At 37.1% G+C, this 72,089-nt stretch overlaps 3 protein-coding genes across 10 annotated transcripts in view; 1 reads left to right on the top strand and 2 right to left on the bottom strand.

The window, feature by feature from the left end:
- The window catches only part of eps8l1b (eps8 like 1b), a 21,394-nt gene extending 7,096 nt beyond the window's left edge, over nt 1-14,298 (top strand). For 2 of the 4 annotated variants that reach the window (XM_058766179.1, XM_058766180.1), the window contains exons 3-19: nt 2,221-2,379; nt 3,584-3,763; nt 3,862-3,923; nt 4,936-5,042; nt 5,118-5,176; nt 6,525-6,654; nt 7,025-7,113; nt 8,128-8,202; nt 8,393-8,541; nt 8,615-8,753; nt 9,440-9,498; nt 9,882-9,978; nt 10,712-10,837; nt 10,917-11,037; nt 12,163-12,325; nt 12,607-12,739; nt 13,946-14,298. In XM_058766179.1, coding sequence (XP_058622162.1) covers nt 2,221-2,379; nt 3,584-3,763; nt 3,862-3,923; nt 4,936-5,042; nt 5,118-5,176; nt 6,525-6,654; nt 7,025-7,113; nt 8,128-8,202; nt 8,393-8,541; nt 8,615-8,753; nt 9,440-9,498; nt 9,882-9,978; nt 10,712-10,837; nt 10,917-11,037; nt 12,163-12,325; nt 12,607-12,739; nt 13,946-14,032 — 1,935 coding nt within the window. In that variant the 3' untranslated portion in view covers nt 14,033-14,298. Of the gene's footprint in view, nt 1-1,671; nt 1,748-2,220; nt 2,380-3,583; nt 3,764-3,861; nt 3,924-4,935; nt 5,043-5,117; nt 5,177-6,524; nt 6,655-7,024; nt 7,114-8,127; nt 8,203-8,392; nt 8,542-8,614; nt 8,754-9,439; nt 9,499-9,881; nt 9,979-10,711; nt 10,838-10,916; nt 11,038-12,162; nt 12,326-12,606; nt 12,740-13,945 lie in introns of those variants that run through there. The other 2 variants (XM_058766183.1, XM_058766181.1) reach the window with 2 other exon arrangements.
- Nucleotides 14,299-27,207: 12,909 nt separating this feature from the next.
- On the bottom strand, nt 27,208-61,143 carry ntn2 (netrin 2). 5 transcript variants are annotated; one of them, XR_009269201.1, is made up of 9 exons: nt 60,208-61,143; nt 53,143-53,312; nt 50,632-51,881; nt 41,008-41,196; nt 33,590-33,739; nt 32,418-32,471; nt 31,671-31,745; nt 29,317-31,536; nt 27,208-29,212 (listed from the first exon to the last, which is right to left on the bottom strand). XR_009269201.1 is itself a non-coding variant. In XM_058766188.1 (9 exons), the coding sequence occupies exons 4-9, from the start codon at nt 51,668-51,670 to the stop codon at nt 31,202-31,204; spliced, it is 1,842 nt and encodes a 613-aa protein (XP_058622171.1). In that variant the 5' UTR covers nt 51,671-51,881; nt 53,143-53,312; nt 59,439-59,512; nt 60,208-61,143; the 3' UTR covers nt 27,208-31,201. The 5 variants fall into 5 exon arrangements, 4 of the variants coding, with proteins under 4 accessions (XP_058622171.1, XP_058622170.1, XP_058622172.1 ...); XM_058766188.1 differs by adding an exon at nt 59,439-59,512 and having other exon boundaries at nt 27,208-31,536; XM_058766187.1 differs by having other exon boundaries at nt 27,208-31,536; nt 60,208-60,380; nt 60,556-61,143.
- An 8,559-nt stretch (nt 61,144-69,702) lies between these two features.
- Nucleotides 69,703-71,199, bottom strand: nog2 (noggin 2). Its single transcript, XM_058766254.1, has one exon. The coding sequence runs from the start codon at nt 71,197-71,199 to the stop codon at nt 70,564-70,566; it is 636 nt and encodes a 211-aa protein (XP_058622237.1). The 3' UTR covers nt 69,703-70,563.
- Between the last annotated feature and the right edge of the window lie 890 nt (nt 71,200-72,089).

Genomic DNA, 72,089 nt, shown 5'->3' with positions numbered 1-72,089 from the left:
GAGGACAACAGGAGATGGACTTTTTCACTGAAGGAAGCATTATTATGCATTATGGAATTCAGCCAAAAGCAACAGTTTTAAGTTAAAATCACCTTAACGATGGATTTGTTTCTTACAAACCTGCAGCTTTTGGCTTCACAAGATGTTAACGGATGGACTGGAGTGGTGTGGATTACGTGTGGATTATTGTGATGTTTTTATCAGCTGTTAGGACTCTCATTCTGACGGCACCCATTCACTGCAGAGGATCCAAAGGTGACCAAGTGATGGAATGCTAAATTTCTCCAAATCTGTTCTGATGAAGAAACAAACTTGTTTACATCTTGAATGGCCTGAGAATGAGTAAATTTTCAGCAAATATTAACTTTTGTGTGAACTATTTCTTTAAGGGTTTGTTCAAGTCACTAATTTAAAGTATGATCAACAGTAATAGTAATTTAGCAAAGAGAACTTAAACAGGCCCACTTACTACTACATCATTTAGCATTTGCCCTAATCCAGATTGAGGTAAAAATTTCAAACATGCTAAGGGCGTAGAAGTTAGTAAGGATGCTAGGGACATGTCCCTGACAATATATCCAGCTACTACTAAACTGTCCCTGTTTTGATCATACATTTAAATATATGTATATGTAACCACTGTTGTTGTAATTTTGGCTGCATCTGAAATATGTCATACCACTTATATTACCTGAGAAGTTAAAAGTAAGTACACTAGAAAAGTACGTCCTTGAAACAGAGCTTTTCGAAACTCTGAATCAGTTAAACCATTGTGTTGCAAAATGATTCACGGTTTCAAAACGCTCCAATTGGATCGCGAATCATTTGTTTCACACTGAGACATTCGTGCGTACCACGAATCATTATATTCAGATCGGGAATTTGGAGCAAGTTCGCAAATCTTTTTATTCAGATCTTGACTTTGGAGTGCGTATCACGAAATCTTTATATTTTACTACAAATACAATGGTTAAACTATTGTTAGTATAGCACATCTATGGTTAATTTGTGGTTACAATGGTAGTTTTTTAGTAAAACCATGGTTAATTTTCAGAGGAGATGTGTTGCCAGGTTAACAAACAAAAAAGTAATAAATTTACAACTTAAAATGACACATGGGATAAACACAGAAATACAGTTTTGATTGCTTTAGGATTAGCAGAGCTTTGGATGGTTTCCATGTACTTGTCTAGATCAACATGAAGAAAAGAGAGGTTTAGAGCCAGATTTTTGTTTAAGTATGTGAAACTTAGCTAGCAGGAAACACAAATTAATGAAGTTATATTTTGCTATATTCTCTTCTGAGTAGTCAAACAATCAAAACATCTTTAAAACTGCTGCTGTAAAGTTGGTTTTACATAATCAAAATTGTGTTATTATTGTCTGATTAATATGCTAACATAAAAAAGCTCTCTTTATGAATTATGAGTATGTTAGCCACCTATAAATAAAGACTTTATGATGACATGAAACTTTGGTCAAAAGTCTGTCATAAATGTGAATGTTGGGGTGTTGTCTGCTGTTATGTCTACACCAATGTCAAAATCAAACCTATATGCCCTAGAAACATGCACTTCAGAGAGTTGTTACGCTGGATAAAATGTAATATATAAGCCAATACAAATATGTGCTACCTAACAGGAATAACAAGCCAGTGCAAGAAGTGAGTTATCAATCTACACCTGTAATCTGGGAGATTGTTCTTACATGTACTGAAAGTGGAGTCTGTTATATGGGCGTAAGGACAGTAAGTATCTAATATTTCTGTCGGAGAAACAAGGTGTGATGAGGTGTGTATAGCTGGCATGTAGAGTCAACATGAAATCAGAATGAACTCTTTTTGTGCACAATTCACAAGCACTCAAATCCAGGACACATCTGTTCTTCATTAAATATCCAGTTTTGGTCAGAAATACGTTACATTACAGTAGTAAAATGAGTGTTGTTTCATTCTAACTTTAAAGCACTGGAGTTTCTTTTTTTTTAATTCAGGTAATTTCATGTAAATAAGTAAATTTGGGCAGTTCTGGGAAGGTTAATTATTAATCAGTTAATTATCTATATTAGATAACTAGGATAAATGTAGAAAAGGCAGCTGAAGAGGTAATTCATGCATGTTCCTGATAACTTTGTGTGCATTGCCATGTTTTATGTTTATCTTTTTTTTTACAGCCTGTTCTGTGATGCACATTTTTTGTTTTTTCTCTGTTTTTTATCCAGCGGCTGGTGAGTTTTTCTTTGGGAGATGAGGGAGTGGATACTGTTGAAGAGGCTCTTTTACGGATTCCGCTTCTCATTGATTCTTATCGGCTGTCCAGTGCCGAGGTGATTTTAGAGGTCCGGACAAACAAAATCAGCCTGAGAGACAGAAACAGCCAGGTAAGAATACAACGGAGAATAGAGCGACTACATGTACTACTATTAAAACAGATGGAAAAAAGACAGAATCTAGCATCATTCAAGAATCTTTACGGTTTTAGAAATGCATGCATTTATCATATGCATCAAATAATATGTATTAAAATGAATAATTCACCCAAAAATGTAATAGACTGAAAATGTACTTGCACTGAGGCCATCCAAGGTGTAAATGAGTTTGTTTCTACATCTGAACAGATTTGGAGAAAAGTAGCATTGCATCACTTGCTCACCAATGGATGCTCTGCAGTGAATGGGTGCCGTCAGAACGAGAGTCCAAACAGCTGATAAAAACATCACAATAATCCACACCACTCCAGTCCATCAGGTAATGTCTTGTGAAGCAAAAATCTGCAGGTTTGTAGGGGGGAAAATCATCATTAAGACGTTTTTAGCTTCATAGCTCTGCTTATTGGCTGAAATAGGATTACAAAATCCATAATAACGCTTCCGCCAGAGAAAAAGTCACCTCATCTGAATCAGGAGATAAATCTGTTCAGATCAAGCACTGTTTGCAAGCGAAATCATTCCAAAACAGTTCTAAACAAATATGTAGGTGGATTTTTTCACTGAACAAAACATTATTATGGTATATGGACTATTGTATTTTAACCAGAAGCAACGGTTCAAAGTTAACAACTTCTTAATGATGCATTTGTTTCTTACAAACACACAGCTTTTTTGCTTCACAAGACTTTGATGCACTGGAGTGGTGTGGATTACTTGTGGATTTTTGTATTGTTTTTATCAGCTGAATGGACTCTCATTCTGACGGCACCCATTCACTTTAGAGTGTTTTCAGCAAATTTTCATTTTTGGGTGAACTATCCCTTTAACTTGAATGCAATGCAATGCAATATGAGCCACTTTGGATAGAAGCATCTGCCAAGTGCATAAATGTAAAATGTTATGCACAAACCAAAACACTAGCTGATTTCAAAAGACTCCAAGAGAGAAAAGATCCTGCAGCATTTGAGACACACATGCTGACACTTGATCTAATGCAACAAAATTCACCCAATTTTCAAATGTCACTCAGATACATTTTGGATCACCATATGTTTGCAAAGCACTGTACACTGTACAGAATATTTATTTTATGAATCATATTAAATTGCAACTAATGATCGATGTGTTGACTGTTCCACAACTGACCATTAATGAGGAATTGGAGGAGTTTGCTGTGTCCTCTCTTCTCCGCTGCGACTGCATAAACTGCCCAACTCTCAGCGATCCAGCCCTTCTCCTGCTGGTTAGTCAGAGCTGCACCCAGAAGAGGCCAAGCGTGTGTTTCTTCAGCTGCGCATCTGTCAAAGTGAGACGAGTTTCATTGCAGCAATCACTGGTAATTCCTGATTCAGATTCAGGTGATGCTGTTGTGATTGTCCTAGCAGAGCTCCGCCTCTTTGATGACATCCCTCTCTACCTGTTTGCATACTTCAGGCAGAGCACATAAGAGATGACATCAAGCAAGTTGTGTCGCATTACACAATAAGAGCAAACAGGTACAGGTCTTAACAGTTGGGTAATGTTGTAATTTCCTGTGTGTGCCCGCAACCTAGAGAAATAGAACCTGTTAGTTAGAACACAAACCGGTTTAACCAGTTTCTCATAACTTACGAAGGCGTGACTGAGTACAGGGAGAGAGGGAGAGAGAGACAGATTTGCAGAGGGAAAGATTCATTCGACCTCGGACGTTCTTTAGGACTAAACACTTACAAGACAAGCAGGACACAAGTAAGGTACAGTGTGTTATCTTTATCTGCTGTATGTGCTTATCAGCTACATATGAAACTGTGTCTGTGTGTGTGTGTGTGTGTGCTTTTAGAGCAGGAGACACACTGAACTAACCTCAGGGCATCTCAATGTCAAACTGAATGCCAAACATGTTTTCTAGGATGGTTAGATTTTCTTATGAATGAGCATGTGTGGTTAACTAAGACTTTGTGGACGGAATTATTGCTAAAAATGAGCAAAATCTGACCAAAGTTTACTTTAGAGATGTCTTTAGAGATAAAAAATATTCATAAATGAATTCAGTAATGTTTTTTCATTCTAAAAATGCAGTTTTGTTTTAGGGTTACTGTGTAATTAATATAATTATTTTCGAATAAAAAAAAAAAATGGTGTGTCATTTAAAGGACAGCCCTTCGCTCGACTTTGTAGTTTTTAAATAAATTTGACTTTGACTCATTTTCATAGATAAGTAAATGAACTTGATTCAAAAAAGGTGTTTTATTCTTGTCCAAGTCTTTATTTGGAAGATAATATCTTGCTCTTGCTGTGTTCATATGGGCGTTTTTTTTTTTGTTTTTTTTTAGTTATGCAACTTAAAGTTGTTTGATGTGATTGTTAATGACTCATTAGCATTGTGTGCCGGCAATTAAATCACATTTTGTTTAAATCACCGTGACGCACATCAAAACCGATTGAAATACTGCAGATCTGCTCATTGTCCAGCAGAGCACTTTCATTCTGAATAAAGGGAGTGTTGTCATGTAATCGTGTGTGTTTCAGGTTCTCTGAGTCCAGTATGGATATTTTGGGAATCCCGAGTCCACCGTACACCCAAGCCCCAAATCCACCCTCACCCGTCCCTCCTCCACCCTATCCCGGCATCAGAGGTGTGTGTGTGAATCAATGCTTATCAATACTGATTATAAACAGACACAGATTAACACACTCTTCCTCAATTCTAGCTAACGAACTGGCAAACGGTCAACCTGATAAGTCATTTCTTAGGGCTCAGATGGACGTGGTGAGTACATATAAACAAATACAGAATTTAACTACAGAAAATAATTGCTGAATTTTGCACTGAATTCATTTTTACTGTAATTTTGATCAAATGCATATTGCCTATAATATATATACAGTATATAGGCAGCGTGTATTTGATCAAAAGTAAAAACTCTATCATGCTTAATTGGTACTCAATTATAGCATTTATCAGTGATGATCAATTATTAATAATGGTTCTTATTATTATCAAAGAGGAAAACAGCCTTTTCTGCTTAATATATAATCTTATCTTTTGAATGGTAGTATATCACGTTTTCCACAAAAATATGACACAGCACCACTGTTTTCAACGCTGATAATAATCGGAAATGTTTCTTGAGCATCAAATCAGCATATTAGAATGATTTCTGAAGGATCATGTGACACTGAAGATTGGAGTAATGATGCTGAAAATTCAGCTTTGATCACAGAAATAAATTACATTTTAAGATATATTCAAATATAAACTGGTTATTTTAAATTCTAATAATATTTTGCAATATTTTTATTGTATTTTTCATCAAATAAATGCAGCCTGGGTGAGCATAGGAGACTTAAAAAAAAACTTAAAAAAAAAACATTATGTTTATACATATGTGCCCCTGGAGCACAAAACTCTTAAGTCGCTGGGGTATATTTGTAGCAATAGCCAAAAATACATTGTATGGGTCAAAATTATCCATTTTTCTTTTATGCCAAAAATCATTAGGATATTAAGTAAAGATCATGTTCCATGAAGATATTTTGTAAATTTCTTACTGTAAATATATCAAAACTTCATTTTTGATTAGTAATATGCAATGCTAAGAACTTCATTTGGACAACTTTAAAGGAGATTTTCTCAGTATTTAGATTTTTTTGCACCCTCAGATTCCAGATTTTCAAATAATTGTATCTCAGCCAAATATTTTCCGATCCTAACAAACCATACATCAATGGAAAGCTTATTTATTCAGATTTCAAAAATTGATTTTGAAAAACTGACCCTTATGACTGATTTTGTGGTCCAGGGTCACATATTACGGACATATGTAATTCTAATTTTTATAATTAAAAAAAGCTTTATTTACTTCAGAAATCATGTTTAACTTTGCAAGGAGGTTTCGTTGTAATTGACTAACATCTGCATTTTTACCCATTTTGTCCCCAAGTACAGCTGAATTAGCTTGTTTTGTTCAGTCAGTGGATCTTTATGAGACTGTTGACTTCCAGCGCTCTAGTTGACCTTCAGTTTGACCATTAGCATGACCTATAACACCACATTGATATGCTTGTTTACATTAACAACAGAGTTAAAAAAAGACCTGGTTTCTCTCTATTTCTAGGACTTGCTTAATCATTGTTTTGATGATATCGAAGCATTCATCGGAAAGCTGCAGCAGTCAGCAGAGGCTCAGATTATCCTCGACCAAAGAAGCAAAAAGAAGAAGAAAAGCCAGAAGAAAAGTGCAGACGGTATTGAAGGAAAAATCAAACCTGAACGCTTAATAAAATATAAAGCAAAGCTCTGAAACACAACTGAATTGAACGCTCTGTGAAGAGCATATTGTAGTGAGCTCTTATCAGCAGATGTGGCCTGTTATCTGCAGTTCCTAGTACCATCAGGGCATCAGCTGATGGGAAGGTGTTGTGTTACGAGGCCGTCAGCAGTATCCACCCTGTGTGTACTGAATACTAACATACTCTAAATTAAAATAATATCACACCTGCATCATCTTAAACACACACTAAAACAAGCCGGCATTGCACCACAGGTTTCATTATATTTTGTTAACTGCACACATGATCAGTGTTTTAGAGTTTGTTGTGTGTTTGTGTTTTATAGAGGATCTTCTCACAGCTAAAGCCAAACCGCCTTCTGAGAAAGAGTTTCTCGACGCTTTTCAGAAATTCAAATACAGCTTCAGTCTGTTGGTGAGTCATGAATCTTAATGTCAATATGTAAATTTATAAAAAATATTTTAATGATGGGTAATGCTATACAATAAGCTTCCATTTGTTCAAATTAGTTAGCTATAGTTAACATGAACTAACTATGAAAAGCATTTATTAATCTCAATTTATAATGACTGCAACATTTACTAATACATTATTAAAATCCAAAGTTATTTCTGGACCTAACATGAACTAACAATGAACAGTTTTTTTTATTAATTAACGTTAACAAAGATTAATAAATACTTTAACAAATATATTGCTCATTGTTAGTTAATAGTAGTTCATGTATTAATTAATGTTATCTAATTATCCTTATTGTAAAGCATAACCTAATGATGTTTTAATGGATAATTTATTAATTTGATATTTAATAATTGTTTAATATTTTAATTAAGCACAGCAATTACACAAAAACAATTATTTATAGTTTAATTATATTTAAGAAGATTATATTTACTATTTAATTATTTGCCAGAAAATTCTACTTATCTGTAAACGTTTTTTTAATTTGATATATTATTTATTATAAATATTATTTATCTATTATTTATTTATTTTATATCAAGCATGCTTTATATAAAATTGTTTACATCACCAAAATATACAATAACATAAAAATGTATGTATGTATATAATTGTAAATACTATAATACTAATACTTCTAATTATATATAGTATTTAAAAATAAAAATAATTTATGCAAATTATATATATATATACAGTTTATAATTTCTTATATCTTATAAGTGACTTAAGAAGCTATGGTGCAATAAAACTCACAAATTATATTATTTTATCATATTGACTAATATCTTATTGTAATAACCTATATTATATTATATTGTTATTCATTGTTATTTAAATTGGTAATATTAATTATTGCTATTAATAATACTATAATACTATGAATTAACTATTAAGCAGTTATTATATATATATATTTTTTTTTTTTACTCTCAGGTTTCCATAAGTGTATTGTTTGTTTTCCAGGCGCGGTTAAAATTTGCCATCTCCAATCCGACCTCAGAGGAGCTCGTGCATCATATCTTCAAACCGCTCGAAATGGTAAATGCGTGTGCATTGTATGTCTGCTCATATTTCTCCTGTGCAAACAGCAGAGCTTTTAAGGCCTTTGTCGCACTGCATTGTTTCAAGTGTTTCATCAAATGTTTGCACACTATTGTGCGGAGAAAGGTCTCATACCTCTATTGAGCAGTAGAGCAAATAATTCACCTTTATCTGCGTATGTTTGTAGGTCGTGAAGGCTACAGGAGGTCCTGGTTTCGCTGCGTCCGTCTCCAGCCCGGCTATGACACAAGGAGCTGTGACTCTGCTTCAGAACAACCTGACGACACAGGAAAATGCATTGTGGATCTCTTTAGGGCCCAACTGGACACAACATAGGTACGAATTGTAATTTTTGGAGATGTGTTCCTTTCATATGTGCACATGCTGATGGCTTGTTACCTTCATGTAGATCCGCTCTGCGGAGCCCCGTGGCGCCGTACACACTCGTGTTTCAGGACGGCTGGAAGCCGCCGGGGTCCGATGCCGCTGGATGGGTCGATCCTGTGGAGTTAGAACACAGACAAGACGCCGAGCTCTCAAAAGTAGAGGTAAAATGATCTAATAATGTACACTAGTGTTCGAAAGTTTGGGTAAGAAGGAAACAAGTCTCTTATACTCACCAAAGCTCCATCTATTTCATCAAAAATACAGGAAAAATTGTGAAATATTATTACAATTTAAAATAACTGTTTTATATTGTAATATATTTTAAAACGGCATATATTTCTGTGATCAAAGCTGAATTTTCAGCATCATTGCTCCAGTCTTCAGTGTCACATGATCCTTCAGAAATCACTCTAATATGCTGATTTGCTGCTCAAGGAACATTTCTGATTATTATCAATGCTGAAAACAGTTCATATTTTTGTGAAAACAGTGATACATTATATTTTTCAGGATTTTTTGATGAATAGAAAACTCAAAAACAGCATTTATTTGAAATAGAAATCATTTGTAACATTGTAAATGTCTTTACTTTCACTTTTGATCAATTTAATGCATCCTTGCTGAATAAAAGTATTAATTTCTTTAAAAAAAAACAAACAAAAAAAACATATTCTTAGCTGTTTCTAAATTTCGGCTAACCGTATAGTTAGATGTAAAACATTGTTAAAACAGTATTAAACCCATCATGAAGACAAACACACCTTTTTTTGATTTCCCTGTTTGTCATTGTGTGTTTAGTGTTTGTGATGTTCTTGCTAACATGTTTTTTTGTCTCTGTCACACTCAGCTGACTCCGTCTCACGCGTCTGACCGTCACACTGCTCCCGTTCAGACTACAGACGAACCGTAAGTGTGATTCACATCTGAAAAATCAATCAAATCCTATCGGACGTGTCAGTTTCAGCCATAGTTCTTCAGTATTTATGACTATAGGGTTTGCTCACACAAATAACAAAAGACATTCATCGTGTCGACTCTCACTGACCACCAGCAGCAGTTCCTCTTCTCTTGTCTGTGTAAATGCTGTGATAACGGTGCTGTTAAAGGCTTCACTGTGAGACTTGTTTAGTGATTCTCTCGTTGTCTTTTCTTAAATGACCCAGAGTTTCTGTTCATTTTATCTCAGTAATCAAAGGTGGTTATTTTGTAACTGCATTTTAAAGAAGTATTTTGTAATAATGGTGTTCAAATGTACAATTTAAGAAAACATCTCTGTCTGTTGTCCTCAGTGATGGCGGAGTTAAAGAGCGCTTGTATCGCTGCAGTTATGATTTTGTTGCACGGAACAGCAGTGAGCTGTCTGTACTTCAAGGAGATTCACTAGAGGTAACACACACACACACGCACTCATCTACAGTAGACAAAGACATTTTTAGAATTAATATTACAATAAATTAATATTTTAGGATATTAATAAAATATATATTAATCATATCACTATATATATAATGTATTAATTTGTTTTGTAGTTATATTATATTATGTTATATGTTATTATATTTTGGGGAAACATTTATTTATTTTGGAGACAACATAGTTATTTTAATAAAATATATTACTACTACTACTACTACTAATAATAATAATAATAATAAATCTTCAAAAAAAAACCGCAATATATATTTATTGATATTCTAAAATATTAATTTATTTTAATATTAATTCTAAAATGTTTGGTTTCGTTGTAAAAATGTTTTTGAGGTAAATATATACACACACAAATTTATTTTATATTAATTATATATTTCTTATATTTATTTCTTGCATGCCATCCCCAGATATATATATATATATATATATATATATATATATATATATATATATATATATATTCATTTATTTATTTAATTTTAAATATATGGGTTTTGTTCTGGAGGCAAATCTGCCCCAAACTATAATAGTTATACATCTATATTTACGTATTTCCCTCCAAACTGAGCCAAAAGAAAATGATCTCTCATCTCAATAATTTTACAATGCAATATCATATTTAACACCTGTAAAAATATTATATTAATGCAAATAACCTTTCTTTTCCTGTTATGTGTCTGTGGTCCAGGTGATCGAGGCATCTAAGCGCTGGTGGAAGTGTCGTAATAAGTTTAATGAAGTGGGATTCGTGCCGTTTAACATCCTGGAGCCGGTGACACACATCGACAACCCTGCGCTTCATAAAACTCCAAAGGTACAAACTCACATCAGCAAACTGGCTTCAGAAGCCCTCTATTCTTCTGCTTCTTCTGACATTACGCTCTCTGTTTCAGCCTCCCTCTGCTCCACCGATGTTCAACAGCCTGCCCAGCCCGTTCGCCATGACCTCTGACCCCAGTGCCACTCGGCCTCGCAGCATGATCCTCGGATCTCTGTCTGACGACAACGAGAAAGGTACAAACACATCGGTGTCTGACAGATCAACCGCAGCATCTCTGATCAGATCTCATTTATAGACGGCAACGGAGCACAGAGTGTTGTTATTGTTAACTGTTAAAACTTAACTTAATTGTTAAAACTATTACAAATACATTTTAGTAATTGAAATAAAATAAAATTTAAATATTAAATGAAAAACTTAAAGCTAAATTGAAATTAAAATAAGCTAAATAGAAAAAAAAAAAGGCAAACAAAAACTAATAAAACTACAAAAGCACATAACAAAATTACTGAAACTTAAACTAAAATTAAAAATGAAGCAATTTTAGTACCAGTGATAAACTGTTATTGTTTTGTAGTTTTTTTGTTTGTAATTTTGTTGTGCCATTTTTTTTAAACATGTCTGTATTATCTTTCAGTTTTGGTTTATTTAGTTTTAGCTATTTTAGTACTTCCACTTCAATTAAATTAAAATGAAAAACGTTGCTGAAATAAAAAGTTCAATATATATTATTTCAGTTAATTTTTCATAATTTATATATTTTTATGGTTTTGAGTTTTAGTTTAGGTTAAAAAAAAAAATAATAATAATCCAGCTGAAAATATAGGATTATGGAATAATTCAAACTCTACCTTTAAAAGAAAAATAATTTAAAAAATAATTTTTAAATAGAAAAAGAAAAAGACATTTTAAAATTCCCAAATTTCTCAAATGTAAAAATCCCTGAAAATGTTTTTCAGAATTTAAAAGTTTCTGTTAATATTATTTTAGTATCTTTTTTTTTTTTCATTTTTGTTTCTTTTTTCATCTTTTTGTAATTTCATGTGCTTTGTCTTTTTTTTATTATTATTATAATGTCTGTATAGTATTTATTCATTTTTATTTACTAGTTTTAGGTTTTTTAGCTTAGATTGTTTTTTTTTTTTTTTTTTTTTATATTTCTGTAGTTCATAGTTTTTATATTTAATTTTATTTCAGGTAATTAATTTATGGGTTTGGTTTTAATTTTAGATAAAAATAATAACCCTTGCTGGAAATCTGCTGAAAGCTAAATCGAAATATTCCTAAAGACTATCATATGTTGCTCACGGGCAGGTTTTTGATCTTGTGCTGATATTGATGTGCTGGTTGTGTGTCAGTGATGCAGGTGAATGACGAGCTGCTGCACCGTTTGACCAGCGGGAAGAATCTGTCTCCTCGTCTGGTGATCCCTCGTTCAGCAGACACATCCGTCCCGCTGGACTACAACTCACCACCTGCAGAGGTGGAGAACTGGCTGCGCAAGAAATGCTTCAGTGAACCGTGAGTCTCACACAGGAAACACTTTACAGCTATTAATAATAATACTGCACCTGAAACACCTCACATCACTGACGACGGGAAAAGCACATCCCACGTTCATTTAACATCATTTCATATGAACTATTCTACCAGAAACCATGATTACTTTGGTGCATTTTTTCTCTTACTGCAATATATACTAGCTTCAGTCCACATTTATGTTTTCACTGTTTGAGGTGCATGTATTATATAATGACGCAATAGCTGTGGTCAGTGAACAGCTGTTGTTGATGTGTGTGCAGGACTATACAGTGTCTGCGGGTTCTGAACGGAGCTCAGCTGTTCTCTCTGAATAAAGAAGAGCTGCGCGCTGTTATTCCTGAAGAGGGCGCTAGAGTCTACAGTCAGCTGACCGTCCAGAGAGCCCAGATAGAGGTACATCACACACAGAAAATCATCTCCTAACATATCATACACTTCTCTGCTGCATACAATGATTATGGAATCATCCTAACTAAACATCTAAAAGAAAACATTTTAATTTATTTTTTAAAAATAAATAAATAATTTTTTTTTTAGTTAAAATAAATAAATAAAAATTTAGAATCAGTGAATCAGTTTTCCAGTATTTATTTATTTTTTCCAAATCTGCTCTTAACATTGTAAAATGTTACAACACAAAAGGTAAACATAAATCCCCAGCATAATTTTGGTTTATTAAAAAATAAAGAATATGCTTTATACAGGATTAGAAGCTAGAAACCTTTAATTAAAACATACTAATTAGTGATAATTCATATTTTAAAATCCATGCAGCCTAGTGTTATTTTAGTGTCAATGACACATTATAGTTTTTAAAAAATATTTTGAATTTGATTTGATTTTTTAATTTTCTGTTTTCATTTTAATTTTTGTAAACTTTTAGTAATTTTGTTGTGTTATCATTTTTATTAGTTATCAGTTGTTACTTTTATTAGTTATTTTGTCATTTTATTAGTTTATCAGTTATTTATATAGTAGATATTAATTTTAAATGATTAGTTGTAGTTTATTAGTTTTATTAGTTCAACTTTAAATAAATGAAAATGACAAAACTGTTGACCGCTAATAATTTTTTTATTTAAAATTGTATTGTATATTATATTTCTTTTCTTTTTTGAATGTTTTGTTTAAAGCCGTTTTGCTTTATTTTATTTTATTTCAGTTCATATTTATTTTAAGTATCACATTTTTATGGTTTGGTTTTTAGTTTTTGTTTAGTTTTTGTCATAATATTTGCAATTCTATTTGGTGACTAAGCTATCATATTTCATATTTTAAAACACTGAGAAATGATCAGAAAGTTCCCCATTTTAGTATTTAAAAATAGCTGCCATTTTACAGAATATACTGCAGAGTTTGAAACACTGGATCACTCTGCAAAGAAATGCATTAACGACCTGCTTTAAAATGTTTTAACACTGAAGCGTAAGATGTGTCAGTTTCAGGCAGCATGCATGGAAACCCAGATTAACATCCTGAGTTAATATGCATCAATCAACCTAATGAACCCTTTTTAAAAATTAAACCAAGCAATTTGATCTTGACAGCCATCAATCAGCATGCATTTAGCATCTAACCGCATGTCTGTCTGTCTCTCAGGACGCTCGCAGAGCCACAGAGCTGGAGACGGTGATGGAGAAGCAGAAGATGAAGGTGGATTTGAAAATGGAGAGTGGAACTTTATGAAGATCTTTTGAACATGCACACAGATACTCTTGTCTTAACACCCTCTGACTGTATCATACACATGCAGAAGATCATTTACGCTATTGTAACCTGCTTTAAGGACTGTTTTGTTTTCCTATTTAGTTTTACAGCATGAAATGAGAATGTAAATCTGCGCAACGTTGTACAAATGTCTAAATTCTCTATGTAATATGGGTTAATATATTCTCAATAAATACATTTATTGCACAAACCTGAAACTGGCAAATCGTCTTTCTCCTCAAGAGGGCGCCAGACACCAACTAACCACTCTAAAAACTCAGCAGATTAATAACTCTTCTAGGATTTGAACCTGCAACCTTAGGGTTACCAGCCAGGTCTTGAACTAGTGCTAAAATACACTCAAAGAAACATAAAACTTCAGGACTCAGGAATCTCAGCATGCACTTTGACAAGAAGAGCAATAGTAATAGTAATGATATTATTATAAATCACAAACCCAAGCCTAAATTTGTATGGGTCCAACTAAATAATAAAATGTTTTGATGTAAGTTTTGTTGTTTTGGGACTTCAATTCAAAATCTTAGCCAAAGCAAATGCTCTTGCTCCATTGCTTGGTCAGCTAAATTACAAATTCACAGTTCCAACAAAACCCAAAATCAAAGGACTTTAAGATAGAAAATACTGACTGGAAAAACTGTGACTCACTAATATAACAAAAGTCTTTGAATACATTCAGATAAACTAATATCTGCCGCTGTCTATGGCGGGTAAATAAAACTAAGACCATTAAAAACATTTTTGTCACATGATATAAAATAAACATTATCAGAGATCAAATATGAAAACTGCTCTTATTTCAGCTAGAACATTTCTCATTGTCATTTAGCTTAACTTGATGTACAGTACACAAAAAACACTGGTCTGTGGAGGGTAACTTACTCTTTTATAGAAGTATATGGTAAATATGCAGTCTTCCCGCACTGAACACACACATCAAGATTTTATATGCTGTGTGTGTGTGTGTGTGTGTGTGTGTGTGTGTGTTACTGCGAGCAGCAGCAGCTCAGGTGTCAGGTGTGAGGTGAGGAATGTGTGTTTATATGTTTGATTAAACCAGCTGCGTGTGTTTGTGTGCGAGATTCACCAGCTAATTAAAACCATTTTATGATTTCACACACACTGAACCTGAACAAACATGAGTCTGATGCTTTAGGCCCAAAAATCTCTACTGTATGTACCTGAAAGAGAGCGATATTCAGTCATCTCAATGGCAGTAGTGATGAAGCGCTTTTAACTCTGCTTCACCAAACTTCGAATCCTTTGTTTTGAATCAGTAGTATTGAACTTGCTGAGTCACGTGATTTCAGCAAACGAGGCTTCACTGTTGATTCACTTTTTCGAAGTGCTCAAATGATTCAAATTGCGATCATTGCATTGCATGCACGCGTTTTCTCCTGAATGTAAACAGCGCTGATTACGTTGACTACGTTCTGGGGAAAGAGCACAAATGTGTCCTGGTACTCGGGGTGAAGAATTGTTGAATAAATGATGTTATTTTTGTTTTTTTTGCTCACAAAAAGTATTCTCGTAGCTTGCAAAATTGAAGTTGAGCCACTGATGTCACATGGACTGTTTTACCGATGTTCTTGCTACGTTTCTGGACCTGGGAACATTGCAGTTGTGTTGGTGTCTATGCAGGGTCTGAGAGCTCTCAGATTTGATCAAAAATATCTTAATTTGTGTTCGGAAAATGAATGAAGGTCATGAGGATGAGTAATTAATGACAGAATTTTCATTTTGGGGTGAACCTTTAAATCAGAACTTTGGAGCGGGTTTGCAAATCTTTTGATTCATTTCAGAACTTTGTAGTTGGTTCGTGAATCATTTCGTGAATTGAAAGATTGGTGATAAGCCCTCCGAAGTACGTGAAAGATTTGTGATACGCCCTTGGAGTGCGGATCTCGATTTATTTGATTTAGATTGTAACTTCAGAGCGGGATCGTGAACCTTTTAATTCAAATCGGGACTTCGGATTGCGAATCGCAAATCTTTACAGTTCTACTAAAAATACCATGGTTAAACTAGCAAAACCATGGTTAATATGTGGTTACCATAGTATTTTTTTTTTTAGTAAAGCATGTTTAATTTTCGGAAGAGATGTGTTGCCAGGTTAACAAAAAAGTAATAAATTTACACCTTAAAAGGGCACATAGGATGAATATAGAAATACAGTATTGCTTTAGGATTAGCAGAGCTTTGAATAGTTTCCATATAGGTGTCTAGATCAACTCTAAATAAAGAAAAGAGAGGTTTAGAGACAGATTTTTTGTTTATGTATATGAAATTTAGCTAGAAGCTTGTTGAATAATCAAAATTGTGTTATTACTGTCTGATTAATATGCTAACATTAAAAAGCTCTCTTTATGACTTACGATTGTGTTAGCTACCTATAAATAAAGACTTTAGATGACATGAAACTGTGGTCAAAAGTCTGTCATAAATGTGAAAATGTTGGGGTAGAAGGTAAAATTTGCATTTAAAGTTAAAAATATTTTAAGTCCATTTTACACTTAAAGAGCCTCCAAAAACATCTACTGTAATACCATGAATCAGTTGTGATTTAAAAGTTGTGTGATAAACAATAAGGTCAAAACACATGGTACTTTTGAGTGACCATCAACTGAGAAATATGCTTATTGCAAGAATAGGCCTTATGATGTAGTTTTAGCATCCACCAGCAGGGGCAAAACCTAAGTCTAACCAGCCTAACTTTGACTTGGATTTTACATTGTTGCTTTCTGAAAATAATTTGTTCAATTATTTGATGCATGGAAATATGTATATGTGCATGTTACATTAATGTATGCATTTGAATCTAAACATTGAAAACTGTATATTTAGTTTGTTCCATCTTGTTTTGCTTCATTTGTTGTAATATTAATACATTTTGAGAATGATTGCATTGTTATGAATTGCATTCAGACACATTTCAGAACATGATGCATAAAATCAAGTTTGTGTAACTAGAAGTGTTTACTTCATGCTCTCGCATCAACGTTTGTTTATTTGTTTAATCTTTTAAAATGTATTTATTCTTTTTTATATTTATTTACATTTTTCAATTATTTGATGCATGGATATATTTAAATGTACATGAATGTATACATGTACAAGATTTTGTTAATCAGTCTTAACACTGAAAATTGTACATTTAGCTCGTAATGCAAGTTTCTATCTAGTTTCGCCTCATTTGTTGTATATTGACACATTTTGGAATTTTTTAAAAATGCAACTGCATTGTTATCATGATTTGCATTCAGATACATTTCAGAACACGATGCATGAAATCAAGTTTGAGTAGCTTCATGTTTTTGCGTAGAGCGGTGTCCAGGCCTTTGCATAAAGTTTCTCCTCATATCCTGACTGTGAGACGCTCGCTGCACCTGTTCAAGATTTGTACTGAAATGCTCTAGTATGTGTGTGTGTGTCTCAATATCCAGACTGGATATTTCACATGAGAGCAGGAAGATGACCTCTGACCTTTGATCTCTGTGGAGTTCGTGTTTCTGTTGAGTCCCTCAGGTTCTCACGGCCCCTGCAGGTGAACATCATTTCAAACACATTCCAGGATCCTGCACCTGCAGCGGCGCGGCGCGTGTGTGTGTGCGCACGTGTCACTCAGCAGGCCGTGATAACGACACAAAGCCTCTTTGGATCCGACTGCTCGCTCCGACACCAGTCACAGAGGAGATGATGAAAATTCCGTCACAACATCTTCTCTTTTCAGCCTCTCCTTCTGTTTTCCTCCGACACTGAGGAAAAATGAGGGCGGAATAATGAGAAAAATACAAGCGGGATAACGTACAGGATTTTGGACAGCCATCTGACACGCTCCAGAAATGTTAATTCTAGCAGAACATCACAAACATTCCACTGGAACATCAGAAACATTCCAATGGAATATCGAGAACATTTTACTGGAAATACACTGTCTTCACCTCAACATTTTCCACCAAAACATCAAACATCATTGGAAAACTGCTTGAATTCCATATGAGCACTATTACATTGAATGTAAAGCTAAACCTAGCGCTCTAAATGAGACATACTCTATGGTTTGTTTACTTTGTTAATGCTAATGTTTTAATGTAATGCAAATGATTATTCCTACAGACCAACTAAAACCTTTAAATAAAATGCTTTGCATTTTTGTATGCAAACAATGAATAAATAAATAAAAATTAAAATCATCATAATGATAAATAATAATAATAAAAAAAAACTATTTTACACACATTTATTCATCTATATAAATTAGGACATAACATAAAGTTATAATGTTTTATATAAAATAATTTTATATAAAATTAATTTATTCCAATAGGCTTAACCCAAACCTTAAAAGAAAAATCACTCTTAAATGAATAAATAAATAATAATAATAATAATAATAATAATAATAAATAAAAATGATAAATAATAATAATAAAAATGAATTTTTCCAACAGACTAACTCAATCTTTAAATGTGTAGAAACAATTTTTAATTGCTAGTAAATTACACCATTAGTTACATAGAAATTGCAAGTAACACATTGAAACATGACGTCTTGAAGAAGATTGAAATTACAAAAAAATAAATAAAAAAAATAAATAAAAAAAAAAAAACTACTTTATAATAATCTTTCAAATAAGAATGTCCATGGGTGTTCCCTAAAAGGCTTTAGTTAACTTTTGAAGGCATTTTGCTCCCCTAACTAACCCCTCACACACACACACACACACACACACACACACACACTGGGTGGTCTGGACAATGAAGACAGTGTGTGTGCGAGTGCATCTTTGATCACTGTGTGTGTGTGTGTTTGAAAAGTTTTAGGATCATCATCGCTGAACTAAAAGGCTGCTTATTTTAAATTAGGCAAGAATTAAACCCAGACTCCACCTAACAAGACCACTGGGAATACAGGAGGAATGTGTGTGTGTGTGTGTCTGGCAGACTTGCCTCTTTTCTTGGCAAAGGAAATGAGGAGCTAAAAATTGATTTCATGCTGCAGAAAGAGCGCTGTAGAGAATGCTGAGAGCGGGAGAGAGCCACCTGACCGCGTGATGGATGGTGTGTATAAAGACAATGCCTCGCACATACGCGCTCGGGGTTTGAACGAGCTGTCTGCCGCTCTTAAAGCCTTTTGTTGCGCTTCTTCTGTCTGTCCTTCAGATTGTCCAGATTGTTTTCCCATAGCACCGTGGAAGCTCCGCCTCCTGGGCGCCATGGAGACGCGGCTTTGCATCCTCAGAAGACTCTGAACGCGCGGATGGAGCTTTGTGAGCGCATGAGAACGCGACGATAAATAACGCGCACGGGTCAGGCGTGGCTGCACAGCAAAATAATCCCCCCCAAAATCATCAAACATACACGTTCTTGGCGTTATTGTAACTAATGAATCAGTGCGTGTTATTCTACAGAAAAAGACAAAGTTTGTCTTCACAAACATGCTAGAGGGTTGCTATATGGTTAGTAGGGTATTCTGTGTGGTTGCAAGGAAGTTGCTATGCAGTTGATTATGGTGTTTCTATGTGGTCTCTAGGGTGTTCTGGGTGGTTTAAAGGCAGTTGGTTTTGCTAAAGTGTTAATATGTGGTTGCTAAGGTATTCTGGGTGGTTGCTATGGGGTTCTGAGTTATTGCTAGGCAGTTGCTATAGAGCAGGTCCAGTTGCTATGCAGTTGCTAAGGTGCTCAGAGGTTGTCAGGGTGTTCTGGGTGGTTGCTAGAGCAGGTCCAGTTGTTAGGATGTTGCTATCCAGTTGCTAAGGTGCTCGGATCTTGTTCAGGTGTTCTGGGTGATTGCTAGGCAGGTCCAGTTGCTATGTGGTTGGTAGGATATTCAGGGTGGTTGCTATGGTGTTACTATGCAGCTGCTAAGGTGCTCAGAGGTTGTTCTGGGTGGTTGCTAGGCAGTTGCTAGAGCAGGTTTGCGTTGCTATGTGGTTGGTAGGATATTCAGGGTCGTTGCTAGGGTGTTGCTATGCTATGAGGTTTTCTGGGTCATTTTCAAAACAGCTGTGGTTACTACAGCTTTGCTATGCAGTTGTTAGTGTGTTCTGGTTTCTGAGACACTGCAGACAGATGGATGGAATACAACATGAAATACATAAAAACAGAGTAAAGTTGAACCATAATCAGAGTCTCTTCGGCTTTGTTTCATATCTTGGCTCTAGTGTGTTCATTCTTCTTGGCAGAATGAAAAACTCTCCATCAGGTTGGGAGGAAGCTTAAATTCTTCTGCAGATGCTCAGTTGGACTGAACCCTGCACTGGGACATTAATCTTTCGGTTTAGAGTCACTCTCGCGTCAGTTTTATGGCATGTTATGGGTCATTGTCAAGTTGAAAGATTGTCTCAGTCCCACGGACAGCACGTTACAGTGCCACTCATTTTTCCTTCTGTCCTTATGAGTTTTCCAGCACTCTCCACTGGGCCTGCGAACGCCAAACATTGTGCTAAACATTCACAATCAAATCTGGCCTTATCGCAGCGTAGAATCTTCCTCTGAACTGTCCAGAGAGTGTTTAGCGTGCATTTGGGCCGAATACCGGCTGAGATGTGATACGAGTCTGTTTGAACAAATTCCTTCAAACGTGCCGAGCAAATTGAAAAAAGAAGAAATGGAAGGTTCTGGAATTGCCAAGTAAAATCCCAGACGCTGTGGGGGAACTGAGGCAGGCAGAACACGTGAGGAAACCTCCAACAAAACACAGCACTTCAAAGTCGCACACAGCGCATCTCTGAGAAACACACACACACCGTTTAAAAAGACTTGCTTTAATTCGAAGCACCTGTGAGCTGTTTAATCGCTCACTGCAAGACTCTTTTTTTTACCAGTATGAAGCATGCACATTATATTTGATTTTTAAAGAATACTCCAGGTTAAATAGAACTCAAGCTCTGGATAATGTTGACTCATACATTGGTTTACCAAATAAAATAAAATGAATAAACAATAAAACACTTGCAATGGAAATCTATTGCGCAAACTCAAATGCTTTTCACCACAGTTTCGTCTTTATTTATAGTTATAGTAGCTAACACTCATAATTCATAAAGAGGGCTTTTTATGTTAGCATATTAATCAGACAATAATAACACAACTTTGATTATGTAAAACCAGCAAAATCACAGCAGCAGTTTTAAAGATGTTTTGATTGTTTGACTACTCAAAAGAGATATATCACTTATTTTGTGTTACTGTATTTCTATATTCATCCCATGTGTCCTCTTAAGATGTAAATTTATCCTGGCAACACATCCCTTCTGAAAATTAACCATGTTTTTTGCTACACTAATCATAGTTGAACTATGGTATTTGAAGTAAAACTGTAAAGATTGACGATACAAATAAAAAGATTTGCACACCCGCTCCGAAGTCCCGATTTGAATCAAAAGATTCACAAACCTGCTCCGAAGTTCCAATCTGAAAAGATTTGCGAACCTGTTCTGAAGTTCCGATCTAAATAATGATTCGCATACCTTCAAGTATCACAAATCTTTCAATTTTCAAAATGATTCAAGATCCCAATACAAAGTTCCGATCTAAATCAAATGATTCACGATGCACGCTTTGAAGTCTCGATCTGAAACAAGTGATTCATGATACACAATCCCATCGGAGCGATTTGAAACAGTGAATCATTTTGCGAAGCAATGGTTTAACTGATTCTGGGTTTTGAAACGCTCCTTATAAAGAACTCAGAGATGAATCAATATTATAAACTGGGATTTAAAGCAAAAATATATATGAAGTAGAATATGAAGCAAGTATGAATATTTGTTCATCTTGTCTGATCTAAAGCCAGAACAAGTAAAATTGCTCCACTCATGATGGCATTCAAACTACACGTGCGAGACATGGTTTCAAGGGTCCTCGCGTCTCTTTCACTAAATGTGTTGAGGTGATTAGAGCGAACGCTGTGTCTCTCTTCACCAGCTAATGAGATACGCAAACTTGGGAATGAGAGAGACTAAATTTCTAATTGTAGAAGCTCAGCGTTAGTGTGTACTTTGGTAATCCTCAAGATGTGCTTTAATTGATACGTGTTGAAATAAAGGATGAAGTTTCCACATTAAACCCAGTAACTTGAGAGAGAGAGAGAGAGAGAGAGAGAGAGAGAGAGAGAGAGCATAAGAGAGAGATTGGGTTAGTACGCATGGAGTTTCTTGTACCACAAACCAAAAATTGTCTGTGTAATGACAGAGCTTAATGAAGAGACAATCGTGTTTAAGGGACATGTTCAACCAAAAATAAAGGTTTGCTGTTAATTTACTCACCCTCATGTCATGCAAGATGTAGCGGACTTTTTTCTTTAAACAATAAAGAAGCTGAAAATGTGGTCCTTGGTTATTGTTAAAATGCAAGTCAGTGGCGCTTGTCACTTTGAGAGACAAAGAAGCATAGCTATACAGACAACACAAAACGAACACCTGTGGCTCCTGACGATATATTGATGTCTACTGAAGTGAAATAATCGGTGTGTTTAAGAAACTGAACATTATTTACAGCTTTATTACCTGTAATCCAGAGCCTCAGACAGACGGTCCGGAGTGATGTCTGGTTTGTGAATGAATCATTCTTTTGAACCTGAGACGTCTGAATTCAGGCTCGAGCAGCACAGATCTACAGGTTACTCAGTCAAAACTCAGTTGCCTGACTGGAAATGAGCCAAAATAGCGGCATATCTGATCCTATGATGAATGATTTGATCACCTAAGCAAACTGGTGAATCGAATATTTGAACCAGATCATTCAAATTAATTGTCCAAAAAATCATATTTCCCTGTTTGCTGCAGCTCTGGATTATAGGTAATAATGTTGTAAATATGTTCAGTTTCTTGCACAGACTGTTCATTTCACTTCATAAGAACTCAATATATCATCAGGAGCCACAATATTAATTTTGTATTGTCTGTACATGTGCTTTTTTTGACTCTCAAAGTGATGGTAGCTGCTGACTTTTATGAACCACCAAGGACCACGGTTTCAGCTAAAAATCTTGTATACCCCAAGAGCGGAACAGCAAATTTCATTTTTGGGTAAACTGTCCCTTTAAGATAAAAACCTTAAAAATACTTGAGTGGAAATTTGCTCCCGTCGTGCTCATGCTACAGAGCTTTGTGTTCTTTTTCAACTCCAGCAAACTCAGACTAATGAATTTACTGAGATGATGTTACAGCACTTTGAGGGGCTATTTCACCTTAAATGCTTGGCTTTTAGCAGACGCTTTGTATCTTAAATGACCTACAGTACGCTAATTGCAGGTTCTGTCCCTCTGGAGCAGCCTGGAGTTAAATGTCCTGCTGAAGGGTACAATGGTGACAGAGAGCGATTGTAATCTATGTTACTCTCCAGGTCCTGGGTCGCCCCTGTATACTTGGACGTGAAACCGCAACCTTTGTGTTTGCAGCCCAGATCCTGAACTTGGCACACATATACTGTACACTCTTCAAAAGAAAGGCTCCAAGTAGATTTGCATTTCCTCAAGGAAACAGCAGTGCATGCAGGGTAGAAAAAGAACAGTGCTAAAGTTTTAGGTTTTAGGCTTTGGTTCTGTGCAAATGAAATGACGGCATCAGAGCAACCTCTGGCCTAAAACATGCTCAAGTAAATGAATGCAAATGTGTTGCAAAATTGATGCATCAGCAATGTGTTAGTCTGCGTACTTGTATAAGGCATGTTTCTGAACTTAAACTTGCCGTTGTCAAGATGACACTCAACATGCATCTTGTTTTCTGTTGAAAAGGAAAAAGCCTCAATTCAGTGTCCAAATAATGCAAGAAAAAATATTAACCTCAATCCTGTTAAAAAAAAGAAAAAAAAAGAATAAGATAAATAAACAAATATGATAAAATATAGTCATATAAAATATTAAAATAAATAATATAAAAATATATTAAAAATAAACAAATAATATACATATTCTTAATGAGTATTCCACTTCAGATCGAAAACAAAGATAAAACAAAGATAAAATTTGCAGATTTTTCCCAATTTGTTTAAACAAGTGAAAAACTAGTGAAGTTAGATGTTGAAACTGCAAACTGGGAATAAATAATAATTTTCATTAAAAAAAACAGTGTTGTTTAAAAAAGAAGTGATTATAGGATGAAATTCAATTAAAGATTGACAACAAAGCATTAATGTGTTCTGCAGTGTTTTTTTTCTATAGTAAATGCTCCTTGTTTTATTTGTTTAGATATTTTTACAATTAAACAAGTAAAAAAGGACTGTAAAAACTAAATAATAATAATACTTTTTGAAGTCTCTATATTATATTTCTTCTATAAAAATGTATTACAAAAACAAGTGATACTCATTATTGCAGTGTGGAAATTATATTGCTTCTTCTCTAAAAATATATTTTTATATAAGAAAATCTGATGCCATTAGAGACTCTTTTTAAGTTTTACAAAGAACCTTGTGTATTTATTTATAAATTTTTAAAAAAACCTACAAGCCAAAACATTGATCTGAGCAATATTTAGACATATTTTTATTTTCTAAATATAATGTAGTAACTCAAGAACCGTATTCAGTCGAGATTGGTTTTTGATTATACGACTGCATCTAAAGAGATCCTTTGAAGAACATTTATTTTTAAGAGTTTAGCATCCTTACGAAGCTCTTTTGAGTCATTAATTAGTCATCAGCTGGTTGCTGAAACACACAGGAAGTGTGTCAGATGAGTTTCCTCTCTGCTGGTGTAAAGCCAGAGCGGTGTGTGTGTTTGTGTTGTATGAGCGCTCAGCCAATCTAAGCAGACTCATTCTCTAAGATCAACAGCACAAACACCTGAGAAAACACAGTAATAGCACCTAAATTCTCCAAGCTCCCCGTACGCTCTTGTGTATAAATATTAAGAAATGTCAGTGTAATGTATACAGCCCGACAGAAACCTGCTAGTGTTTATATACATTTGAACCTGTATATGATTAAACTGCTCGTTCTGTGTGTGTATGTGCCAGAAGCGACTCGAGTCACAAACGTGTCCCTACTGCACCTTCAACATGAAAACTCCTGGAAAACTATTAAAAACCTGGCCAAATAACGTCTTAGATCTGTCATGGATTGATTTAAATAGATTTGAAACTCATCAAAACAATAATAAAGACAGTAGCATGAGCTGATCTTAGGTTTGAGAGTATTTAACAACGGCTCCCATTTGTTTTCTTCATCTTCATGCAGTGCAGTTCTTTCTAATTGACTCTGAATGGAATCTGCGAGCTTCATTTCTTTCTCACATGTGCTTTTTATTATTCTACATCTGCTCTGACCCTGCAAACCATGTCGGAAAGTTACCAAAAATCACTCATTCTGGTTTTAGAGAACATACACATGCACAAACACACAAGCTCAGAGTTGTTCGTAGAATGTGAATCTATTCTTTCTTGTGGTTCTTTCGGCAGCTTTATATGTTTCACTCACAGTTCTACTGGACTTTGGACTTTTGGTTACGAAGGACAGAAATCATCTGAAAGCAAAGCTCTCGTACACCCATATATGTGCAAAATTGTGAATTTAAATTGAATTGGAATGACAGGAAAAGGAATTTACTGAATTGCAATACAACCAAATGCAACATAGGATTAATGCAGTGTCACTTTTAATAAAAGCATCTGCCAAATGCATGAACGTAAATATAAACTAAATATAAATTTATAAAAGCTGGCATTTCAAACTTCAATTTATCCAAAAGTTTAGTTCTGAATGCCACACGGATCTGTTGTTTATGTCTTTTGACACCTTTACACCTTTATGTCCTAACCAGATGCGATGCTGTAAGATTCAATTTGTCTGTCAACACCAGACGCGACACGGCTATTAGATGCAAATCAATCAAAAAGTCACAGCCAATCAGAAATGCATGTGGGCGGAGCTCTTTCTGCAATCGCACTGCACTTGCAACCAAGTGGGTAAGTGCATAATCTAATTCATAAATATTAAACCATTTTAACATTATTAAAAATACATAGTGAGTGACGGATACAATCTTTGTTATGGAATAGGCTACACTTCTTTTTATATTGAGTTGATGTTCATGTTTGTTTCAATTTATTTTGAAAATCTGAGGTAAATTATCCATTGCCGTTTACGGTAAGACTATAAAGGTCACCCAAAATGATGTTCAAACTCACATTAGACACGTTTAAGTAAGGGATAATGCATGTGCATTAAACGATTTTAATGCACGACGTGGTTGCCTCTGCGAAGTACATTAAAATTGTTTAATGCACAGCTAGCCATGCATTATGCCACTTATACCATAGTCATTTGTCAGCATTGAAAAGTTAAAGCTGCTTGCTTTAAATCAGACACAAAGATGAAATAGTTCGGTACGATCACATTTATTTGAATGAATTATAGCATTTATTTGAATTAACTATCGATTGATCAATCGAGAGAGAGAGAGAGAGAGAGAGAGAGAGATATGACAGTTGTGTGAGCCTACCTGCGTCTGCACGTCTCTCTAAACAAGCTGTAGGCCTACTTCAAAAACAGTGATTTTACCACATTGTTGCTAAGGAATATAATGTAGTGAGGCCTTTTATTAATAGAAGTCGCGGGGCAGTGTTGACAACATGTTTGTATGTATGTATGTATGTATATGCGTATATGTGTGTGTGTGTGTGTGTGTGTGTGTGAGAGATTGATGAGTGTGGGTTTGAGTGCATCAATTAAAGCAGCGGACTAATATAGAACGGTGATTAAACAGACTTGGAACTACCTGTGCATTAAACAGTTTTACTGCATACCTGCCAGCCAATCAGAATCCAGTATCTAGACAGACCATGGTATAACATTAAATAAAGCACATAATCAGTACCTGAGATCATCACTGGCATACTTTATGTTCTTTCAGCCGGGACGTCGCAGAAATAAAAACCGTTTCTAGAATCACCAGTCGTTTGTCGTGTATCGTCGGTCACGTCTGGTTAGGACAAAAAAATAAATCCTGTATCATTATTATTAATATAAAGAATTAACATAGTATTATTACTATACTGTTTACAATTAACATGGAAAAGACACCTTTTTTTTGTGGTGTCGCGTCGTGTATGGTTAGACAAGGTTGAGACATCAATTAAAGTGATACAGAACTAATTATAAACTGATAAACACCAGGGCAAAGACATACGTCAACTAATAATTTATTTGTATATTTGATTAATTCAGTGGTCATTGCAGTTACAGAGACAGCAAATAAAACATGTGATGAGAGGGAGAGAAACTCTCCCTGTAGTTAAAAGAAGAATATTCCTCATGTGGAAACACATAAAGTTCATCAAACTGCACATTTACCCATGTACATGTTCATACACACACACACACACACTTCACATTCAGACTAATGGAAGTGAATACACACAAATACTCATTCATACACAGATATGTAAAAATATACAGTTGTGTGCAAATGTCTGTGGCTGAACTCGACGTTCTCTGCCATATTTCTGCTCATTTTCGAGCTGTTTATTTGCTGCATTTCTTCAAAGCTGATTTCGCACATGCTCAGTTGGGATGCCAATGCCAGACTGAATCACCCGAACATGAATTGTGGGAACGGTGCCCAAACTTTTGCACACAACTATAAACACAAATACATTCGCACAAGCAGTCACAGACAGAGCAACCTTCTGCACGTCTGCCGATTCCCTCCAGAAACACAATTCAGTCTTTCTCTAATTGTTCATTTACTTAATGACATCAGGGTCATTAAAACCGGTAATCTGTGCCGCTCATGCGGTGGGAAAGCTTTCATATGTTTATAGTCTCTCATCCAAACCACTTCCAGGAGTAAAACGAAAATGGAAATTGCTGTGGAAATGACATTCCTTCGTCAAGGCATCTCTGCAAACTAGGCTACGTTCAGGATGGCATACTAGTTTCTACTCTAGCATATGGTATGTCTGTTTCGTCCCTCGGGTTAGTCGATTGTGCTTGTATTTTTCTTATTTGTCACTTTGGATAAAAAACCCACATATACAGCATTCTGTCAAAAACAGTATGCAACCATAAGCATTTAGTAGGGCGCTACATTCTTACATGACCTCATTATGGGAAGGGTGTCCTGTTGTCATCTCGGTTTTTTTGCATTTTTAACCCAATTTTGTGCAGAATGTCTGTTGTATTAATTCCTGTGCATTTGTCACTGCAGATGGAAGGTCGAGTTGACTGCGTTGCATTGTGGGATACAGTGTTACACACAGAGCACTTGGCAGTGTTCGGAATGTAATATTATCACACTGCATTCTTACTGCTGATTTTTGAATGAAGTGTGTGAAACAGTCTTTAGTATAGATGATGCATAATATTATAGTTTGCTAATAGTATTCCATTCCGTTCACATCCCTACTCCAAGTATTTGAAAAGTACTTTTATTGTGTGGAATTGAAAAAAGTACCTAAAATGTGTATATACTGATTTATTTGTCCCGTCACTGGGCACATTCTGAGGTCGGTGTGCATCATGGTGTGTGTAAGAGTTTACTATAGTGAATCTATGGACGCTTGTAAAAAGTATGAACATTTTAACACTACTTCAGTTAACTCTCCTGTTAGTTTAACATTGGCATAAAACGAGTAGTTATTGCATTAACACACAGAGACTATCAACATAAAATACTTAAACAATAAAAAATCCTGTTATGCTGACAATAAACATTCATTTATTCATTCATCTCTCTCTCAGAAAATGAGACTTATTTGTTGGGTGGAACCAGGCGGTGATTTTTTACCAATGAAAAGGGCTGTTTACTTCTTAATGCAGCAAAGACAGAGTAAAGCAAACTTATTGTACTGACATTCATCTCAATGTGATCAGAGTATGAATTTATCTCTAGTTACTCCTTCATTTCTCTGTAATATTACTGACACAAGAGACAATATCGTACTGTACATCATACAATGCAGATACATTGAGGTCCGAAAGTTTAAAAGATTCAAATCTGGCATTTTTATTTAATGCTAGAAAAAAACAAAGGAGTTTTAGGTTTGTGAAAAACCCATGAAAAGCCATGTTGCGATGCAAAATGTAGAAGAGATATTTCAAATTTGGCACTATTCTAAGTAGTGATAGACTGATAAATGTGGCCATTATCAGTCAAATCATGCTGGAGAACATGCTCTCGGTTGTTCAAGTCAGCTGCTGCACAGAGACACACCAAATATCATTAAGTCTGAAAATGTTCAATGCAAACTAATGCATTTGTAATTAAAATGAAAAAAGCAAGTGTATATGTGTGTACTCACAGTAAGAAGAATACACGTCATTATTCTCGTCTTTGTCTTGTCTTTTAAAACGGTCAGACGGCAGATAAAAACCGAGACATTCAGTAGTAGAGGAGAGAAAAACATTAGGATAGAGCATTAGCCCTGAAACGTGCTCTACACCAGCATGCAAACACTCTCAATTTCACATGTCATTAGATTCAGTAATGCAGCAGAATGCAATTCATCAAGCTATTCTCATCACTGCCACAAGGGGAGCTGTGATGCTTTAGCATAAACAGTTAAGTAAACACACACTTTGCCAAGATTTTTGCTCCAATTTAGTCTGAATGAGCTGATAATAGTCGATAATAGAAAATCAGAGGCTTTTGGCATCCAAATGTTTAGCTTCAGATTATGAATCCATCCTGTCAGAGAAGATATTTTGAGGCGAATCTGAACACATATTGTGTAGTGTATTCAATCTTAAGCTAGACAATGTTAGTTAAACTGTTGATATTTTTATTTTTTTATTTAGGTTGTAGTTCACCCAGAAATGAAAATTCTGTCATCACTGAATCATCCCTCAATATACCTGTATGACTTACTTTCTTCTGTGGGAGATGAAAGAAGATATTTTGAAGAATGCTGGTAACAGTCGGTAGCCAATCCATTTCGGTTCCCATTGACTTCCATTGCAATGTTTGTCCATCCAATGGAAATCAATGGGAACCACAACCGTTTGGTTACCAACACTCTTCAGAATGTATTTGTTTGCGGACCACAGAAGAAATATATGTATACAGGTCTGGAAAGACTCAAGGATTTTTGATTCTTGGGTGAACTATCCCTTTAAAAAGGATGCCAAAATTTGATCACCTCATGTTGGCTGTCAAGAAAAAAACAAAAACAAAAAAACACTAAAGTTGTCCATACAACTAATGCTCTATAATACAAGTATTCTGAAGCCATATGAAGCTTTTAAAAAGTCATTATTAACTAATAATCTTCTCAAATTCTCTCAGTTGTGCTTGTATTTAATTCAGTCTCTAAATGGATTAGTTTGACAGTGCTTTTTTGTCATCTTGTGGAGCTTAACAGCCTGTTTTTATATGGAAAAGAGGGAAATTTTCCTCTTGCGTTCCACAGAATAGAATAACATACTATGGGTTTGGAACAACATGAGAGCGAGTAAAATGATGACAAAATATTCATTTTGGTTGAATTTTGGGTGAACTATCCCTTTAATGACAGACATTTGTTCCTGCCACAGTAACTCAAAAAAGCATGTTAAAAATGCACAATGAAACCATGTTTGCCAAGCATTCGTGCATTTGCATACTTGCGCCGAGTATGTTTCTATCTGCTAATGGACATGGCTCTGTTCTGCAATAGATCCTTCAGAATCAAGTACACACATCCACACGTACGACACACAACCCACAGATACGAGCGCGCTAAACAAGCTCTTCAAAAGTGAAATGATCCAGGCCGACGATGATGATGATGATGAAGATTTTGAGGTTTTCAGAACTGAAGCGAGCAGCATGTGGTGAACACCAGTGTGACCATCTGATGAAGGCCACAAAGACGAGAAGAACCGAACCAGATGCGGACAGAATCGTTCCCCTGATTTGTAATTTGAGGACGTATTTCATATTTGATTGATTAAATTGTGGCTTGGAGAGGAAATGGAATCAATCCGTGTGCAGCTCAGTCAAACTGCAGCGTGTGTGTGTGTGTGTGTGTGTGAGAGAGATTCAGTGGTGTGTGATTAGAAACAGTCTTTTTAACGGTCCCTTTAGAAGGCTGACCAACAGGACGACATCAAATAACGCACTGGAAACGACGATACGCAGAGTTCGCTCTCCCAGTCTCCCGCGTACGCTGGACAGTGGTCAATAATAAAGAGTTCCCTGCCATCCCATCATGCTTTGCTGCACTTGCCTTTCTTCTCTTTGCGCTGGAACTTGCGCAGTCGTCGAGTCCAAATGTCCCTCCACTGAATGACCAGGCTGTTTTTGTCGGCCAGCAGTCCTGGGCGTTCGGGGCTTGTGGTGCCCTCGCTCGTGCCCAGGATGAGGAAGCGTTTGCCCATGTGTATCCGCGGACATTTGCAGGCCAGATCCTTCATATGGACCCACAGCACGTGATCGCCTCTCTTCAGCGGCTCTCCGCGGCTCTTGTACACAGACACCAGGCTGACGGCAAATTTGGCCCAGTCACCGACCGTCTCCATGTCCAACACACTGACCTGGACAGCTACACACACACACACACGAGAACATTACACCAGATACGATTAATGCTTGATTTTGCATTAAATCACAACAAATGCTTCTTAAATATAAAGGGACTAAAAGGAAAGAACAGAATGAAAGATAAAGGAACTGTACCGTAGTCCTTTTTGCAGTATTTCTTCATGTTTATCTTGAGATTTCCCTTCAGTGGTTTACAGTACGAGTCACAATCTGAAAAAAACAGAAATTTGTAAATTAAAATATTAGAATTAAAATGCACTGTGAATAAGCTCTAATAACACACTAACATGCCTAAATCACTAAAATAACCAAACCATAAACTCAACATTGTATTTGAATAGTTAACTCATCTATCTATCTACCCGTGTGTCCATGAATTTCTATGCTGGTTCAGGCTGGTTTTTGCTGGTTCAGCTGATGGACCATCATATCCACACTATTTTTTTTTTAAAAATGCCGTTCAACTTGCATGCAACTAGTAATTGGTAAAGCTGGTTTACCAAGGACCATTTGCTAGTTAAGCTAGTTAGGAAGCCTTTCCTGGTGTTTTCAACAGGGTATTGTGAGTGTTTTAGAGTGTTTGCAATAGTTGGCATGACTTTAGTGTGTGTGTGTGTGTGTAGCGCTCATGTGGCACACCGTGTGAAGTGTTCATTGACCCAGAAGAGCTGTTGAAAACACACACAATTCCTTCACTTCTCTGCTTTCACACACACATCTGATTCACTTTCACTCATGACAAGGACAGATTGCGAGTTCTCCGCCCCTTTCCAGCAGTGATACAGAGCGAAACGCCACACAAAAGTGAGCGGTACTTCCTCTGTCTGTCTCTAAACTCTGTCCTGAATGTGTCTGTGTGTGTGTGTGTGTTTGTGCACTAACCTGCAGGCTCCTCTGTAGTGCTGATCACAGCCGTCGGCTTTATAACAGGGATTTCTGAAAGACACGTAAAGGATGACGTCAGTGTGCATTCCTGCAGCTCAAACAGTAGATTTGACACTAAAGGTCATGGGATTGATACAATGTAAGTCACTTGGATAAAATTGTCCACCAAATGCATGAACCCAAATCTAAATGTGCAGGTGTGGAGAAGGTGTTTGATTGACAGACTGTGATAAACACACCTGCTGCCTTACTATGTGTGACTGCTAACCATATGTTCACTTAGCTAAACTTTGAAAACAAAATTGTCACTAAACAAAATCTATCACAGTGTCCCAACCAGACATAATGCAATTAGTTTCCAGACAAAGCTGCTCAACCAATCAGAAAATATCTGATAGTGGATTTCACTTAAGACAAGGAAGAACAGAAGTACATACTTGTCTAGTTTGGGGTTAAAAAAAAAAAAGATAAGAGAGAGAAATCTGACAAAACTTCCCTTTGGGGAGATAATGAATCGGAAAAATGATTATTACATATGAAATTTATTTTCACATTTTATAATATTGGTAAAGTTATCCAAACTATGACATGACAAAAATGCTTGTGAATAATATTGTGACCAAAAAAATTAAATAAAATAAAAATGAATTTAAAATTAGGTTCAAATAAATTACATTAAATAAATATAATATCCATGAATTCAAATTTGCTTCATGTCTCAATGCCGTTTGCAATTTTGTCTTGCATGTGAACGCCGAAACCATAAAAACTATTTTCATTAAAAATAAACATTTCAGTAAAAAATAAACATAAAATAAAATAAAACAGTGTTGTAAACAATTCTCTTTTGAAACTTAGTTTAACTAAAATAACTAAAACTGAAATAAAAATGACTAAAACTATATATTAAAATGAAATGAAATTGATTAAAATTAAAACAAAATATAAAAATAAGAACTAAATATAAAAATATACAATTCTAAATAAAAGACTATAACACTCAATCTCAATGACACTTATTAAAGTGAATAATGCTTTTTTTAATGCAAAACTTTTCTGTCAGGTTTGGGTGTCATTCTGGGTAGTATTAGTCTTTGTTTTTATAAAAACAATACAAGTTTATAATACATCTTCATGTAGAAAGATAAACAGACGATTGTGTCACTCACTAATGCACGGGGCGACGGGCGATCGGCTCTGCTGATAACCTTTAGCACAGCGGTTGCATGTGATGCCAGTCACCCCGTCTTTACACGGGCACTGACCCGTCGTCTGGTTACACGTTTTACCTGCAGCTCCCACCGGATGGCAGTCACATGCTGGAGAGGAGAGGAGAGAGAGAGAGAGAGAGAGAGAGAAAGAAAGAAAGAAAGAGAGAGAGAGAGATGATCAGCTCTGGCACAGGGGCAGAAGGGAAGTCCAAATAATGGCCTTAGTCCCCGTCTGGACCCGTAAACATTGCCATGACACTCAATCTGTTACACACACTTCCCGTAACCACGCACACACACACACACGCACACGCACACGCACACACTGCTATATCTCATTTAAAGTCAGATGGCTCAATATTATATTAAATTAGGGGCTGTGTTACAGGAATTACACATAGTAACCGAAGTCTCTCACAACAACAAACAAAGAGTCACAGCATGGAAAACAGGTTTCATGTACAGCGTGACATACTCAAACACTCACAACATTATACTGAAACTACAATAAAAACGTCTCGTTCAGAAATCATGTTATGATGCCAAGACCAAGAGCTACGTACACTACCAGATTGTGCATATCTAATTATTCTTTCATATGACTATTTTTCATGTTTTATCATAATAGTAAAGTTATCTAGTTAAAATAAATACATTATTAATAATTTATATAATTTCACATTTGCTTCATGTTTCAGTGCAGTTTGCATGTGAACACTCCAAATGAACTCTATTTCTAAATATTGTGGCTAATATTTGTTAACAGTGTGAATGGAAAGTGATTCAGTAACTGAAGTGATTCAGATCCAAGTTCACTTCCAAGTTAAGTGTGAATCCAAAGAAATTGGGTCCACTTAAAAAGGTTTAGGCACGTTTAATGTCATATTATCATTTATACACCATTGAGACACTATTATAAATTTTTTAAGTGTTTGAATTGGTTTTTATTTTATATTTCCTTATATTTTATTTTATACGTCCATCGCCCCTTTGATGCAGTGCAGTTGTCCTGTCCCCTTAGCAGAAAAACACCCCCAAAGCATAATGTTTCCACCTCCATGTTTGACGTGGGGATGGTGCTTTTGGGGTCATAGGCAGCATCCCTCCTCCTCCAAACACGGCGAGTTGAGTTGATGCCAAAGAGATGGATTTTGGTCTCATCTGACCACAACACTTTCACCCAGTTCTCCTCTGAATCATTGGCAAACATCATACGGTCTGTACATGTGCTTTCTTGAGCAGGGGGACCTTGCAGGCGCTGCAGGATTTCAGTCCTTCCCGGCATAGAAGTTATGTTACCAATTGTTTTCTTGGTGACTATGGTCCCAGCTGCCTTGAGATCATTGACAAGATCCTCCCGTGTAGTTCTGGGCTGATTCCTCACGGTTCTCGTGATCATTGAAACTCCACGAGGTGAGATCTTACATGGAGCCCCAGTCCGAGGGAGATTGACAGTTATTTTGTGTTTCTTCCATTTGCGAATAATTGCACCAACTATTGTCACCTTCTCACCAAGCTGCTTGGCGATGGTCTTGTAGCCCATTCCAGACTTGTGTAGGTCTACAATCTTGTCCCTGACATCCTTGGGCAGCTCTTTGGTCTCGGCCATGGTGGAGAGTTTGGAATCTGATTGATTGATTGCTTCTGTGGACAGATATTTTTTATACAGGTAACTCTTGTTGAGAGTGCTCATAATCTCAGCTCCTTACCTGTACAAAAGACACCTGGGAGCCAGAAATCTTGCTGATTGATAGGGGATCAAATACTTATTTCACTCATTAAAATGCAAATCAATTTATAAATTTTTTGAAATGTATTTTTCTGGATTTTCTGTCATTGTTCAAATAAACCTAAAATGTATTTGTCAGTACAAACGTACAAAATCAGCAGGGGATCAAATAATTTTTCCCCACTGTATATATATATATATATATATATATATATATATATATATATATATATATATATATATATTTTTTTTTTTTTTTTTTTTTATGATTTTATATTATATTTGATTAACCAATAACTGTGAATTTTGGGCAAAAAAGTGAATAGTTTTCTAATTAAAATGATGGTTTTGTGTTGACTATTCTAGTGTTTGAGCATATGTCTACATGTGTATAGTCATGGCCAAAAATATCGGCACCCTTGGTAAATATGATCAAAGAAGGCTGTGAAAATTAATCTGAATTGTTAATCCTTTTGATCTTTTATTTCCATCTTTCGGATGAGATGTTAAACCAAGGTCCTGACTCTCTGTGGTCATTAAAAATCCCATGACACTCATCGTAAAGAGTAGGAGTGTAACCAGTCCTGGCCAAATTCCCCCCACTGGCCCTTATCAATCATGGCTTCCCTAAAAATATTGACAACTAAAAAAAAAAATTTTTAAAAATCATGGCTTCCCAATAATCCCCATCCACTTGATTGGCTCTATGACACTCTCTCCTCTCCACCTGTAGCTGGTGTGTGGTGAGTGCACTGGCGCCGTTGTCCTGTGGCTGCCATCGCATCATCCAAGTGGATGCTACACTGGTGGTGGTTGAGGAGAGACCCCCACCCCACATAATTGTAAAGCGCTTTGGGTGTATTGCAATACATAATAAAGCGCTATATAAATGCCTCATTCATTCATTCATTCATTTATTTAAAAAAAAAATCACAAAAATCTAACCTTTCATTGGATAATAAGAATTTAAAATGGGGGGAAATATCATTATGAAATGTTTTTCTCAAATACATGTTGGACACAATTATTGGCACCCCTAGAAATTCTTATGAGTAAAATATCTCTGAAGTATATTCCCATTCATATTCATGATTTTGAGCACTCCAGGGTGATTATGAACATGAAATTATCCAGCCATGGCTTCCTGTTTCACAGAAATATAAATAGGAGGGAAAACAAAGCCCAAATTCCCTTAATCATCCGTCACAATGAGAAAAACCAAAGAATGTATTTCTGATGTGCAGCAAAAGATAATTGAGCTTCACAAATTAGTGAAGTGGCTTTAAGAAAAGAGCTAGAGCAGTGAAAATTCCCATTTCCACCATCAGGGCAATAATTAAGAATTTCCAATCAACATAAAATGTTACGAAACTGCCTGGAAGAGGACGTGTGTCTATATCGTCCTAATGCACGGTGAGAAGGAGAGTTTGAGCGGCTAAAGACTCTCCAAGCACCACAGCTGGAGAATTGCAGAAAATAGTTGAGTCTCGGGGTCAGAAATCCTTAAAAAAAATTGTCAAACAGCCCCTACATCATCACATGTTGTTTGAGAGGGTTTCAAGAAACATTCTCCTCGCTCATCCAAAAACAAACTCCAGCATATTCAGTTATCAGACACGACTGAAACTTCAAATGGGACTGGCTTCTATGGTCAGATGAAACTAAAAAATCAGCTTTTTAGCAGCAAACACTCCAGATGGGTTTGGTGAACACAGGGATAAAAAGTACCCCACAATGAAATATACTGCTGTATTTTTGATGTTGTGGGCCTATATTTCTGCTGGAGGTCCTGGACATCTTGTTTAGACGCATGGCATCATGGATTCTATCAAATACCAACAGATAAAAAATCAATAAGTGACTTATTATCCAATGAAAGGTTAGATTTTTGTTTAGATTTAATAATGCAGATTAATTTTCACAGCCTTTTTTGATCTTATTTACCAAGGGTGCCGATATTTTTGGCCACGACTGTGATGCGAAAATGTGTGTTTCCTCTCCGTGTCGAGACTCTCAAAACACACGCACACACACACACACACACACACACACACACACACACACACACACAGAGAGAGATAAGGTCTGAACAGCTGTGGCAGCTGCAGGTGAAGCTGGAAGCTCCAGAGATCGGGCTGTGACTTCATCTGTGTGTGTGTGTGTGTGTGTGTGTGTGTGTGTAGGTGGAATTTAAGGAATTCTCAGGTGCTGTATCACAGTAACACTGATAAGGGTCTCAGCGCTCAACATGGGCGTTATCAAATTAATACTGACAGCACAACAAAAGAGTTCCTGATTGACACACATACACACGTTCATTCAGTCTAAATACTAATGTCATGCCAAAGAGGTTCAAGAAGCCACAAACACTCTTGTGCAAGAGCAGCACTGGTTCTCGTTATCAGCACACTCAACCAAATGCTATTGGGATCATTTCAAACCAGCAGAGAGCAGCAGAAACAACTAGACTTTTAATTTATGAAGCAAACATCAGACGCTTGTGACACTATAAGGTGGTCTGCTTGGTTTCAAGTTTTTCTGGATTCCGTTTGTTTTCCGTTTGGAATTTACTGGACTCTGTTTTAATGTTAGTAATTAAATTTTACTTTTAGAATTTAACAACAATTTAATAAAAGTTTAACAAAAAATATTTGTTTTTATTTTTCCCAAATTCTGTGTTTTTTTGTTTTATTTTTTCATGATTATGGTTTAATGTTAGTAAACCATAGTTAACAACAGTTTATTGAAAGTGGAATAAAAATGAATTTTTTTTTGGGGCCCTAAGAAATTTATTTTTATTATTTTTCCCAAATTCTGTGTTTTCCATTTAAATTTTTCTGGATTACGTTTTAATGATTTAATTAACTTATTAAATATTTCTGATTTAATACTAATTTGTTATCAAAAATAGTGGTCAAATAAAGGCATAAAACATAAAAAGGCAACACAGTTTAATCAGTCTTCTAAAATGTAATCAAAAGAAAATATACATTTTATTTTTGTCAAACTGGCAAGCACATGCTGCAATAAATGCAATAATGCAGTACTGTTAAAATGCGATAATTTTAGGAAGACTTTTGAGTCTGTGTGTATTTGACACTACGCTGCTCAAACGCAGAAACACAGGTTTCATATTTAAATAGCAGTCTTTTGAGCTATAATATTCACGGACACAAGTCCATATTTCAATTTGTTTAAGTTTACAGCCCTACTTTTGATTTATTCATCCAAAATTTGCCAAATTCCGTGACATTGTGTGTTATACTGAAAATTCCATTTTTATGACTGGATTCCGTTATTCCATCCTCGTTTTCCACATCACCGAATCCATAGGGCTCTATACCATTAATAATAATATTTCATACACACACACACACACACACACACTTTATCACTGTTAAATATTGCACACTTAAACCTTATCACTGATCCAGGTGAATAAATTTCAACTCTTGGCACAGAAATCTCACATTTTTCCAGCAGCCACAAAAGCAGAATTACTGATTGATAGTTTTGCAGGAAGCAAACGTTTTACGCTGCTCGCAATTTAACTTACAGAAACCCTTGTTCTTATGGATTGACTTTTCCTTCCAGAAATTCTCGACTTACAAGACATCTTTTATCCAAACACTTCAATTTTTCTCAAACTCTGATGTGTGCTTGCTTTGGCCGGAGTGACGGCAGCAGATATATGAGCTTCATGCACAGCCTGCTCCCAGTGCACACCGGTCCTGGTGTGGTTTTATTGAACTCTATTCTATTTTTAGATTTTAATTTATATACATGTGTGTGCTACTGATTTTATGTGGAAGCTTTCAAGCTGGAAAACATTTTACACACATACATACATTTTTCACCCATAAATAAACAGTAAACCATAAAAATGACTGAGTCACAGTCAGAAAATAAAGACGAGCGACTCTTATTTAACTGAGTATGCTATAAAATCATGTCTGAACACATCCTGCTTGCAGTTTTCAAGGTCCAAAATTTAAAAAGTAGTGTTAAAAATCTAAACCAGGATTCCACAAACCCTTCTGTCAGCCGAACCTCTTTGACTCTGACTCTTTGACATATTTACTTGAAGTTGCACAAGTTGATATTTAAATAATTTAACAACACATTAGCATGTTCACGGTTCTCTGATATCATTTAATGGTCAAATGGCTTGCATGTAAACAAATAAAATATCTGATAGTGTTTTATGTTGATTGTTTTTATTTTACAATTAGCTATTATAATATAATTCTATATTATAAATATTTGTTTTATTTTAATTTTACATTTTTATGATTTAATTCATTATTAGTCGTTCATAAACTCATGAACCCACAACCTGAACAACTCTGCCCAAAAATAACACATAAATGTACTTATTATCCAAAAATCGCCATGTTGCTCAATGCCATCATTTATAGAGGCTTGTGTAAGTACTTTAAACAGCTGTAAGTGATTTTTTGGAACACAACACATAACATGTCGCTGTTACTTGACAGATGTCCTCAGAAATCACACTTGAATTTCAAAGTTTTTCAAATTATTTGTATACTTGTCTCTGTGGCAGCTCTTGGTTCTGTAAACAGCAAAAAATGACCTGACAGCGGCCCATTGCACATGTTAACCAATAAGAAACATTGTCCTGTTTATTTGAGCGGTCCCAAATTGTTTGGGACGGGACTTCCTGTTTTTATAGGAAGGGAAAATCTGTTTGGAAACAGTCATAAATTTTGTAATTCAGCATGCTGCCACTAGGGGCACTGAATGACACGCAGCTGAGGTCGACTTCTTGCAAACAATTTGAAGCAATTTAACACACCATTTTGACTCACTGGAGTTTAGAGGCGAAGGAATAAAAACAAAAATCGCTTTTTAAAGATAAAGACATTTATGGAAGCCTGTTTCTGCCACTGAATAAAAAATAATAAAAAGTAAGACGACTTTTTTTCTCACGATTTTTTAGCAAGTTTTCTCAGGTTTTTTTAGCGAGTTTTTTCTCACGATTGCGAGTTTACAGCTCGCAATTCTAACTTTTTTTCTCAGAACTAAGTGATATAAACTCACAAATTAAGAGAATAGAAATCAGAATTACAGGACATAAAGTCGCAATTGCGTGTTATAAAGTCAGAACTGTGTGATATAAATTCACAATTCTGAGAAATAATGTCAGAATTGTAAGATGGCCATGGAGTTTATATCTCGCAAATGCAACTTTATTTCTCAGAATTGTGACTTTATAAATCATTAGAATTGTGAGTTTAAATCTTGCAATTCAGACTTTTTCTCGCCATTGTGACTTTTTTCTCACAATGGCGACTATTCCTCAGAAGTGCGACTTTATTTCTCAGATTTGTGAGTTTATATCTCACCATTCTGACTTTTTTCTCAGAATTAAAAGTTTATATCTCGCAATTCAAACTTTTTTTCCTCGCAATTGTGAGTTTATATCTCGCAATTCAAACTTTTTTCCTCGCAATTGTGAGTTTATATCTCACAATGGTGACTATTTCTCAGAATTGCGAGTTTATATCACCCAATTCTGAGAAAAAAGTAAATTGCGAGAAAAAAGTTGCAATTGGCGGAAACAGGCTTCCATAAATATCTGATATTAACTATAGACTGAACAGTAAAAGATTGAGGAGTGTCGTACCTTTGCAGGCTCTGCGGTGTGTGATGGGTTTGCCCATGTCTCTGTAGAATCCCTCTTTGCAGTAATGGCAGTGGCGTCCAGCGGTGTTGTGTCTGCAGTTCATACACACTCCTCCGCTCTTACGGCCCGACAGCTTATACAACTCCATGTTAAAGCGACAGCGCCGCGCGTGCAGGTTACAATTGCACGCTATAAAGAAAGAAAGGGTGAACATGTTATCGATGGAAGTTGCATATAACGCATATGTGCATATGGTGTTTTTCTCAAAAAGATGATTGTTTGAGACGTACAATATAATTAAAAGGATTTTACAGTCTGACACTGCAGGAGAAACTTTAGATCCCCACATGGAATGTTTTATCTATTTTTTTAGCAAGTCATCTGTTTTCTGGTGCTTTAAGCAAAACACTGATCTGAGGAACCTGTAATGAAACAAACTTTATTAGTCTCCAAAGAACCATACAACTCAAGAACTCTATTAAGCCAAAAAAGGCCTTTATATGTACTGAACCTTTATTTTTCAAGTCAACATGAAGCAAGGTTTGCATTTTGCAACCCATTTTACTTCTATAATCTGATGCATTTCAGATGGTTTTCAGAGTGTTGGACTAAGCATTTTAATATTGGTTAAAATGAACTAAAAGCACACATGGCCTAAATGACGTCAAGCAAAAAGGGACACTGTTTCAGAAGTGGAGTATAAGTTATTACGATTTGATGAAAAATTTTGAAAAAATAAAAATAAATAAATAAATAACATACACTGAGGAATCATTCAAAATAAAACTAGGAACATGAATTAAGAAAGTAAAAATAGGTTTAATTTTGACTTCATGCTGACTTCTGTGACATAAAATCTGGAGCAAAATGTAGTCATGTGTATAAATATATCATTATATATATAACTATTTTATATATATATATATATATATATATATACAGTGGGGCAAAAAGTATTTAGTCAGCCACCAATTGTGCAAGTTCTCCCACTTAAAAAGATGAGAGGCCTGTAATTTTCATCATAGGTATACCTCAACTATGAGAGACAAAATGAGAAAAAAATCCAGAAAATCACATTGTAGGATTTTTAAAGAATTTATTTACAAATTATGGTGGAAAATAAGTATTTGGTCAATAACAAAATTTCATCTCAATACTTTGTTATATACCCTTTGTTGGCAATGACAGAGGTCAAACGTTTTCTGTAAGTCTTCACAAGGTTTTCACACACTGTTGCTGGTATTTTGGCCCATTCCTCCATGCAGATCTCCTCTAGAGCAGTAATGTTTTGGGGCTGTCGCTGGGCAACACGGACTCCAAAGATTTTCGATGGGGTTGAGATCTGGAGACTGGCTAGGCCACTCCAGGACCTTGAAATGCTTCTTACAAAGCCACTCCTTCGTTGCCAGGCGGTGTGTTTGGGATCATTGTCATGCTGAAAGACCCAGCCACGTTTCATCTTCAATGCCCTTGCTGATGGAAGGAGGTTTTCACTCAAAATCTCACGATACATGGCCCCATTCATTCTTTCGTTTACGGATCAGTCGTCCTGGTCCCTTTGCAGAAAAACAGCCCCAAAGCATGATGTTTCCACCCCATGCTTCACAGTAGGTATGGTGTTCTTTGGATGCAACTCAGCATTCTTTCTCCTCCAAACACAAGTTGAGTTTTACCAAAAGTTCTATTTTGGTTTCATCTGACCATATGACATTCTCCCAATCCTCTTCTGGATCATCCAAATGCTCTCTAGCAAACTTCAGACGGGCCGGACATGTACTGGCTTAAGCAGGGGGACACGTCTGGCACTGCAGGATTTGAGTCCCTGGCGGCGCAGTGTGTTACTGATGGTAGCCTTTGTTACTTTGGTCCCAGCTCTCTGCAGGTCATTCACTAGGTCCCCCGTGTGGTTCTGGGATTTTTGCTCACAGTTCTTGTGATCATTTTGACCCCACGGAGTGAGATCTTGCGTGGAGCCCCAGATCGAGGAGATTATCAGTGGTCTTGTATGTCTTCCATTTTCTAATAATTGCTCCCACAGTTGATTTCTTCACACCAAGCTGTTTACCTATTGCAGATTCAGTCTTCCCAGCCTGGTGCAGGTCTACAATTTTGTTTCTGGTGTCCTTTGACAGCTCTTTGGTCTTAGCCATGGTGGAGTTTGGAGTTGGACTGTTTGAGGTTGTGGACGGGTGTCTTTTATACTGATAACGAGTTCAAACAGATGCCATTAATACAGGTAACGAGTGAAGTTACAGGTCTGTGAGAGCCAGAAATCTTGCTTGTTTGTAGGTGACCAAATACTTATTTTACCGAGGAATTTACCAATTAATTCTTTAAAAATCCTACAATGTGATTTTCTGGATTTTTTTTTCTCATTTTGTCTCTCATAGTTGAGGTATACCTATGATGAAAATTACAAGCCTCTCTCATCTTTTTAAGTGGGAGAACTTGCACAATTGGTGGCTGACTAAATACTTTTTTGCCCCACTGTATATATATAAATATGTACACACAGTATATATAAATAAAATTCCATTATACATTCAAATATTTGCTCTAAAAGGTTAAAGGTTTAAAAACGTTTTATCTTTTTCATTTTAAGATTTGAAATGTCTACCTGTCTGTGTGTGTGTGTGTGTGTGTGTGTGTGTGTTATTACAGGGCCAATTTGTATGGAATTCTGTGGTTAATGAAACCTGCTTGGGCCATTCCCTCACACACACCATCTGCTGCTCTGTGTGAGAGTGAGTGTGTGTGTGTGTGTGTGTGTGTGTGTTTGTGATGAAAAGGGGTGTAATTTCGGGGGGTTTCTGGGCTAAAGTCAACAGGGTGAGATTACAGCAAATTCAGCTCGATAAACGTCTGCAGGCGATGTGTGTGTGCGAGTGCTGTAAGGGTGTGTGCATTTCTCCAAATGAAATTCCAAAAGCGTGACAAAAAGAACACACATATTCACACCCAAATAAAGTGCAACACGGTCACACACATGCACAAGACAGAGACTGAATTATTAAAGCATACGGTCTAAATATGAACACTTTCTAGGGCGTTTCCAGATGGGGTCTGATTTGAGCGGGAAGGCTTTGGAAACGAGCGCAGGTTTGCTGATATCTCCCAGCGCTGCATTTGTGCCTTGAGCGTGGTACTTAATCTAAAGTTGTTCCAAGGGCCTTTCTCAATGGCACCCTTCCTCTATTACAAAAGCTTTCCAAACACAGCTGAAAGCACTCAAACCTATTAACCTGAGGTTAGAGCAAACCCAGAGCTCCAAATTCATTTATGTAGAGCAGAAACGTTAGTTTGATGGAGCGTGCGCTACAGGTATGCACAGAACTACACCCAAAAACACATTTCTGTAAATGCCATACTTCTTACAGTTAATGTTGTGAAAATTAGAAAACAGATACATGTAACTCTACATATGTTTTGGATTATGATGTCTAAATTAATATGATTACTTAACTGTACAAACTAACTATAATTATACTAACAATGCTGTACAATTAAGCAATATAAAAATACTAACTGCTGTTATACTATGGAAGTCAATGGGGACCATCAACTGTTTGGATACCCACATTCTTCAAAGTATCTTCTTTTGTGTTCAGCAGATGAAATTGAAGGTAAGTAAATGATGACAGATTTAATTTTTTGGGGGTGTGGGGGGGTAAATGATCTCTTTAAGATTACAAGTTTCTTCAAATCACTCACCTGAAGTATGAGCAAGAGTGATAGTGATGCTCTCTTAGTGAACACCACTAATAAAAAACACCAAAACCGCAGAATAACACCTTCCACAGAACATCACCTGTGCGTTTTAACACACATATGTTTTATCAACTAGGAATAACAGCTCATTTAAAATTCCATCCGTGGTTTTATGTGAGCATAAATATCAGAACATTTGGCTCACAGGTGTTTCTAATTGATTAGGCGTTTCCTGTTGCGTAGATTGTTCACACATGAAAGAGTCGTGAAGTCTCACGTCTCCGGTCAGATCTTTTGTTTTCTGCCTGTGAGAGAAAAGCGAGTGTTTTTAGATTCCAAAAGAATGAGGAAAATTGGGAAAAGTCATAACACAAGAGTTGGGTGTAGTCAAAACAGCAATTTGGCAGTGAAGCTGCTTTGAAACTGTAGCTGGCCGAGCTACAATCTACTCATAATTTAAATGACAAACAAGCTACTAGAAAACAAATGCCTAAGTACTCTGTACAGCCAATATTTTAATTTTTTGCACACACAACAGTATTTTTTGGCACAAAAACAATGCAAATCTCTATTAGGGTAAGACCATAAACAAATACATTTACATTAAATACAACGAATATATGGTGTGTTTTCTAGTTTTATTAGTACTTGTACAAAAAGTGAATTGCATAAAATTTCTGAATGAACCTCTAAAATCTTTTCACTAAAATTTTTCTATTGCTATATGAGAAAAAGGGCGTATAATAAAAAATAAAACAACTGTCAGTGAAATGAGTAACAATCTCCAGAACACTGTACAAATCCTGCCAGGTTCGTTGGCAGGCCCTTCAAAAACACAACAGGATGGTGATTCAAAACAACCAAAAAAAACAGGAAAATGTTCGATTAGGCAAGTCAATCTCGGCCCTTGGCGGACATGTTTTTAATCTTTTAAACTTCTATTCAACTAAACAGGCATTTCACTTGCTGAAGAGTGACTCACTTCGAAACTCCCAGAAACAGGCAACAGCTGGAAGTTTCTTCTCTGAAGGTTTGGCACAGGACGATAACGCAAGACTAGCGATGTTGATGAGTTACAGACACGCCGCCGCTATTTCATGCTGGAGATCTCTGACTAAACGCTACATTTTATAAGCTTTATATTTGTTTTGAAATGTCACGATACTTACGCTCACATAAAATGGAGTAATAGGGCGCTGAGAGTGCTTTTATTTATTAATTTACTTAATTGGTTACATGTGTTTAGACGAGCCAAACATAAAAGGTGGCATTTAGTATTTTTGGTTTACAGGCATCTTTCAGACTGTTTAGATACTGCTGGAGTGAACAGGAAATATAGAAATCTAGTCCAAATTTCTAGATGGCTTTGGTTTTACAAGAGCACAAACTCTTTTTTAACAAGTTCTTCGACAAATGTATCCTTTGAATCGTAGCACGCAAAGAAACAAAACGACAAGCTAGTTCCAAAACACATAATCGCTGGCAGACTAACAAATAAACAGGAAGATAAACACATCTCTACAAGGTTTCTCTACAGCATCACAGCTTTATATCATTAACGCTCTGTGTGGCGTTTTTTTTTCCCTCGGAAGCAGCATGTTTTGGTTTGTGACGTATAGGAAATCCAAGGCAGTAAAAGTGGGCTTGTGTGCGTGTTTAATGAGGATATGGTTAGTACTCATACTTCCAGTGTCCTGTTCAGGTGGCCATGACTGGCATATGCACACACACTTTATTATATTAACCTAGCAACCGCATAGCAACTAACTAACAACCACTTAGAACTCCTTCGTAACATATCAACACACTATCAAGCACTCAGAACACCCCTGAAACCGCATAGCAACTCAATACCAGCAAATCATAACACCCTGGTAGAATGCACTAACTACTTGGAACATCTTAGAAACTGCATAGCTGACACTAACAATACTGAACACCCCAGCAAACCCATAGCAACGCACTAACAGCCACTCAGAACACTCCAGCAACTGCATAGCAACACATTAACAATCACTTAGAACACCTTAGCAACATAGCAAAACACAACCACTTAAAACACCTTAGAAACTGCATAGCAATGCACTGATGCTCACCTAGAACACCCAAGCAACTGCATAGCAAAATAGTAACACCGACCTAAAACACCCCAGCGACTGCATAGCAACACATTAACACTGGCCTAAAACACCCCAGCAACTGCATAGCAACAAATTAACACTCACATAGAACACTCCAGCAACTGCATAGCAAAATATTAACACTCACCTAGAACACCCCAGCAACTGCATAGCAACACACTAACACTCACCTAGAACACCCCAGCAACTGCAATGAGCACACCTTAGAAACTGCATAGCAACACACTAACGACACCGATTTGGCCAGCAACCACATAGTAACGCACTAACAGCTACTCAGAACACTCCAACAACTCCATAGCAACACACTAACACTCACATAGAACACCTCAGCAACCGCATAGCAAAACATTAACACTTACCTAGAACACCCTAGCAACAGCATAGCAACACATTAACACTCACATAGAACACCCCAGCAACCGCACTTAGAACACCTTAGAAACTGCATAGCAACACACTAACAACACAGAGCAGCCCAGCAACCACACAGCAACGCACTACCAACTAAAACATAGAAACTAAAACATAGATAACACTCACATAGAACACCCCAGTAACTGCATAGCAACTCATTAACAGTCACCTACAACACCCTAGCAACTGCATAGAAACACACTAACAACTACTTGGAAAGTCTTAGCAACCACATGGCAATGCGCTAACAGCCACTCATAACACCCCAGCAACCACATAGCAACACACTAACTGTCACTTAGACCATCTTAGCAACCGCATAGCAACACATTAACAGCCACCCAGAACACCCTAGCAACTGCATAGCAACAGCATAAGTTTTGACATTTTCTCCAGTCAAACTGTTTGGTCTGAGCGTCAGTGCCTCGGCTTGTGGTCGGCCGCTCATTAGTCTGCTATAACTCTGCTAATCTCTTTGTCCTTGTTCTCTCAGCTGAATGGTGGGATGATTTTAACGAGATCACACTCAACCACTGCCAGGTCGGGCACAAAATCGGCGGGAGTCCTTGGCGTGTGTCGAGGCGAGAAAACGAGGGAGTGGAGCGTGTAGCGGGGGTCAGTCAGAGACGGGGCCACCAAACCACAGCAGATGGCACGAGGAGAGACAGAGCCAGAGGTGAGAGGAGAAACACAGAGCGCTGCCAATCAAACTCTGCGTTTCATTAAGAGAAAGAAAAATAAACGATCTGCAAACTCTCAGAGACGTGTAGAGAAGCACACGGGAAAAAAGACTGAGTGGACAGGAAGAATTAGACGAGGCAGAGAGATTTATGGAAGACATTAGTGATACTAATGGAGTGTCAGGACTGCCCAACTGGAGCATTTGGGCACAATATAAATTTCCTGACACAAAGATTATAAAATTTACATCATTCGGCTAATTTTTCGTTCAGCAATTATACTGCCTTCTGATAAGATAAGACAAATATCTGCAGCTGCTACTGATCTTTAACATATGGATAGTTGTATATCTACATATAGACGCTGGAATCCTTATAAGAAATAGAGCCATTAAGTATATGCATCTAAAATAAAAAATAAAATAAAATAAAATAAAAAATAAAATAAAATAAAATAAAATAAAATAAAATAAAATAAAATAAAATAAAATAAAATAAAATAAAATATAAAATAAAATAAAAGTGCCCAAAACTGTAGATAGATAGACAGATAGATAACTTTTGTAAAAATACTTCTGTAAAATGTAACTTCAGGAAATAACAAAGTTATATGAGCTATTTAAAAAACAAAACAAAACAAACCGTTTAGAAAAAATCTAATCAAATGTGATTTTAAAAATAAACCTATCCCAGAATGTATAGTATGCCTAAATTAAGCTGTCACTCAATAGGGGTTATATCATTTTTGACCAAATGTTGGTTTGTACAATAAACTAAAAAAATATTTAATAATATTTATTTATTTATTTGTGACATAAACTGTAGCTACAAAGTTAAATTCACAAAATATAAAGTGTTTGTGTCGCTTTACAAAAACCTATATTGCAAAATTCTGTGTTGATAAATAAGTGATTTTTTTTTTACATTCATAGCTGCATTTTAAACTTTTTCTGCAGAGTGACTGCTGTAAAAAATACGCTTACATTCTGCTACACAGTACTGCGCTTCTTTGGCAGCCGGTGTAAATTCAGTGTTAATATGGCCGCCAAAATAAATAAACGCTGCTTTCGCACATGTGTGAAATAGGCCTAGTGCTCTCGCTGCTGTCAGGAGCGTTGGGCTCTTCAGACACGGGCTAAGAGAAGAGGTTTATGTAAAGATTAACATACTGCAAGACAGACATACACAAACACAAATCTCGGTCCTGCACTCGAGTGTCAGTCTGTATGTATTCAATGGAATGTATCCAGCATTAATACCAATACAGGCAAAGTCAAGCTCATAAATCAAGTTCAGATGTGAGATGCGATGAGAATTAACCTTCACGATTTTGCCAAGAGATCATTTCGTAACACCACACTGCAGCTCTGTTCTAAAACGTAGTGAGCTGTCTACATAGACAGCAACTCCAAAGAGTTAGCGGCATAGATATGCTGCTTTCGATACTTTATTTTGATATATCTTTCCCAAAAAAGCCAATTCCAAAATACACTGCAACAAGCTCCAGCAAAAAAGTCCATTCAATATGGCGAGAAAATTGAGAGAAATGCTAAATATAAACAATGTAGAGTAGTTCCAGTCTTTTCTCATTGGTAATTTGTTTGGCCAAGCGACATTTAGTGATATTTAGCATAACGTTTCATTCAATACTGACATGCAGCAAAAATATAATTAAACATAATACAAAATGTAGCCTATTTTACTCAAGATTTGTATTTGTTGTGAATTTTCATATAGTTTAGCAAAATGCCACCATCAAACTCCATCAGAGTCTTTCACATTTGATTTGATGGTAGCATTTTGTTAAGCTGAGTGGTCCAAATCATGGGCAAATAAGGCCTATTCACTCTAAGAAAGATAATTATTAAGAAACCAACATTATATCAGTGTCCACGCCAATGAGCGATAATAATCTGTTAATTACAAGCAAGCACTGCCATTTTGTCATCCACCACTTTAAATGCTCAAGCTCTTGATTTGGGTGGATTCTGATTGGCTGTCAGTGTTTTATCCTTCATCAACTTGAAAAATCATTTGAATTGTTCCTCTGTGTCATTATTGTCATAGCTGTGGTGTGAACTTCGTTATTCTCATAGAATATGAATGATTATTAAAACTTTATAAGTGTAGTTATCTTGGTCTGAACGGGCCTTTAGGACGCCTATGTAGGCAATAGTCAGCAAGGGAGCTCACTAGGGGCCAGATTTACTAAATAGGACAAATTAGCATGAGAGCGTGATGTCATTAAAGCACCGATGTGGTCAGAAAGTTCTGCAGATGATCTACAGGTGATTCAAGAACACAGAGGCAGCCAGTGCATTTCCATAATGACCAACGCAATTTACAGAGGGCAGCACAAATGAGCAACAATGTCATGTCAAGCACAAATGGGTAAAGACGTGCTTTTTGGTCGTTAAATAATAGCACAAACACCAGCAAACTGACTACTGCAAATCTTGGTAAATCACATTGCAAGACTTATTTATAGACATCAGAAAGGGAAAATCCCATTGCTAATTTTTCACTGCGTGACTTCAGTAAATCCTGACAGTAGTGCCAAAAGAGGGTTTGTGCTGGTACAAGCTGAAAGTAAATCTGGCTCTAGGTTATGGAACAGCTAACGAATATTGAATAACTACCACATTTTAATGAGAACACCATGTCTGTGTGCAACTTACGCAAGCACTCGTTGGCTTCTTTCGCTGTCGCGCGTTGCCAGGGCCGGTCGTAGTGAAACGGTTTGCAGCGGTCACACTCCGGACCCTCAGTGTTGTGTTTGCATTCACACACTAGTTTCCCGTCCTTCTCTCGCACACACCTGGAGGCGTGGCCGTTGCATTTACACCTCCCACCCACTTGGAAGTCACCAACCGCATAGAAATAAGCAGGCAGCGTTCCTGGCGGCCCGAGCGGGTCTTCGCTCTCACGTCCCGACATAGGCAGCGCTCTAGTGTGCTGTGGACGACTGAAGACCACTCGAATGTCAGTGACCGTCACCCAGTCCTGCAGAACAGGGCTTGAGTCGAAGTCCTTGCCCGAAGGGCGTCCGTCTAATGTGCTAAACGCGATAAGGCCCCCAGAAAGCGGGTAGAGATCGGTGTGTCCATCCGTGCATAAAGCTTCCTGCTCGTTCTGCTTGGTGATGGCCGCTTTGTTGGGTCGGTTGTACATGCGACGGCACTGCGACGAATAGAACTGGTAAGGTGTCCAAGTGCGGCCATAATCCATGCTCTTATAGATGGCCAGCGATTCGGGCCGCGGGGAACAGAACTGCAGGCTGACGTACGTGATCTCGAACTTCTTCCCGAGCGAGAGCGTGAGCGTCACGTTGAGCGGCGAGCCCTGCAGGTTCTCCGACTGCCAGCAGGTGAGGTTGTGGGCGGAGTTTAGGTCAGTGAGGTAGGATGCAGGGTGAGCGTGGCGAGGGTCTGATGCGTCGCAAACCTGGCACGTGCGCACAGCGGGACGGTCGTCACGTTCCACTAAACTGCAGGAGCGAGACGCCGGCCGGCCACATACGCTCGATACGCTGACCTCCTGGCCGAACGCTGCATTGATGAACTCTGGGATACATCGGCGGGCGGCGCCCGTCTCGTCATAGCAGGGGTCTGTCGGTGTCACTTGAGGCCCAGCGAACGGATTCGGACTGTGACTGGAGGCCCAGGGAAGCGTATGGAACAAAGTAAGCAGAGAAAGCAAGTTCCGAAAACTCTGCATGATGTCACGGGAGGGAATGATGAATGTGGGACGGGGAAGGGAAGGAACGTATCCAGATGGATGGGTAGAGAGAGGGGGAAGTCAAATAAACAAATATGGCTGTAGCGTCTCTTCAGACTGGAGTATGTGTGATATCTTGGAAAGGCGACCTGGCCAGAAAACGTCCAGTGGATAGACGACTTTCCCAGAACCAACTCTCGGCAGTGTGTGTCTGGAAATGGAAAGGCACAAAATGTCAACAATATTCATGCACCATAAGATTTATATAGTACTCTAAGATATTTCAAAAAGACCATGTTAAAAAAAAAAAATGATGTTACTACAATGATACCATAATACAAGTGAAGTGCACTGAATAAAGGTAAAAAAACAGGGCCTAAAAACTTTTTTTCAACAAATAGTCAGTGAAACGTGGAGCTTAAACCTTTCAAAACGTAAAAAAAGACTAAACTTACAAACAAATAAATACATAAAAAAATATATTTAAAAAAAATAATAAATTAAAACATTTTTTAAAATAACCTTAAAAATAGATATATTTCATCATAAAATTCAAAATAAATATATTTCAAAAATAAAAAAAATGCATAAAATAAATAAATTTAACTAAACAAACAAGCAGAGAGTTACATATAGTATTCAGCCTAAATTCAACTGTCACTCAATAGGGGCTAGATAGGTGTAGTTATTGATAAACTCACAGCACTAAATCAAATACTTCACTAAAAAAGGGACATCAATAAGTTGTAAAATGTGTGTATCTACTTTATATTTAAGGTGTTTAAATACTTTGCAGCTGAACTTTTTGCAATCATTTGTAAAATTCACTGTCGTGATGTTACTCTGATGTGTGTGAATGCCAGGACATTGCTATGCAGTTGCAAAGGTGTTCTAATTAGATTTTAGTGTCGCTACGCAGTTGCTAAGTGATTGCTCACACACCAAATCAAAAGCGTTCACCCTCTAGTCTCTTGATCTGGCTTCAATGTGCATTTGTGGGATTTTTCGCCTGTTTTATAGGCCTGCAGTTAAAAGTGGAGCATTTGATCACTTAGTAAAGTAGCAACACATCTTTGCAACAACACACATGATTTAAGGAATTATTCATTTCTAGAGCATAAACACAGCAGGATGATGCAAAAACTTAAGGGAATCAGCAATAATAATAGTGAAGATTGTGCAAGTGTGTTTAGAAATGCTCATTTATAGACATTTCAGCCATTTTAGGAAAGCCGTGCATGCAGAAATACACTGCAGCTGTTATTTGATGGGTTAATTTTGTCTTGGTAAACACATGCTGAGATTCCTCATGTTTTCTCGGGGAGTTTGGGCCGTTGGAGGCCAGGGGATTTGAATGAGAACATTTAATATAATGTCGCTGTGCACAGATGCTTTTCTAGATTCATAAAGCAGAAAAACATTTCTACGAAACAGTGATATTTATATCGTTTTAAACAGAGAAAGCGCACTACCTCTACTGCTGGAGGAATCAGCGGTCACAGTCCGCTCCGCATCCTATGTGCCATGTTCCAGACAGACACCGAACGGATAAAACTCGATACTCTCAAACTCTCCTGATGCTTCGATCCGCAGGTCGACACGCATATGATCTGCCAGGAGGGAATCTGATGAGATCTGCACGCTGTTTAGAGTTAATGAGAAACAGTTTGACATTAGCATGTATCTGAGCCGAATCACACTTCTACAGCACTACAAAGAGCAATGAACCATGAAACCAGAGTAAAACTCCTCTCTTAGGACCTGTCACTGCGTGTGTGTGATGTGAATATCAATGCGGCTCTTTCTGCTCGGGCCCCTTTGCAACGGTACAGATGGACCCTCAAATAAAGACAGTAAAAGCATACTATACACAACTTATAAATTTGATTAAAAGCCCGATAAATTGATTGTTATTATTGTGCTGAAAAATAGATTAGAAATTGGCTCAGATGCATGAAGGCTTCATGTCACACCTGTTACTATATCATGCTCTTCCCATGCAATTACAGTAAAGCTGTCAAGCATCAAAAAGGGCACAAAAGCAACCAAAAGACTCATGAAAGTAGTCCAAACGAGTTTTCTGAAACCAAGCAAACAATAATGTGATGTGTTTACTGAAAATCAGAGAGTCAGAGATGTCAGAATCATTCGTTTCACAATCCATTCATTCATTAAACTATAAATCAGTAACACAAAGCTATGATTCTATTACATTTTTATAGTGATTTGGTGTCCTTTTTCAAGTTTTTAGGTAAGCATATTCCGGCATTAGTATCATGCAATCTACAAAGCCTGTGTTTCTGATGAGAATTGTAGAGCATATGTTTTATATGAAGACACAATAAGCCCTGAATGGTCCCTTTTCTCCCTCTGTTTCTGTCACATTCTACCAAACTCTCTCTCTCTCTCTCTCTCTCTGCTCTCTCTCCACACACACACCTCTTCAGTCACACATCATCAAACACCAAACAGAGAATTAAGCTCATTATTTGACCCTCACGCCGTCAGTCGAACTCTCTCACCCCCAACTCTCTCTTTCTCTACCTCGCTCGATCACTCTAACATAAACACACCGAGAAACACACATAATTCGGCTCCCCTAGTTTAACCACTACTGAAAAAGACATTTCTAATTCAGTTCAAAAACTGTATTGCAAATTATCAGTGTAACAATTTGACCAAAAAAATAAATAAAATAATGATAATAAATTGAGATTGTGATGAACAAAGCCTGATGATCATGTTATCTAGCATTATTTCAGAATAGGTGCAAGAAAATAGTACCTAAATATTCAATTTAATGATAAATGATATATTTTTTTTTAAATTGCTACATTTTAATTGAACAGTTATTTTACACAATATTTACTTGAAACAATATACATGAAATATATCAAAAATAATAATTTTTTATATATATATATATATATATATATATATATATATATATATGCAATGTATGTATTTTATTGTACATATTTGGCAAATGCTTTTATCCACATTGACTTTCATTACATTTAAAATAAGTTTTTGCATTCTCTGGAAATCAAACCCATAATCTTCTTGTTGCTAGTGCCATGTTTTATGGTTTGAGCTACAGAAATGCTACATTTTTCTAAGTCTTAAAACTTTATTTATTTTCCAGAATTAAATGAAAAAAAATCAAAAAATGTCAATGCGGTCTGAGACGTTTGGACCCCATTGTGTGTATACGCACATATTCTGATTGTGTGGTCTTTTGGTGTTTACAATGTGTGTGTGTGTGTCCATGCCACAACATCATTTAGTGACGGATCCATCAGATTCTGAGAAAAAGAATACACATCCCTCTGATTCACACACACACACACACACGGGAGCATGAGACAGAAATAGGTGAAAGGCTTAGTGAGACAAAAAGGGACAAATATGGACAGAACTGAGGAAAGGGACGGTATGTGGGGGGAGAATAAAAAAGACAGATAGTGGCTGAAGATAAAGGACGTCAAAGTAGAGATGAGATATATGAGAGAATGAAAGAAAGAGAGATGGATCACAATGAAGAATGGACGTCTCTCACAGAATGACTAAATATGGAGAGTCGGGTTTCTACATCGAGCATGTGTGTGTGTGTGTGTGTGTGTGTGTGTGTGTGTGTTACTCATGACACAGAATTTATCAGAACTGAGACATAACACAAGTGCACAGGCTCAGATGGAAACTAAATACACCAGATTTAAAGGTGAAAAGCTATTTCTTTTGATGATAAAATATCTGTATACCAGTGTAAAATGACAAATATAAAAATAACATCTGTTTCTATAATCTTTCCTTTTTGTTTGATATCAGCAAGGCTTCACAGACTAATGGATAATGCAAATATTTAGGCATTGTTTTAGGAAACTCACATTCAGGTCCAGGATTATTACCGTTAACTAAAACTATTTTTTTTTTTAAAGTTAACTGAAGTAATGTTGAAATAAAAATTATATATAAATATTAGATGAAATTCTTAAACTAAATGAAAATGAAACATGTTGCCTTGTCAGCTAACTGAAATAAGTTTAAGTAGAAGCATGCAAATAATTATTAATTATTATAATCTAAAACTGAAATAAAAATAAATTAAACCTAAATAGTCATATTTAAAAAGTCATTAAAAAATGCTAAAAATAAACTAAAATTAAAACTGAAAATATAAAAATTAATACAAAATTAATACAAATGATAAATAACACTAAAATATCACTGTTCAGGTCTGATTCCAGGATGAAACTCCCATTTCTTAAGATCCAGCCAATTCCCAATGGATACAATTTTCTTATTAATATCCCTTTCATTTTAAATGGGTAAAACGGGTTGAATGCAGTTTCATGTTGATTTTAATGGGAGAGAGAGGAATTGGTCTGGACAAACTAATTCAGAGCGTCTCAGCAGAGAATAATCATGTATATCACTCATCTGACTCCCTTTTTCAATAGCAATTTTCCTTTAAGATTGCAATAACAAGATACGACAGAGAGGTGTGCTCGCTGTCAGCAAAACTTAATCCACAGAAAACCAATTATCAGTGTTGATTTGACCTAACACATGGTGAAGAAGTGTTGATAACAACCGATTTCTGCACTACATCTTTTCATGATTTAGGTTTTATCGAGTCTCAGGCCCAGTCTGGGGTTTTTCACTTGTTTTCTGGTCCAGCAGGTGAAAATGGTCCATCTGACATTTAAAGTAGCAGCACGCTCTCCTCAACAACACATGATTTGAGGAACCATTCATGCCTGGAAAAGTTTCGATGGTTAAAACTGATTAAAAAGTCACATAGAGCAAGCCGACAACTTAAATGCATGACTACAAATGTGCGAGTGGAAAGAAAACCGCCTGGTAAAAGAATGCAGCCACTGCGACCAGACCCTTCCCTCACACACACGGACCAAACCCAGCCCTCACTAAAACAGCAAAACCTGATCCTTAACCACACACACACACACACTCACAGAAAAATACACATGATGACCGGGTCATGCATTGATTGCTGATTTGAAAATAATTTGAAGATAATTTGAGAATCTGTGCAGTAATACATCACGCGTTGCATCACACTTCTGTAATTTTACTTTGGGGACAGAAATGTTGCCAGACGTTCACTAAAACTAATCTGGCAAAACCTTTTTCCTCAAAGATAAAAAAAAGGATGCATAAATAAAAACATGTTTTTTTTTTTCCATTCTAAAAATGCTAAGAAATAGCTTTGGTTGGTTTGTATTAATTATCATTAGTTGGTTTTAATGCATGGGTTCTATGTAAAATAACACACAGACTTTCACAATCTCACACATAAGCACACATCTTTTTCCATTCGACAACAAAAATTTCACCGCTAGGCATCACCAGCTTTGAACTCAGGAGGGAAACCACAAATAATTTTATGAAGTGTTCAAATACTGACAAACACATTTCATGCACCACACTTGCTTGCACACACACACACACATACAAAGTCATAAGGTGCCAAGGCTACAACAGATTGAATCATTTAACACCGCTCTCCGACTGGACACACTCCGTGTGTGTGTGTGTGTGTGTTTTTAGGCACACCCCAAAAGTTACAGCAAGGGAGTTGCACGGCACAGAATAACTTCAAGCACACACACTCCCACAATTACACTTTTACGGCTGTCACCTGCTATTTTATGACCCCTGACCTCTTGACATGCTTAAAATCACATGCATAAACAGACAGACCAAACACACACTCGAGGAGCAATGCACGACTCTTAAAGGGTCGTATCATACATTTTTGTATATATATATATATATATATATATATATATATATATATATATACACATACACACACACACGTGTGTGTTTTTCTTTTTTTAAATTAACCTAAGATCCACTTAAATATTAGTACCAAAAGCAGTAATTTAGTGGTAAAACATGAGCCGTTTTCCACAATTGACTCTTTATATTATGCAGAATGGATGGTCATGTGATCAAATGTATTCATCTGTCTAAAATCATACTTTTACAACTCTTTAATAAATGTTTTGAAATCTGAAAGTTACTTTAATAGTACACAAAACTCTTTTATCTCAAAAGATCAAGATCAAATTTGATTCCTGATATGACCCCATTTAAGGTAAGTCCAGTAAAGCAGTTAAAGTTAGTGTAGGGACTTTTTTGTTGGCGACAAAAGAGAAAAGGGTGTCATGTGCGCGAACACACACACACACACACACACAGATGAAGCTTCCTGTGCTGGAAGAGGAGGAGAGTGAAATATAGGCCATGTTGACTTTAGCTGCTAAGGTGGACCGAGCCAAGACTGTGTCAGATCCAAAGCTTTCACTGAAGTTGAAAAACGCTGCACTAAAGTTGCCCGGCGCTGAAAATACGACACAATTACGTCTTAAAATGCAGGAAGAAAGGAACATAATGCTAAAACGTGATGCAAAATCATATGCATACAGTGCATCATCACAAAAGTGCATGATGTATGCTAATTAAAGAAAGAGTTCACTAAATTTTTTGTCATCAGTTACTCACCCTCATGTTGTGGGATTTCTCCCTTCTGTGGAACACAAAAAAATGTTTAGAGAATGTCCGAGCTGCTCTGTGCATACAATGAAGGCATACGGTGACCGGACTCCAAAATGGACAAAAAAGCACCATAAAAATATTATAAAGTAGACCATATGACCATTCTAAGTCTTCTGAAATCAAATGACAGCTTTGTTTGAAGAACACCTGAATTAAAGGGTCTGGAAAAATTCCATCTTTTGATGCATTTTTTCCATCATAAAAAAAAAACCTCATTATTATGCATCACATGATGAGATCAGAGAACCAATAGTGTTCAGTATTATTGATATCAATATTTGAATATGCAGTGCAATGCATTCTTAAAAGTAAGGTTTTCAAAAGGGTGTTTTTGGTTCCGTAAAGAACCTTTCAGTGAAACATTCTTTAAAGAACCTTTTTTTTTTCTACGCGTGAGTACATTTTACTCTAATTTTTAATCTAAAGAATACTTTTCAACTATAATGAACCCTTTGTGTAATGAAAAGGTTTCATGGATGTTAACGATTCTTCATGGAACCATCAATGCTAATAAAGAGGTTTAATGACTTCAATTTTAGTCTGTTCTTCACATAAAGCTTTAGAATTAGCTTCAGACCTGGAATATAACGCATGGAGATTTTATACAGGACTTTTTTTAGTTCTTTTTGTGGACTGACAGGCTGTCTGCTTTCATCGTATGGAAAAGAGGAGCATAAACATTATGCTAAACATCTCTTTTTGTGTTTCACGGAATAATGAATCTCATATCAGTTTGAAATGACATGAGGGTGAGTAAATTGTGACAGAATTTCCTTTTTCTTTTTTTTTTTGCAGAGCTATTCCATATAGTTCTGGCAGAGAGAGCTGGGATGTTGTAAGTAGGTCAAGAATCAAACTGACACACGGTTTAATTATCAGATCTCTCTCCCTGTCCGCTACACCTCTGACTTTACTGTCAAACAGTGCTTTTCGTTTTGACAGCTCTGAAACGTCTGATTTTTTCCCCCTTTTTCTCGAGGGCCAGCAGTGGGCAGGATCAGTAAACTGAGCTGGCGTAAATGTTTTTCCCAAAGTTTAACTCTACAGTTCATCTGTGACCCCGGGGAAACCAGAGAGGGGCTTCACTGCAATAAAATCACAGGAATCCACACAAACACACACACAAACGTGTGTGTGCCACGTCCATCAGGGGAAGCAGAAATCTCGACGGTGTCACGCATACCTAAGAAGACTCGTGAAGAGTTGCTTTCCTTGGCATCTCTCACAGACCGGGAACGAAACAGAGTTTGGTGCGCTCTGTTAAATCACCATTAAAAAAGAGAGAGAATTTAGACTGTAATTGCCCACCTGTCAGAGAGCGAGGAGTGCACAGGATCCTCATTATTGTCTAATTAACAGAATCTGATTATTCATAATTATAAACAACAAAAGCACACTAAATGAACACCTATATATTAAATTGAGCTAATTTCATAAACATCACTGCTTTAACTTATTAACTTAGTGGCTATTTAATAACAATTAATCAGTTTGCATAATAACTGCATATAAATTGATCTTTTAAATCAAGTCATATGAAATTATTTTTACAGCTTTTATAAAAAATGCACCATAGTAGCCACTTAAATTCATGGAAAATCATACAAAACAGTGTAAAAAGCTTTTAGAATATTTTAGTTTAAATCTTTTTTTTTAATGTTAATATCACGCTATCAAAGTTTTATTGCTGTAACAATCACTAGTTAATATGATTTTGTAGGAAAACTATAGTTACCAAGGTAAATTTTCATAAATTAATGCATGCATTCAGTGTAAATTGTAATTGAACTGGCTTGTGATCAGCAAAGCTCTGGTTCACCTGCGTTAAAATCAAAATCAAATCATATATGCATAACTATATAGAGTTGTATATGATACCATGCATATCTCCATTTATGATTGCAAAATGCATGCTGCAGATATTACAACACTTGAACTGTTTGAGAACTCACCTGAATGTCTGAATCCCGTCTGAACCGCTAAACCTTATTCAAGCGCGGATGTGAGGAAAATAAATCCAGATTGATTGTGATTTAGTCCTGTTGTCTGTCGGTGAATGAAACTCACAGATACAGCAGCGGTCAGTTCCGTTCATGAGACAGACACACACTGACACACACGCGCACTGAGAGAGAGAGAGAGAGAGAGAGAGAGAGGAGGGGTGACGGAGAGCGAGCCAAGGTGAGAAACCCGACTGTGCCCCCCTCACACACAAACACACACACACACACACACACAATTCCAGACTCAAACTGCATTCGAGAACGAGGCTCTGTTTCAAAACCTAGTAAGACGCCTACCTAGACAGCATTTTGGTGCATCATATGCGGGTGGCGTTTTGGGGTACCGTAGTCGCGTGCAACATTTTTGGGCTTCATATGAGCGCGCGGCATTGTGTGGCATCGAGTCGGTTGCGCGCGGCAATGATGCCATAAAATGCTGTTTTAGCAGCAACTCATTGGTTTACAGACGCACCCAATGGGTGGTCCGGAGTCTAGCATCTGGCATAGTCGCTTAGAGCATTTTTGAGCATCACAGTTTTGGTTTTATATTCATAATTATTTAGCAACCGCTTTTGTCAATAAACTACTTAGAAAAGAGGTTAAACACAGGCAATGCCAATGATATCAACAGTAATTTTTGTTCATCACTGGCGCCTGTAAGATGCGCGTTTCGCCTATTGAACGCTACGCACCTATGCTTTCTAGGTAGGCACCTTACTTGGTTTGAAGTCGCTGTGTGTGGTCGGGGGTTTGGTAGTATGCGAATTTTACTTTTAAGGGGTGGAATTTCGGCTCAAAGAAGAATTTTAAACGTCTGTTAAATAATATGTTGTCAATACAAAGATAATTTTCAGAACACAATCTCAGTGAGGTCCGTCACGCGTTGCCGTATTTCACAGCCAGATAACCGTCAATTATCTTAAAGGGATAGTTCACCCAAATATAGCCAGGCTCAGAAATGTAGTAAGGACATCAGTAAAATAGTCCATGTGACATCATAGATGAACCGTAATTTTACGAAGCTAAGAGAATACTTTTTGTGCGCAAAGAAAACAAAAATAACGAGTTTATTCAACGATTCTTCTCCTCCAAATCACTTATTCTGCTATTATGGAGAGTACTATGTCATATGCACATTACTTTGCTCTGCACATAAACAAGGCTCAGCGAATGCATGTTCTATGTCAGCAGCATCACGCGCATATGTTGTTTACGTGCAGAGGTACTCTTAATAATGCCGGAAGATGTGATTTGGAGGAGAAGAATTGTTGAATAAAGTCGTTATTTTTGTTTTCTTTGTGCACAAAAAGTATTCTTGTAGTTTCGTAAAATTAAGGTAGAACAACTGATGTCACATAGGCTGTTTTACCAATGTCCTTACTACATTTCTGGCTTTGGGAAAATTTCAGTTTACATTGCTGTCTATGCACAGTCAGAAAGCTCTCGAATTTCATTAAAAATAACTCAGTCTGTTCCGAAGCTGAACGAACGGGTTTGGACCGTCATGAGTAATTGGTGAGTACACTGTAAAAAGTGAAAAGTTGACTTAACTTAAAAAAAATTGAGGAAACCCGTTGCCTTAAAATTATTAAGTAAATAATAATAAAAAAAAAAAAAGTTAAGTGAACTTGACAATTCACTTAACTTATTTTTTTTAATTATCATTTACTTAAAAATTTTAAGGCAACAGGTTTCCTCAATTTTTTAAGTTAATTCAACATCACTTTTTACAGTGTAATTAATGACAGACTTATCATTTTTGGGTGAACTATCCCTTTAAGAGCTTTAAAACAAAACAGTTTTAAATTCGTGATATGAAAATCTATAATAAAGTGAAAGATAATGACAGGATTTGTCATTGTACAGCACGAAAATGATTGCAGTGGAAGGTGCTAGAGTGACCTACTGTTGCTATGGTTACCTTATGCTCTGACTGACTTTTATTAATACTAAAACCTTTTAACCTTGAGAAACACCTAACTAATAACTTTTACTAAGACCGCTCGACCTCGTTTTGTTTTCTTGAGTTGAGGGGAAGGGTGGGTGAGGAGGTCAGACCCAAATAATTTGCACCCTCTGGCGTCTGGCGTTTCTGCGCATGCGTGTTTTGCTCTGCTGATGTTCTGACGCTTATTTTGACACTGCTGTTTATTTTTTCCCGATACTATCTCATGGAGCCATTCAAGAGTCTTTGATTCCCGTAAATCATCGGAAAACACTCGGTGTGTGATGGAGAATCCAGATGGTGCGCGTAATGAGAGCATAAAACACGAAACAAACTCAAGGCAGATGCGGGTGGGTGTGTGTCTGTGTGTGTCCTAAACAGATCAATTATTATAATCATCCCGCAACGCCCGAGTGGCAAACCGGGATGCATCACGGAATTCTAGAACTGATCCTAAACGCTTGATGAATTGCACTCATCCGGTGTTGAACATCTCCCAACATCACGTGATCAAAGTGGCCTTTATCCACAGCAGTGTTGGTATGTTATCTATAAATAAAACTAATCTTTCATTGTGTTGCATCACGGAAACGATTCAAGTTCTCAAAAATATCAAGTGAATTCATCATTTTGTTTTCATATTCCTGAATCTCTATGTAAACTACTCTTATCTTCAGGTCGCAAAACTATTTGCTTGGGCTCCATCTCGTGCATTTGAGCCATTTAACATGATGCAGAGCATCTCCAATGAAACGTTCATCACGAGAACATTTTGAACTCATCCAAAACAGTGTTCTTGAAAAATACTAGTCCGGGAATTTTCCAAAACAGTAAGTGCTCCTCAAAGCACACCAGAACATCATTAAAAAGACGAGTAGGCTACATGTGGAACGACTATGATTCTGCCCAGAACTGCATGGCCATGCTCCAGAACTGAGTGTCTGAGCAGGAGGAAATGTTGTGAAGGACACCAAGATGCTTACGGGAACTCCTTCATTACAGAGATGACTGTAACTGTGCACGAGGCAATAGCTTAAATACTTCAAACTCAAATAATTAATGAAACTTCTGTCTTCATTTACTCACTCTCTCAACATTCCAGATCTGCATGATGTTCGTTCTTCTGTGGAAGACAAAAGATGATGATTAGCAGATTTTTCATGCAGTGTATCTTCCTACAATGAAAGTGAACGCTTTAAAAATGACAAAAAGTGTCATAAAACTCCATAAAAGAATATGGCTTCTTCTTGAAGTCGTTTAATAGCTTTGAATGGGGAACAGACCCAAACTGTCATCATTTGCATCATTTTTATTTCTATATATTCAAATGTGACATCAAGATATGACACACCAGATTAGATGATCAATGATGTCGAAAAATCATTGGTTTTCGTGGATCTGCTAATAATTATTGTGATGCACCAAATTTGAATAATCACAACAGTCTTTCAGATCACTATAGGTTTTGTCCATTTGTTCGCTATAAGTTTTTAATCATTTGAAATAATAGAATGTAGTATGATCACTTATTCTTTTATATATTTTATATAAGTACAGGTCAGAATAAGTATGTTATTTCATTGATGGATCATTATTTCACCCTTATTTTGACATTTTATTTTCACAAAAGTTATTTGAAACATTGAAGTATGTCACTTTACTAGCATTTATCTATCTGTCTATCTATCTACAAACACACACACACAATAGCAATTCAGAGATCTCCTTTTGTGGTTGACGGAAGAAAAATTCACATGAAATTTTGATAAATCTAGCTTGGATTAAAAGGAACCAATTTTTTACTGAATGTGAGAGACTCAACAATTTAGAAAAGGATTAAGTAATCTAATAAACCTTCAAACCTCACATTACAGCGCATTACTCACACCATACCATTCCTACGGCAAAGCATCGTGCTTTTGTTGTTGTTTCTCTGCAGCACAGACTGGAAAACTCTTAAAGAAAGAAGAAAAAATGATTGGACCCGAAAAAAAAAAAAAAAAGGCTGGAGGAAACCGTGCTGAGCGCTGGGAGCTGGAGGATGATTCGCCTTTCAACACAACAGTAAACCAAAACATACAGCCAAAACCACACTGAAGTGGCTTCAGACCAGGAGGTTAATGTCCTGGAGAGGCCCAGACTAAACTCAATCCATCTAAGCATCTGTGGAATTGACTTATTCATATTCAATTACTTTGTTTTTGACTTAATTTAGTGGCGTTTTTTCTTGTACGGTAGCATTGATGTCAATGAGTGGGAAAACTCAGTGAAATCCTCATGTGTTCATGCTGTAACACAATAAATAGCTAGTAGAAGACGCTTTATAGGCGCTGTATGGCTAACAGATTTGTGCCGTTGGTTTTAGGGTGACTGGTAGCGCCGGTGCGGATCACAGACTCAGAGATTTGGGATCACGCATGCGGCTGCCACAAAATACAAGTATTTTCCATAATGTGCCGTGAAATAAAGTAATTTCTCAATGAATGGTGTCCATGCGTGTGTGTGTGTGTGTGTGTGTGTGTGTGTGTGTGTATGTGTGTGGGGGAGTTTCTCAGGCCTGTGTAAGCCTCTCAACATTCCTGTGGTATTTATGGCACCGTTTTACTCTGATGAGTCTGTCACACTGTGTGAGAGGTCAAGAAATAAAAGAGACAGAAGCAGCCGTCTCCACACATTCACACATGCACACACTGTTTGTGCTTCTCTGGAAACTCCACTCACATGAGTGTGTGAGAGAGACGACGGTGTGCAACCTATGAAGAGCAGATATGTGAGTTAGTTGTGCCATCTGGTGTCTGTATAGCACACTCACGCGTCCTGATTGAGTCCCACATGTGTAGATTAACCTTCAATTATCTCTGCGGGAGGGAAACTAGCAATTTTGCTGTAGTAAAACAGTTAACACCAGAGCAGTAAGATATTTGTCTAAATTACAGAGGAGGCCGGGGCTAGTTGTCACAGGGGGTGTATTTAAGGTTTTGAGTTGGTTTAATTGCACAAATGTTTGTTTTCTCTATAGCAGTGGCTCGTGTGGTGCTTTCAAACACCTGGAGTTGTGGAATATTGATCATTTTTAAAAAATGTTACATAATTATTGCAAAAATAAAATTAAATGACAGTATATATTGGTATAAAATATATTTATGTAAATATATAGCACATTTGTTTTTGGGACATTATCATAAACCTAAAACACCTTGAAATATATTAGCAGAAATTGTCACATATGTTTTGTATGTTTAGAATTCATTCATTACAATAAAACCCTATTGTATAATAGTTGAAAAAATTAAAAATAAAATATAGACACAGAATACCTTTTTTACATACAATAGTATGTACATATATTATAATATTTAATGTATCAAAAAAAGTAGTTTTTTTAATCAGTGTCAGCTGACTGCAGGTTTGTGATAGCTTACCCCATGTAATGTGACAACATGCCCCGCTATAGACACGACTTGCGTTAAACATATATATCTCTTTTTTTTTTTTTTTGACAATCACAATGAAAGTGATATGTGTTAACGTGTCCAAATATAGAAATTTATAGAAATATAGAGAGTGTTTAAATTATTCATGATTTCATTTTAAACTTCAATAAACTTACAAGAAAAAGTGCTGGAAATAATTTAGCAGACGTTTAATTAAAGTGTGGAAATGAATACGCAATTGGAAAATAAATCAGTGTGCGAGAAACCTCATTTTAATTTCATGAATAATTATTGATGTATTAATATATGAGGATATGAATTCAATTAAAAGTTTGCCGGGTTTGTTATATAATATCTTGTTTAATATTGTGATGTGAAACTTATTTTCATTTGTTTCAATGCAGGTAGGCTATACGTGCATATAAATATTATTTATCTGTTTTATATACTACTATTTACATTCCTTTCACCTGAATATTATGAACCTGAATATTAGCCTGTTATATTCCAGTAGCAGCTTACCAAATTGTATTTTTGTTTCATATCATTCATGAATCGTAATCATTATTGAAGTGATCGCTTCTAGTGTTCATTATATATCATGGCATGTTTTAATCAGTAGGGGGCAGTGCAGCCTGTTAAATGTTCTTTTCATACAGCAGAATATGATTCATGCATGCATAAAGTCTAATTACGAGTAAAAATTCTCATAGCTACATAGGCTAAATAACAAGAAAATACAAACTGACGTGATTATGCCGATAGATAGGTATTCTTAATGACCCGTGAAGAAAACAGACGGCCGCTATGACAACCAATAAGCCTTTTAAATCAAGAGCAAATTAAACATTTTAATCGTTTAAGGGAGGTTTGAGTCACACATGTGGACAGTCGACACGCGCTGAATTATTCTGGTCGCCTTGGAGACCTGGACGCGCGTGGGATTCTGGGAAGTGGAGTTTCCTGCTAAGTGCAAAAGGCAGATAGATAAAGACGCATCAAAAGAGGTCAGAGATGATGTTGCTATCCAGAAATAAGGAACTCTTTAGTTTAATGACATTAGAGGCACAAATTTTAAGATGTTTAGGCCATATTTTGGAAACTATTCAGGAAAAGTGCCAGATAGATGAGTATCCAAACACAACTGAATACAAATAGGCCTAATCAAAAACACAGAAACTGCCTTAGAATACACAGTGATCATATTTGGGCGAAAAAGCTTAATAAATAGACATTTGCATCTATTTTCATTTGCAGGTATGTCATATACAGTACCGTTTAAAAAAATGGGTAGGAAAGATTGTTTGTTAGCAAATCTTTTATGCTTACTAGGCTAAATTTATTTGATCAAAAACACAGTAAAAATGTGAAATCATATTACCTTTTAAAATAACTGTTTTCTATGTAAATATGTTTTAACATGTCATTTATTCCTGTGATCAAAGCTGAATTTTGAGCATTATTACTCCAGTCTTCAGTGTCACATGATCCTTCAGAAATCATTGAAATGTTTTTTTTTCCTGTTCATTATCAATGCTTAATATTTTTATGATTATTTGATGAATAAAAAGTTCAAAAGAATTTATTTGAAATCTAAATCTTTTGTAACATTATAAATGTCTTTACTGTCATTTTTGATCAAGTTAATGCATCCTGAATGAACAGTATTTATTTCTTTAAAAAAAAAAAAAAATTCTAATTCCAAGTTTTTGAACAGTATAGTTTTTTTTTTTTTTTGTACACCAAAAAGGTACATTTTACTCCTGACTACCACAAAAAGTTCCCTGCATAGTCTAATATCTGTTTCAGCACTACAGCATTGAGACCTTCCCTCTGCAAATGACTCAAAAAGTGCTTTATTATATTTATGCCCGGGTGATATCGCCATTGTGGCGCCGCAGAAAGCACACAAGTATGACAGAAAGAGTCCTGCGACCTCTCATCCTCTTGACGGATCAGTCCTCATTACAGCCCAAATAAACACGGAAAGCTCTCTCTAGAGCACATCTGAGAGCATCACCGTCACTCCGAACAGCCTTTACTCTGAACTGTTTCATGTGGGCTACGGCTGAGTAAGTACTTCAATGCTTCTGTAATCATCTATAAGGGAATAAAGCTTTGACAGAGTTTGACCTGTAGCTGAAACACCTGATATCCTGCAGCCAAGTGCATTCACTGTTTGAATCAGCTGTGTTTTGGTGAGTTTTATTGGCTACATGAAATCTGTATTCCTCCAGTTCACGCAGGTGTCACTCTCAAAACAAAAGGTCCAAAATCTGTCAGTAGGGCAGTACCTTTTCAAAAAGTACACCTTATTTACCCCTAAAGAGTGCATTTTAGTACCTCAAATGTACATATTTGTACCTACAGTGTTCATATTAGTACATAAATGATACATATTAGTAACTTTTAAAAAAGGCACCACACCAACTTTTATACCTTTTTATCTGAGAGTGTAGAGAATCACATTACATCTTAGCATTTCAAACTTCTTTTTGCCAGCTTTTGCTTGTAAAGTGTTTGTGCATCTTTGATTGCAATAAATGCCACTTGCTTTGTTGTTTTGCCTCTAATGCAAAGACATTTTTTAGAGTGACTCCTACTGTAAAATGTATGCATGTTCACATTTGTATGCTCTGACCATGTCCAGTTCACTTCGATAGGTTCATTTTCAAAAGATGATCCAAATATTACCAGAGTTGGATCGACATCTTACCTTTGTACCATCTCTCTTGGATGGATGTGGAAAGAAAGATACCAGCATTATATCATGTATCATGTGACGTGCGCAACATCCTCAGCGCTGCATCAGATGGTTTTATTATAGAGCAAATAATGACAAATATCACTTGAACTCACGAGCAACGATTAAACAGAAGCAGATTTTGGGATTGGGGACTCAAACACATGCATAAACTTTGAGTCACACAGACTGTAGTAACCGCACACACACACACACAAATCATGAGTTAAGGCAACTGTTGGTGGTCCAACAGGCACAGTATGAATGTCACCCACAAGACAAATGGAAGCGTCTCCCACACACACACACACACACACACTGCAGCAAAACACAAGACAAATCACATCAAAAGCTACTACACGAGGCCTGCAACCATCTCGGCACTATTTAGAGACACGCAGATGATCGATTATTAAACTTCTCCATCGGTTTCCCTCTCAGAGCTGTAATTCATCCTGATAAGTGAGCTGTTTTGCTTTTGTTTTCCGAGCACAGTCTCCATGCACACTGCAAATTGGAGCGTTTACTACATTTGGTATCTCATTGGCCTCTGCCAAGGACAGAAAACATTGTGTTTAACTTCGGTCTCAAAGAACTCCCTGATTCACTCCAGCTTGGGTCATATTTTTAATGATGAATACACCCCCCCTCACAGAGGGCTGAAGTGCTCCGCCAGTCTGACGGCTGTGTGTTTTGAGGGCTAGTTTGTCGGGGATTGGCTTTCACACACACAGGCTGAAAGGGTTACTGTTCAATCTATTCTGCGCTCGCCAGAGTGCGCGGCCGAGTGGCGCCGGCGCGTCACACACACACACACACTCTCAGCCTCCTCCAAAAAGCTCTAGACATCATCAAGAAACAGAGCTGACAACTGCCCCCACCCTGCGCCAAAACACAGCACCAGCAGTGTGTATCTGTCACAATAACCTCGGCAATAACACGCACACACATGCGCTTTCGCTCCGCCGCGATCCGCGTAATGACAGGCGCGATTGACGCGCGTCTGCGGACTGTGAAGTCGCGTTTTTACGAGTCTCGCATCTCTCGCACTCGCAGACAGCGTGTTTGCTGACTAATTAACAGTCTGGTACCGTCAGCATCAGTTCACAGGCATTGTAGAGGGTTGCAGTGTTTCTCACGCCGAGACTTTTGGACAAGAATCGGGCTCAGATTTCTGTCTCTCAGACTTTTTTTTCTCTCCCCCTCCTTCCCTTTCCCTTTCCCTTTCCAGAAGCAGTACGCCAGGAGCTGCTGGCTCTCCCTGCTCTATTTCACCAATGACAGTGTTTGAAAATGGCTGCATCATATTTTAGCGCTGTGTTAACATCGGCGCGCTTTTACGCACGACGTTTCCAAGCGCTCCCCGTGGAGTATTTGCACAGCATAAGCACGCAGAAGGACCTAGATCTCATTCAGAAAGAGCACAAAATGTTCAGCACGCACGCATCTGCATTCATTCTGCAACACAGGCATCATTCAGCGTTCTTAACCTAAAGAAACCAAGAACATCTGACATAGGACATATTTCTCGGATCCATCGGTCCAAGTTTAACAGATTTTATTGCTAAAACCATGGCATTTACACGGACATGTTTATTATTATTATTAATATTAATATTCTCTTAAATTCATTTTTAGAACTTTTCAAGTAGAATTTCTGGTATATTCTATTCTCTTCTCTTTATCTATACTCACAACCGTTAAAACAATAAATAAAACGTACACTTTTTTTTTTACTAAAATACTATATGATTTCCAAAAGAAAAAAAGCTGAGCTCACGTGTATAACTTTCAGCCCAGCCTTTTTTTTTAAATCATCATCATCATTATTGATATTAATATTTGTACAAAACCTCTAGGCATAGTGTTCTTCAGTCTCTATAAATAGAGTTCGAATGAGGAAAGTGAACTTCTCTCTTGCGTCTTGGCAATAATTTCATAAAAATAACCACGAGCCGAAGTGCTCCTCGTGAGAACATGGTCCTGATCCTTTAACAAAAATAGCTGCATTCTTCTTCGTCGTCTTCTCACTTAAATATGTACATATGCTGTCATATATTTTGAATTAAAAAGCTATATATATATATGTATAAAAAAATAGATTCGCTATGTGGCGCCACACGTCTCTATCCGTGGGTAAACAGTGCAATCATTCCCAATCGATAGCCCCACTCTCTCTCTGCTCAGCAGGAGCACTTGCACTCGGAGATGATGGGGTACTGCACCGATATCCACGTGCAGTACTTCTGCCGCAGGAAGCCCTGGCAGTACCACCGCAGGAGGGTCTTGGTCACCGACTTGACCGGCTTGCATGACATGCCCTCGGGGAAGGAGCAGGAGCGCTCGCTGAAGCAGTTGCCCTCCTTGATGTAGCGCGGCCAGAAACGCGCGCCCAGGTCCTTCCAGGTGTACAGCACCGGACAGTGCGTGTACATCCACAGCCACTGCAGGAACTTCCGCCGCGCCTTCTTGCCCACCTTGACGCGCCTGCCGTAGGGCGTCTCCGTCAGGTTCAGCTTCTTGAGGTCGGCGGGCATGGGCAGGCGCGGCAGCTCCGGTGGCGCGCTGGCGTTCAGCTGCGTGGGCAGGTGGATGGACATGAAGCTGGGGTCGAAGTTGCTGCCTAGCTTCTTGCGCAGCGTCTTCTCCGAGAGGTCCTGCTCGCGCGGATCGTGCTCCGGATCGGGGTCCTCTTTGAGGTCGGGGACCGGCAGATGCTCGCTGGGCGAGGGCCTCAGGCGCAGGTAATGCTGGGCCGCGGCGCGTTGCGCGCACAGGAGCAGCAGCAGCAGCGGCAACGCGCGGGTGATGCTGCCCATGACTCGTCTTCTGTCTGTCTGCGGAGTGGAGTTGGCCCTCACTGCGCCCTCACACACCCGCGCATAAATAGCGAGATCTTTTAATAGACGGCCGCGTGGCCCGGAATGACATGGGACATGGGCTGTCTGTTTTCAGGGATACTCGCTCAGGTGAGGCGTGCCAAGTGCGCTACAAAACTGTATCCTCATCGGACTTTTCGGCGGGTCACCATGGCAACGGGATAGGATGGGATGGCACCGTTTCCAAAGCCTGCTCGGATTCTGTCAAACACCCAAACTGGCGTTTGAAATGTCAGCGCGCCCGTGGAATGGAGCGCGTCTTAGCCAATGTTATTTTTACGCACTCCTCTCTCTCTGAGCGCACAGGCTCCAGTGCGTCCCGCCGAACCGGCGCTGCTGAACCGGGACGAGAGCCGCTCAGTCTCTCCACAGACCCTGCAGAACTCCGCGATCGGAACCTCAAACGCGTCTAGAACATGTTCGGGATCAGTCCAGAATAAAATCAGACTCCTCTACACGTTTGCGTCAAGCGTTCCCGCGAAAGTCTGCTGCATGTTCTCCAGCCGCGGTGCCTTCATATCCCCGCTGTTTCAGAAATCCTCCTCCGCAGAGCCGTCCGAAAAACTCGCCTGGTCCTGATCTGGGACAGAGGAGAATGAGCGCGTCTGGAGGAGAACTCCTCTCTTTCCCAAGTTAAATATCCCCACCCCTTCCCTCCTCCCCCGTCGGCTCCATGAGCTCGCGCGTGAGTGTGTGTGCGCACCCAGCTCACCAAGAACCCTCAGTCTGACTGACAGCAGAACACACACTCACACTCACACACACACAATGAGACCCCCCTCCCAACACACACACACACATCCCACCACAACAACTCTAGATTTATCACA

This window comes from Onychostoma macrolepis, chromosome 24 (assembly GCF_012432095.1).
Source record: "Onychostoma macrolepis isolate SWU-2019 chromosome 24, ASM1243209v1, whole genome shotgun sequence".
NCBI lineage: Eukaryota > Metazoa > Chordata > Actinopteri > Cypriniformes > Cyprinidae > Onychostoma > Onychostoma macrolepis.
Note: the sequence above shows the minus strand (reverse complement) of the source record. Positions and strands in the feature narration are given on the sequence as shown.

Excerpts from the sequence above, each read along its gene's own strand:
- ntn2 (XM_058766188.1), bottom strand. The coding sequence starts at position 51,670 with ATGCAGAGTTTTCGGAACTTGCTTTCTCTGCTTACTTTGTTCCATACG. Across the intron at positions 41,197-50,631 it reads AGAAGCCAACGAGTGCTTGC|CGTGCAATTGTAACCTGCAC; the intron begins GTAAGTTGCACA and ends CTTTCTTTATAG. Across the intron at positions 31,537-31,670 it reads ATACTGCAAAAAGGACTACG|CTGTCCAGGTCAGTGTGTTG; the intron begins GTACAGTTCCTT and ends GTGTGTGTGTAG.
- nog2 (XM_058766254.1), bottom strand. The coding sequence starts at position 71,199 with ATGGGCAGCATCACCCGCGCGTTGCCGCTGCTGCTGCTGCTCCTGTGC.